Source organism: Triturus cristatus, chromosome 7 (genome assembly GCF_964204655.1).
Source record: "Triturus cristatus chromosome 7, aTriCri1.1, whole genome shotgun sequence".
In the NCBI taxonomy this organism is placed as follows: domain Eukaryota; kingdom Metazoa; phylum Chordata; class Amphibia; order Caudata; family Salamandridae; genus Triturus; species Triturus cristatus.
In genome coordinates, this window is record NC_140590.1 from 1,570,275,969 (window position 1) to 1,570,348,057 (window position 72,089).

The 72,089-nt window shown below is 48.0% G+C and overlaps 1 pseudogene across 1 annotated transcript; it reads left to right on the top strand.

The window, feature by feature from the left end:
* The first annotated feature begins 9,461 nt into the window (after window positions 1–9,461).
* On the top strand, window positions 9,462–27,773 carry LOC146812407 (solute carrier family 2, facilitated glucose transporter member 10-like; annotated as a pseudogene). The gene is made up of 2 exons (XR_014965940.1): window positions 9,462–9,594; window positions 24,075–27,773. The product of XR_014965940.1 is annotated as a solute carrier family 2, facilitated glucose transporter member 10-like (transcript).
* The last annotated feature ends 44,316 nt before the right edge of the window (window positions 27,774–72,089 follow it).

Genomic DNA, 72,089 nt, shown 5'->3' on the forward strand with positions numbered 1-72,089 from the left:
CAACAGATGTTTGTCAGGGTCGAATTGTATGGTCGTGAGGAAAGTCAGCACATGTTTTGTGTCTTGTAAATATAATGGCATCCGTGCCACCAAAGGCCTGAGGAACCAGTCCACGAATTGGGGCAAGGGTTCTAAGATAGAACCAATGCCCGATACGATTGGTCTAGCTGGAGGAGGTCTTTGGACCTCGTATATCTTGTGAAGGATATAAAATGCAGCAATCCTGGGCTGTTTGGTTGTCAACAAATCTTCTTCACCTTTAGTAATCCATCCGGATTTAGCTGCTCTGGTAACTAATGTCATGATAGTCTTTTGTAACCTCGATGTAGGGTCAGGGGTGATAGGTTTGTAGTATCTAGTGTCTTGTAGCTGCCGTAAGCATTCATCACGATACATTGTAATATCCATCACTACAGTGGTGCCACCCTTATCTGTCGGTTTTATAACAATATTAGGATCAGATCCTAATGCACGTACCGACTGTGGTTCCTCCTTGGAAAGATTGAAAAAAAGAGTGTTTGGCTAGTGCACTGGCCAAGGCACACATTCATTTTAAAAACAGATTAGCTGTGTTTCAGTCTCGACTTAGTAGTGGGCAGATGCAAAATTATTCTTTACAAGGAAGCCGACCAGCCCATATCACCCAGTGACCCCAAAGAGGCTTGCAGTTATTATTATTATTTTATTTACAAAGCCCTTGTACACTTCCTAGTGCATCATGGTGCTGAAAAAAGTCTTGCAGGATTGCCCAAGGAAGAGGTGGGTAGGAGGACAAAAAGTCTAACAGGAAAAGAGGGTCTGAGTGTTCTTCTGAAGGGTAAGTGGTCCATCTCTTGATGGAGAGTGAAAGGTAAAAAGTTTCACATGTTGGGCGCAAGATAGTAAAGTGAGCACCCACACCCACAAGACAACAATTCTACTCTCTGAAACTGAATGCAGTTGCACATGTGTCCTGTTACAGTAGAATCATCTGTGTTTGGCCTAGCTCCGAGCCCACACAGAAAAATAAAATGATAATAACGTCTTACTACATCAACCAGAGCTCGTCAGCTGATTAACTCAAGGGAGCCTTTTCAAACAGGAGGAGGCTAGGTGCACACTGCCTCACATCCCAGCTCTCAGTTTTCCCCGATGCATCATATTAAATGCAGTGAATGATAACACTTACTTCAGTGTGGTACAGAGACCTGAGAAGACTTTGGGCAGCATTTCCAACTCCCACAAAAGAATGTGTTGCTCTCTACTGAAGAAGAACAACTATCCTGCAACACGTGTCTAGAGATACACAGCACTGGCTGCACCAACAAGGGTGAAAAACTAAAGCCTGACACTGAAGTAAGTGTTATCATGCACGGCATTTAATATGATGCATCGGGGCAAACTGAGTGCTGGGATGTGAGGCAGTGTACGACCACCCTCCTCCTGATTATGTTGATATGTTGGTCTAGATCCACATTTACACAGTATCAATAAGAAGATTGGATCTATGGTCAATGAAATTGTCAGCTAAAATTTGAAATCGTATAACACAATGAACTTGGATGACTACATTAGGAGAGGAAGAAAAAATGCACAAACATGGTTGGAAGCAGAGATGAGGGAATCTAGCAGTCTGTAGACCCACAGCCATTGTGATAGTGAGCGTTACATGAATGGTCACATAGAGCATTTCCCTGCTGTGGACTGGAGGAATCCTGCATCCTTTATGTAAAGCAAAGCTTTCAAAATAATTCTTAGGACATCACTCCCCTTTATAAGGTGTTCGAACCTGAGGTTTGTGTAGAAGGCATGGACAGCAAGAACACGATCCGTGTAGAATGCTGAGCCAGGTCTCCTTGATATGTCTTTTTCTAGGACAAATTCATGCAACTTGATATTTGTTTAACAAGAGACCTAGGGGTATATTTAGGAGAAGTCTGCACTGCTGTTGGGCTACTTTTATTGATGCAAAGGGGCCGCAAAACTTTCAACTTTATCTATGAGGCCACGGAAAGCCACTTTGCGTGGCTTTGTATGGCCTCATAGATATGGAGTAGGGCAAGGCAACGCAAATTGCTGTGTTGCCTTACTCTGCGTGAGTGAGGCGTTCCATGGGCGTTGTGGTGGGTGCTCCCATGAAACACCCATGGATCTTGATGCATCACCAGATTTACAAGGCCATGTAAACATGCGGATGCGTCAGAACCTTATGCCTCCCCAGGGGAGGCAAAATGAGTAGAAATATCTTTATTTTCCTAATTTTTTCCTTTTTCTGTGTGTGATGCATTTTGCAACACACATAAAAAAGTGTAAAACGCTTCCCATTGTGTGCAGAAAGGTGGCCCTTCCTGCACAAAAACAATCCTACATGCAATGCAGACACCCTTGCACCATGGTACAGGGTTCCTGAGTTGGTGCTAGGCATCCAAAACAGCGGCTGCACAGTGGGAATGGATAGGAATGTGCTGTGTTGCATAAATGTTGCATTTCTGCCCATGTCCTTTGACGCAGGAAAGCACAGCAAGGTGACTTGCTGTCTTGCCGGCGTCAAAAGCCCATAAATCTGGGCCCTAGTGTTAATCACATTACATTTAGGCTGGAAGGCAAGCTAATTCATAGACGAAAGGATGGGAGGAGGGGGGCACCTCAAAAGTGGAACATGAGGACATTAAGCAGAATGTGCGAAATTAACAAGCCAATTTCATACAAAAAGGAGCGTCCAGAGGTAGGGTGAAGGAGATGGGTGTAGATCTAAGGGAGATATGGAAGTGGCAATTATATATAACTTTATATTGAGAACCTACCTTAAAATAGGCAGGTAACTGTGCCCTGGTCCAGGCCAGTTCATGGATGGGCACAGACAGGCTTTCCTTTGGTACTCCATCGGTGTGCCAGCTGTGATGCTATTGCTTTTATATAGCACAGGACTGGCTCACACATTCTGAAATCCTACAGGTAGCCAGACTGCCCAGTGGTCCAAAATGTGTGACTCATAAGGCCTTTCCCCTTCAATATGTGCCCGCTGAGCAGCTGTAAATAAAGCAGCAAAGGATGAAAGAGAGGACCAAGTGGTGGAATCTGACAGTGAAACACCCAAATAATCAAATTCATGGACTCTCTCTAGAGAAGAGTCTTTCTAATCGAACCCATAAATGACGCAGGTGAATTAAACACCATAAATTTATATTTTGGGCATGTCACAATGTACCATACTGCCTTTTGATATCAAAGAAAAATTGGTCTCAAGGCAGCATGTTTCATTATCTCAGCGAGAGCTTCTCTGGAAATACTAATTAACTCCTAAAAGGTAACGGTGAATTATGTGATAGTCTCAAAATATGTAACTAAGCTATAGCACATCAGAGTGGCTGTGCCATTCCTACAGAAGAATAAACTAGGATGGTGAGGAACATGGAGCTTTTGATCATCCAGGAAAACTTCTTGCTAAATGGACGAACTGCAACTTTGGGCCGAAGACAATTAGATTATTCCCCTAAACCAGACGGTCTTCTCCAAATCTGTTGGAACTGTAACAAACATAACAACCATGGCTCTACTTAATGATAAGGCCAAGACTACAAAAATGCAGTTATACTTGTGCTTTATCGATTCACGGGCTGCTTTTTTTTTTTTTTTAAAACCTTTATTACAATTTCAGAGAGATACAAGTATGGGCCTACAACCAACAGGCCGGCCGCTAAAATGCAGTGTAACCCTAGGCACAGCTGAACATTCACATCGATGAAGCAACAAAAAAGGGTCACTGGAGAGTTAATCATCGCAGTCGGCCGCAGCCGCAGTCCATAAACAAACAAGAAAGGTTTCATATTTTTAAGGAACGAAAAACAGCAAACACACAAGGCAGAGGAAATTAATAGCAGTAGCATGTGCCCCTCGTTTCGAGGGAGTAAACCAACCCGGGTAGACAGAGGGGGAGGGGGGCAAGGCCGAAGAAACAAATTCGCATGTCGCAGGAGCATACAGGAATGCGCGGGCTAGGGAGACAGAGCGGCATCTATCTCACGCGTCTGAGGCGGGGCGCATATACCTCCACGATAGGAGTTCCAGGGACCCCACACCTTGATCCACTTCCCAGGCTTGCCTCTCGCCACATACACCGTTTTCTCTCTGAACATACACCAGTCCATGTGTTCTTTCCACTCGGAGACCGTGGGTGGCCTCTGGGAGCCCCACAATTGTGCAATGTCACGCTTCGCTACCATATAGCCCAGAGTCACCCATTGCGTCTGCGTCACATTGTAATCAGTCGGCTCCCAGACATTCAACAAACATCTTCGTGCCTCCGGCAACAAGGCAACATGCGTGACTTCTTCTAACACCGCATGCACTCTGCACCAAAACCGAGTCACCTCCGGACACTCCCACAGGATATGGAGGAAACTCCCCAGTAGTCCACAGCCTCGCTTACACAAACCATCCACCGAATACCCCATACGCATCAAACCAGGCCCCGTGACGTACACTCTATGGAGTATCTTAAGCTGGACGAACTGCAATCGGGCCGGGATAGCCACCTCTTTCGGGGAGGCCACCGCTGACACCCAATCCTCGTCGTCCAGTTCTAAACCGTCGGCAATCCATGTCTCCCGCAATGAGGCCAGCAAACCCATCCGATCATTAATAAGCTTCTTATAAATCAGCGAAATGGTGCTATCCGGCACATAGCCGTCCAATACCCTGTCTTCCAACGGGGAATGCTCCGGAATAGCCGCCACGTCCGAAAACACGGAACACAAGGCATGATGAACCTGAGCATACCGATAGTATTCCCTATCATTCAACTGATATTCAGTTTTCAGCATGTCGAACGTCTTAAATTTCCCTTTCGACCAGAGATCCCTTACCGTGCTGATACCAATCGTATCCCACTTCTCAAAGCCTTTCGTAGTATACAGATAACCTAAACGCTGGGATGCGTACAATGGCGTAGCCCGAGTCAAGCGATCCCTCCACCCCATCGCCGCATTTGCTGCATGCCACACCTGTACCGTGACCCGCGTCGGGCCCGTCAACCGCGCACAGGCTGCTTTTGATCACGTAAATCGCAACAGACTTTGGCTTCAACTGGCCAGCTGGGGCATACCCCAGGCTTTGCGAAATCTGCTAATCAATCTGCATACTCAGACCTGGGTTCAAGTAAAGTTGGGGGATGGGTCAACTCTATCAAGAAAGATACCAACAACGAAAGGCCTCAAGTAAGGCTCTGTGCTGGCCCCGACCCTATTTGATCTGTTTCTTGCAGACCTTATACCGCTACTAAGTGCCAGCAATTCACATTCTCCGGGGGTCGGGAACCTAGTACTACCACGTCTACTTTATGCAGATGACCTAGTTTTGATAAGCCAAACAAAGGTGGGTTTACAGCATCTTCCTAAAACTACATTTGATTACTCCGAGACAAATAATCTGAATATCAACTTGTAGAAAACCCAAACCATGACAATCAAAAAGAATTCAAAGAAACACCTGTCTGGTTTTGGGGTAAGACCCGCAATAGAGTATAAATACTTAGGAGTGATTATCGACAAAGGTAGGCATTTCGCAGTCCAAAGGGACACAATCAAAAGGAAAGGGAACAGCCCTGGCCGCCTCGATGAGAAATCTTAACTCTAAACTGAACGGCCCCCGCACTTGCCCCACTAGTTGAAGTAATACGGGCACAACTCCTACCTACATTAACTTACGGGAGTGAGGCACAGAGGGGAAGGGACTCCAAGCTCCAGGATGGTGTGGTCGCAAAAGTGTATACAATAATACTTGGTCTACCAACAAGAGTCTCTCCAGCACAGATTAGGCTGAAGCCCGGTGTTCAGAAACAGACCCTTGCAAGACAAGGTGAGACAGTCATCTTTTGGGACAAAGTACCAAAATCAAAACCAGGAACCCTAAATTGGTACTTGTGGTTAGATCTACAACAGAAAAAATCATCACCAGCGGTAAAATACTTACTGGCAAGTCTGACCACTCTGGATCTCATCGAGCTTTGGGAAACCCCTATTAGTCACTGCCTTCTTAAAAAAATAAAAAAGAAAACAGTAAAGTGTCAATCCTGGATTGAGGACAAATCAGCCCTATCCAGAAGGTCGAACGGCTGGATGACCTTGAGCAACTACTCCTCCCCTGCCGTTCAAAAATACCTAGCCCTGGGGTTTGCTAAATCCACTAAAATCCGATTCCTAAAGTACCGACTTGGCCTGCTACCATGCACAAAGCACTTTTCGCACTGGCTGAAAAACCAATTTGATTCCACCTGCCGCTTGTGCTGTACAGCGCAAGAAGAAATGCTGCCCTTTCTCTGTATGTGTAAAGAACTGACACAGGAACTGAAACAGCTTTTAAAGCCACTTTTCAATCAGAGAGGTGTGCGCACACGGAGGCAAGTGGTGCTGGTGTACCGCACCGCTTGCCTCCAGCAGCTGAACTGCCGCCTGGTAAAAGTTTTGAGACAGGTGGAGAAGAGAATGCCACAATATCGACAGGCAGATCTACGGCCACCAACTTTCGATAGAACAATATTATAGCCAAAAGGAAAAAAGTTGGACGCTGCTAAACAAATGTTCATTTCATCAACATATTGCGCAGACCAACTGGCTTGCACTGATTTTAACTGATGTTTAGTAAATAGTTTTTACATTCTTTTCAAAAAATTTAATTTATAATGGAAATGTTATGAAATATTCTGATGCAATTGTTTTAAGTAACTGTGCTAATAAGTACTTGACTCTGACTCTGTCTCTTGCTTAAAGGCCACCAGTGAATGATATCACAATAGCTCTCAAAGCCCAAGTAGACTTCATCAAAGGAACATTCTAGAACGCCTATTGTTGGTCATTGGAATGCAGGATTGAGTAAAGAGAAGTGCTTTTCGCTAGACCAAATGGTCCTTTAAATAGCTTCCAAGGAAATCCAGCTCAGCATCACTCAGCATTAGCAACTCAGAGCCAGGATTTGTGGGTATTGAAAATACAGTTGTATTCTTGTGATACAACTGTTACAAATAGAATGAGTTACAGATCTTCTGCAAGGTCATACTTGTCATTAAAAATCCAGATAAGATATGAATATGGAAACCACAAGTACCATGGATTGGATATTCGGACATCTCTTCATATAGACATTTAAGGTGTGTAGAAGAAAGTTGCAGAAAATGGGAGCAGATGCACAGGCTGAGGAAGATGCAGAGTTTGGCAAAAGTCTGATGTTGTGCCCCCATAACCTAAATCACCTGGAAGAGATCACTGAAGCTATTGTGAAAAACATAAAATTTGGTCTGTGAAACAGTTTCTGCAGATGTTTATCCACAGCGATATATATCTGGAGACGATAGTGGGTATGCACAAATGTTTGTCAAAAGATCTCTTGAGTATTGACCTATGAACATCTAGCCCTGCATTAACTGTGCCCTCTGGGGGTAGGTGATATTTAGCATACATTGGTCACTGTGTTTACCTGTTGTTGCTCCACCCCTTTGATGGATAGACCCAGTCATATCCATGATAGCCAGAAATGAATTAAACTCTAGTCCTGACGCTCATTGCTTCCTTTTGCAGCTGGATAGAAGCACTGCTACCATGAGCCCAGCAGTAATTATACAGTCAACTCAAATGAAGCACTTTATTGTTTAGGCTTACTAATTATTATCTGTGTGAATGCTTTTATTACTATTTTATTACTTTGCTGTTCCTTTTGTGTTTAGAATCTGATAAGACAGCAGGATGTTTTATACCAGTGAGCTAGGTGATGGCTTATGCCATGTTCTGTACTTTATGAGTTCCTGTCTCTGGCCAATACTGTTGTGAATTCCTTTTGCGGTGTCCTTTATCTGACTGCTGGTACAGCATAACAGATCGTGTGCATTTGAAACTGTTCTGTATTAAATTTGTCGAAAGCTTCAATATTACACATATGAATTCATAAGCATACAATTCTTCATAACATGTTGATTTTGGGCTCAATTTCACCAATGGTTCCTAAATAACCTTTGATCAGTAGGAAAACCAGCGTGTATCGTGTATAACTGGAAGCACTTGTAATACATTTTAATATCCTTCCTTCCTTTTGTTTGTTTGTTTGTTTATTTTCCTCACTTTCTTCTTTGCTTTCTTTCCTAGTTTCTTTCTTTCTTTTGTTCTTTTTCTCACTTTCTTCCTTTCTTGCATTCTTTCTTCTATCTTGCTTTCCTTGTTTCGTTCTTCATTCAGTCTGTCTTTACTTTTTGCTTTCATTCCTTCTTCATTCTTTCTTGTTTTGTTTTTCTTTAATTCCTTATTTCCTTCTTTCTTATTTCATGCTTTGGTTCTCTCCATCTTTCCTTCTTTCTTGCTTTCTTTCTTTTAACTTCTTTCTTGCTTTCATTTCTTCTTCCTTGATTTCATTACTTCTTTCCTTCCTTCTCTCTTTTCTTTCTTTCAATTTTATTTCTCCCTTTCTTTCCAGCTTTCATTCATTCCTTCTTTCTTATTTTCATTCCTTCTTTCTTGCTTTCTTTCTTCCTATCTTTTTTCTTTCCTTCCTTTTCTCTGTCTCTCTTTCTATCCTCCATTCTTTCTTTCTTGCCTTCCTTTCCTTCTTTCTTGCCTACCTTATTTTGTGCCTTTACTCTTTCTTGCCTACTTTTTTACTTCTTACTTTCCACCTTTCGTTCGTTCTTTGTTACCTTCCTTCCTTCTTTTCCTCTTTGCTTTTTCCTTCTTCCTTCTTTCATGCTTTCTTACTCAAAGGCAAGAGGGTGTCAGCCAATGGCACAACGCTTGTTTTTTTAGGTCTGTGTTAGCCAAGACCTTTTGATTTTACTAAAATATTGTGTATGACTTAGTTATGTATTGGAATTTTCCGTAACACTTCATCCATTTGTCTGTGTTCGTGTCATTCCCATTTTTCTCTAACCCACTCAAGTATGCATAAACTAGCAACATGTCACCCCACTTCAGCCATTGGCTGACTTCACTATGACTATGCGGCCCTTTCACTAGGAGTACATCTACACACAATATAGTTCCCTTCAGTATCGGGGAGTACTATTCTAATATAAGTTAAAAAAAATCAGATTGACAAACAGCAGCTTTCTAAACAAAAACGTTTTTCAAAAGTTGCAACAAAATAAAACAAGAATTGCCAAATGGCTGGCAGACGACACCAGACCTATTCCATTTGCCAATACTTGTTTAATCAGCCCCCTCCAAGCTCATGTCAGATCAGCTTCTCTAATGAAAGGGTGTGCCACTCTATTCAGCGTTCCTTCTTTTTTCAGTCTGGTTGAAGTATCGCAACATTTGCACAAAAGTCCCCTGCTGCTCTTGCTGTAGCGTTTTTGTAAAAGGGATTTGTTTTAAAAGCAAAAATGTGCCACAACCTGTCAGACAAGAAACTTCTGATGTCACTGTGCATACCATACCTATCTTGCAACTTGTGAACCAAAACTTCAATGTTGGTTTGTTTCATATATCAGACTTGGAGGATCAAGCGTATCTATGCAAAAACCAGTCAGCGATTCCTAACAATTTTTTGTGCAACTTTCGGTCGGTACTTTTATTCTTCATCGAATTATCGAAATCGGCTTAGAACAAGACATCATTACGTCACTGAATAAAATGGGTGAGTGATTTCTTTTGTTCATTTCAAGTTCATAGCTAAGTTTTAATTGCATTAAAATTCACCAGATTACAATTTAATATCTGACTATGGAATTCTAGCTGCACTTGTTCAGACAACTTAACTTTGATGAAATGGGGTCAATCATATTACATTATTATGTGTGCTGGTGACCTTTTTCAACTCATGCAATTCTTGGAAGAGAGGTCTCAGAGCATGGGTGTTGAATTCTTGTCTGCTGGCAAAGGTCTAGAGATAGACAAGGTTGAATATGAGCAAGCCCTGTAAATGGTCCACTTTGGCCAAAGGTTAACATTTTGGGAACACAGTCCTGCAAGATGGCTGTATGTCTAGAAAAGACTTATCTAATGTTTTATTTGTTATCAAAATTCCCTGGGAATGTATTGGTTCCTTCAATCCACCTTGTAACAGTATCTGTCATCAAAAATGAACTCTAATGGGTTAATCAAGATACTTCAGACGATTTTGTTGCTGGAAGGTATTGCCTTGATTTGTGGGAAATTAAGATATTTGCCACAATTCATTTGTTCCATCTGATTAGTGTTCCTTTATCTTTTAGTTTTTCTATTCCAGTATTGTAGAGTAATTGTTGAAGGCTTCTTTGCCTCTAAGTTTCTCTTCTCTTGCTGACTCCAGTTCTCCTTCTGCAGCGAAAGTTGTTTTTTGGAACTTATTAATGCAGCTTATGCGTTAGAGTTGTCATGTTCATTTCTCTTTCTAAATTGAATCTGAAAATTTCGCGAACCTGGGAGGTGCATACACTACACTGTACATGTGTTGTATTCTCAGTATTGGTGATGGATAGATGGGAGTGAGCACCTTTAGATGAGAAGCATCAGTAGTTCTCTTTATGAGCGCAAAGCAAAAGAGACTAACTTTCAGGTGCATTAGATACAGGATGTTTGTATGTAAGTACATGCATGAAGTTGTTATACATTCAATTCACTGCTAAAAAGGTCCAAACACTTAAAAATCTGAACTAATTTTGTCCAATTTCAAATCCTCCACTAATCATAAAAATATGCTTTTCATTGTTTCTGAGCAGTGCTGACCTTTGTAGTGAGAAATCCCTTAATGAAACAAAGCACCTTTTGAATTTCAGCGCCAAAGTTGGACAGACTTACATCTCTTAAAGCCTGGTAGGGGGTGCTGGTGGTGTATGACAGAATGCAGTTTGCAAATGTCAGTTGGCTATGAGGTGACTTAAGGACCATGAATCATGGCATCCTTCTGCAGAGCCTCATATTGGCTTGTAAATGTTTGTCCAGAAATGACTTGGAGAGCTGAGCTGATCAGGAAAAAAATAGCAGGATAGTCTGCAGCAATAGGCTCTCTACAATGTACGGCATACGAAGGAGTCACATGCCCCTTCCATTTTGTTTCCCACATATATTTATTTATTTATTCAATGTTTTCTATAGCACGATGATCCAGTGGGTTAAAAGGGAAAAGTTGAAATGGTTTATCTGGTAAATTCGTGTGAGCCAAAATCAAAAAATTCAGTACGAACTCCATTTCTCCAAAGAGGAAAAGTCAATTATTTCAATAATCAGTCACCTATATTAGAACGAAGTTTCACAATGTCAGTACTCAGGAAAGGGAGGCTAGAGAGAGCAGTACAATTACATACTACACAGAATGGTGTTGAGGCCAACCCCTTGGCCAAGGTGCTGGAAGGGTCCCCTGGTAAAGATCAGGTGACAAAGACTTCAGGATAGGTTTCAGGACAGGATTCAGGACAGGATAGATGACCTCTTCTAGTTTTGACGCCTGCTTTGCACCCCTCTCTGACACTATCTTCCTCCTCGGTTCTTCCGCGATCTTCTTCTAATTATTTGCCTTATTTCCCTCCTTGATTCTCCCGTGATGTTCTCCTAATTAATTGGCTTAAATTCTAAGCTTGCAAATCGATTCTTCTTCAGCATTCGTTCAGCTCTCGGACAACATCCCAGTCTCTCAGCATCTTGGTATCAGTGCGATCACTGTTCTAACTAAACTACCTCAATTATAGCTTTCTAATAAATGTACCACCCATTAATGTTTCAACTTTATGAAACTCCTAATTCTGATTGGACAGGCAAGGGGGGATGATCATCACACCATGCTAAGTTTTAATAATTTTCTTTGGTTCTTTGTTTAATGTTCCCGCCCCTTAATTCATATTCCCAAGCTTTATTTCCCACCCATATTCACATCTTTATCAAACAAAAGTATACATATAATATTAATTTCTATTCAACATTCAGGATGTCCAGCAGGTTCCCAGGCCATGTAACAATGATGGCCTTGGACGAGTTTCAAAAACGACATCATGGCTTCCCGGCTTGTTATTACTGCGCCTGCGTGAAAGTCACGTGTGGCATGGACTTCTGTCTCACTCGGAGGCCCAAATATGAACTAATAAAGAGGTCAAAAAGAAACATAATAATTTCAAAATAAAATGATTTCACTGTATACCACCTATCTCTACTCTAATCCCATTTACTTATAAAAGCTCTCCTGACATTAGCACTTAGTAAATAGCTTGATTTAGTTTCAGCAAAGCAGATGCTTACCATGTGAACTTTCAAGCGGCCATTTTTAGAGCGACTGCCCTGGTGCAGAAATTTCCCTCCAAGCAAAGACTCATACTGCGTAGATGCAGTTGACGCATGCACAGAACAGTTTCCCGCGTTAGCAGCCATTCGAAATTTCACTCGGGGTACTTGTTAGTAAAACACGTAAGCAAGCTTCATCTTTACTAAAATACGTAATGTGGTGCATATCCATTACACAATACTCTATTATTACAGTGTTACGAGTTATATGAGAGGATTGCATCCGAGCAAGTCTCTTTATACGAGTCCTTGCTCCATCAATCCCCTCTCTGATGGCATTTGTGCCATCACAAAATTACCCATCACCAAACCAGATGCCAACTTTAGCACATCTCGATTCCCTTTCCGGTCTTTTTATTTCCTTCTTCGTTTTTATCTTATAAATTTTTCATCTTTTTATATAGTCCGCCATTCATTTCTTCTAACTGGATTTCTTCATACTTTCTTTTCTTTCCCTTTTCATTCACTTCATATCTCTTTCTCTTTCTACAACATTTGCACCATGTCATTATTGCTAAGACTAATATTATTATTCCAAGTAAAGGTAGAATTATTTGGCCTACAAAACCTTTGCCTATATTAGCAAACCAAGTCCCTATTGAGGTAATACTATTTGTTAATTTCTTCCATACACTATCAACTTCCAGTGGTTTCAAATCTTCTTCCAGTTTCGAAATATTTTTTAATGTATCCTCCAATTTCTACACTTTTATCTGGAATATAAGTGCAACAATGTTGCGCTTTCAGCATTTTACAGACTCTGCCTTCTTTTGCCAATAGTATATCAAGAGCAAGTCGATTTTGTTAAACCATTGTTCTAATTGCAACCATTTCGGTATTGATCATTAAGAACCCTCCAGCAGTATCAGTCGATAGACGATCAACTACTGTGGATAATTGACAAATGTTTCATCAATTCAGAATGACTCCCACTGAAGGTACCAATGCACTAAATATATTGCCTACTATTTCTGAAAAACGCTCTTTTTCTAAGGGTTAGTTTGTTTGCGTTTTCACTGCTTCCAGTGATTCTTTTCACATGATAGACTATAGGGAATCGTTTCCAAAATAGCAACTCCTGTACCAACGTGCAGGTAGCCTAAAATAAGCTTTATTCCCACACACATAATAAACTCCAGGAAATACAGGATCTGTTCCCCCTTTTAGTCCCCATCCTCCAATTATCAAAAAGTTATGTTCAAATTCACTGGAACCAATAAATACATTGTTATAGTCAATCTTAAATCTATGGAGGCAGATCTTCCCTTTCTTTTCAAAATCTAGGGACATCGCAGCATGAGTCTTGCCAGCATTGAGGAATCTGAGGTTTCTTTTCAGAAGCCTTTCTTTCGAAGTCCTGTCTCCTCTCCTCCATTGAATTAAAAAAAAAAAAATTCTTCTTCGTGTAATGAACATGTTAGATTGTTTTTGTGTGCTTCTGCTATATCTATTGTTTTCATAGTTAAGAAATATTCACCCATAAACTGTGCATCTTTAGTACTAAGAACTGGATTCATACTCTTGTGAATAGAAACCTCTGAAAATATCACATCTACATTTGAATAATAATACTGTAATTTTCCTGTTCTATAAAATATGCTAGTTAATATACTATATGAAATATCATATGTTAATGGTAAATGGCGATAGCTGACACCTTCTGCTACTGATGCTGGTAATTTCATACATACATAACAATCACTAATCTCCATGGTGTCTACGTACTGAGCTAATAGCTTTGTGAATACATTTAAAGCAGTGTCATTATTTGTCATAGTGTGATGTTCATCTATCTCATCTTATGCTTCTGATTCTACTCTATTTCCTTTTACGTTAGCCACCCTTTCATTAGTATCTGTGTTATTTTTCTTTTGTGTCACCATTAAATAAGGGATCGCTATGGTTAATACTAACCAGAAAATAATTACTAAAAATATACTACAAATACATATTCTACAACACTTCTTTATACAATTTTGTTTTGGTCTTCCAGTAACCCTATCATCAGCCATTTTAATTTAAGAAGATTCCTCTTGTTTTCTTTGCTCTATTTTTATCAATGAATTTTTATTTAATTGATCTTCAAGGGGGTCTCACTTCTCCTTCGTCAATCTGTTCAACAATTATTTCTTCGTCACTTTCTTCATTCAAATCTAGATTCTCAAATTCTTCAAGAATCACATAGGTCCATTCAGGACCTTTGAACTTATTGTTCAAAATTTGAAGTTTATTTTTGTTATGTTGTGGCACAATTTAATTATCTTTGTCTCCAGAGTCCCTCTCTATCTGTCCTTGTGCAGGGCTTATTGTTGTGACCTTATCTGCCTGAACGTGTTCTTCTTCTTCTATCTGGTCCTGTTCAGGTCTTATTTCGACTTGTTCTTCTTCTTCCTGAACGTGTTCTTCTTTTCCTAACTGGTCCTGCTCAGGTCTTACTGCACTTTGCTTTTCTGCAACCTGCACGTGTTCTTCTAGACCTATCTGTCCCTCCTCAGATCCATGAATATGTTGGTTCACCTCTGTATGAGTATATTTTTCTCTCCTTGTCTGGTCCTGCTCAGGGTCTCCAACAGTTTTATTCACCCTTTCCTGAGCTTGTTCTTCTACACCTGTATGATCCTCTCTAGTTTCTTGCCTTTCTAATTTGGTTCTACTTCTCGTTTTAATAATCACCTCAGGTATGTCGACCACTGGTATCCAGTCTTCTTGACTTGTGCTCGGTTGTTCTTGATCAGCTGCTTCAGAATCTGTTATTCTAGATTCTTCAGCTGTATAACCTTCAGCGGCCTCAACTGATTGTGTCAGTTGTGGTTCCCTTTTCCCAGGAGCTGGTAATCTGTTGGTATGACTGGCATGAATACAGTTAGGCAAACCTGCACATATCACTGCTGTTGTTGTGACCAGTATGACCTGTCGCGGCTCATCCCACCCGGGTGCTAGGCACAACTCTCTGGTGTGATTCTTCCCTACCACCCAGTCTCTGGGATTTAGCTCATGTGCTTGATCTGGCTGCTTGGCAACTGTGTCTTCTCCAACCTGGTGAGAGACAGAACGCACTTTGTCAGCCAACCCTTTACAATAATCTAGTACCAGATCATCAGTTATACTCAACAGTTTGTGTCCTGGTGTAAATGATAATCTCATTGCTCTTCCCATGAGAATTTCATGGGGACTCAATCCTGTGTTTCTATCAGGAATGTTTCTGAGTCCCATCAGAACAAGAGGTAATGCATCTGGCCAACACAGTGATGTGGATGCACATACTTTTGCCAGTCTTGATTTGATTGTGCCATTCATTTGTTCTACGACTCCAGAAGCCTCTGGGCGATATGCACAGTGCAATTTTTGTTCAATTTTAAATGCTTCACAGATTAACCAAATTATTTCATTATTAAAGTGAGATCCTTTATCAGATTCCACAGTTACAGGAAAACCAAAGAGCGGAATTAGCTCCCTCAACAGAAGTCTGGCAACTGTTATGCTGTCATTTCTTGTAGTAGGGTATGCCTCCACCCACCGTGAAAACAAACAAACTATGACAAGGACGTATTTCAATCCCCTGCATGGTGGTAATTGAATAAAATCTATCTGCAACCTCACAAATGGTCCTTCTGCTTTTCCAATTAATCCCCAAATGACCACTGTTTTCCTGCCTGGGTTTATTTGTTGACAAGTTAAACATCTCTGGCAAAGATTTTCTGCGACAGCCCTAAATCTCGGATTATACCAGTCCTGTCTAAAGAGCCTGATCATGGCGTCCTGCCTATGTGTGTGTCTCCATGATACATTCAGGCCATTTGAGAGAGCAAACAATTTGGCATCACTGGTCTGCCATCTTGGTAAATCCACACATCATCCTCTGTTCTCCTTTGACATCCTGTTTTTATCCACTCCTCCTTTTCACTCACTTTCACCTCATCCTGTAATTGTCTACCTTCATCCCATGTTTCTAGTGCTGAGAGTAGCACAAGTTGGCATCTGATTCCACTTGTTTCAATTTTCCTGTTCAGTGCCATTTTATTTCTGGCACAATACTGGGCAACCTGGTCAGCATATCGATTACCAGCTACCACATAGTCATTTCCTGACTGATGTGCAGCACACTTGACCACTGCCACTCCTTTTGGCAATTGTATTGCTTCCAACAGTTCTTTCACAAATGTTCCATTTTTAATAGGGGATCCTGAAGAAGTCATGAAATCTCTCTGCATTCAGAGCTGGCCAAAGTCATGCGCAACCCCGTAACCATACTGGCTATCAGTGTAAATGGTTACTTTCCAATTCTCCCCAATTTTGCATGCTTTAATCAAAGCTATCAATTCGGCTACTTGTGCAGACTTGACTCCTGGTAAATAGGATGCTTCGACTATTCCAGCCAATGTGCATACAGCATAAGCGGCACTTAATCCTCCTTCCTCATGTCTCATACATGAGCCATCTACAAATAGCTCATCACCAGTTTCTTTCAGACGTTCTTCCTGTACATCTGGACGGGGCTTGGTACATAACTCAGTGACATCCAGACAGTCATGCTCACCTTCATCTCTTACTTCTTCCCCACGTACATCTGGTAATAAAGTAGCAGGGTTTTATATAGTACACCTGACCACTGTCAAGTTTTCTACTCCCAAAATGATTCTTTCGTACTTAGTCATCGGACTAGGGGTAAGGTACTGTGTTTGTGTTCTAGTCAAAAGAATGTCCACTGAATGTGGAACTAATACCTTTACAGGATGTCACATCACAATGGACTCACTTTGTTCAAGACTCATACAAGTAGCAGCTACTGCTTTTTAACAGCCAGGTAATGCTGACGCTACAGGGTCCAAGGTACCAGAAAAGTACGCTACTGGACGTCTCATCAAACCATGTTGTTGGGTTAACATTGAAAGGGCACAATTTTCTCTTTCACAACAGAATAGTGCAAATTCTTTTGTATAGTCTGGCATACCTAGAGCTGGAGCTTCACACAAACAATTTCGTAATTTCACAAAAGCTTCCATGCTTTCATCATCCCAAACTACTGGGTCCTTTGCCCGTTTCCGTGTCATCTGTAATAGTGGTTTAGCTAATAAAGAAAAACCTACAATCCACTGCCTACAATACCCCACTACACCAAGAAACATTCTGAATTCTCTCTGGGTTTGTGGTAACTGCATTTTTTTATTATCTTTATTCTTTCAGGGGTCACATTTCTCACTCCTCTTTCTATTTGATGTCCCAAATATTTGACTCCAGTTCGACAAAATTGTAATTTCTCTGGAGACACTTTGTGTCCTCCATCAGCCAAATGATTTAACAAGGCAATTGAATCAGTAACACAAACATCTTGCGACTTTGATAAAATGAGCAAGTCATTTATATATTGGACCAGAACTGAATTTCTGGGTATCACTAGTGTTTCTAGACACTTTTTCAAAATGTTATTGAAAATTGAAGGACTTTCTGAATACCCTTGAGGAACTCGATTCCATACTAAAATACGGTCCTCAAACTTAAATGAAAAGAGTTACTGACTGTCTGGGTGTAAAGGAATAGAGAAAATTGCTTGGCATAACTCAATTACAGTAAACCATCCTGCATTCCATGGTATTTGATACAGAATCACTGCTGGATTTGGCACTACTGGGCAACAAGGCACCACAATCTTATTAATCTTTCTCAAATCTTGCACTATCCGGTATTTTCCGCTAGGCTTTTTAATGCCAATTATAGGTGAATTACAAGGACTGTTAATTATTTCCTTTAAAATGCCTTGTTTAATCATTCGATCAAGTTCTGCTGCAACACCTGCTTTAACTTCAGGGCTTATTTTGTATTGCCTAGTATTTGGGTAGACTGCACCTTCTTTTACAGTCACCTTTAAATTTGTCATTAACCCTACTTCTTTTCCTGTGAAATCCCACACCTCTGGATTCACAGTTGTTTTTAATTCATCTGGTAAATCATCTTTTGTCATCATTGAATACATCTCGTCTACTTCTGTGCCTTGTTTTGCCAGCATTATTTTATAGACACCGTCTTCATCAGGGGTCTGAATCGCAACACCATCTGGTGTGCAATAAATTGTACAGTTCATTTTGCAGACTCTTCCTAGCAAGTTTACTGGACTAGAGTCGCACACCACAAATTTGCGTATTTCTCCGAAATTGCCGATGCGCATCTCCATGGGTTCTGTTATTGGGGTTCTAATCTGTTTGTTTGAAACGCCTACTACTTGGATGGCTTCTCCCGAGAGGAGTAGGTTTGGGATGTCTGCTGTTCTCACAGTAGAACGGGTAGCACCAGTGTCCAACAAAAAGGTAATATCTTTTCCTTCTACCTTCTCAATATATGGACCTGACTGATCTACTGGTAAGGATGCACCAAGTACGCACTTCTCTTCCTCCCCCCTCAGGCACCATCCTTGATCTTCCTCACGCAAAAAAAAACTGTGAAGTTACAGAATTTTTCTTACCACTTCCTCCTGGAAATCCGGTGTCCGCACTGTACTTTGCTCTGTTTACAAAATTTGGCATGGGGCAGGTGGTAACTGACTCTGTTGACTAATAACCTACTGCGATTGACTCATTATCACCTCATTCTGCGTCTGTGGATTCAAAGTTTGATTTGGGCCATTATACTGAATATTTTTACACTCGTTTTTCCAATGTCCCAATTTTCCACACCCATGACAAGGAAATTTCTTCTTTGCTTCCTCTCAACTCATTCGCCCCCTTGGTTTTCCCCCATTATTATCATTCTGACCCTGTCCTTTCACTTGATCATCATTCTGACTATTTAATTTAAGCTCTTGATGTTCTGCCAATTTCACTTCTGCCCACATCACCTTTTCTTCCAACTTTTACGTCTATTTTCAATATCATCTCCGCAATACTTGAAATATTTTAGAATCTCATTGATAGGTTTTCCCTGCCAGCACAACATGTGTTGTTGAATCATTTGGGAAATTTCTAGTCTTAAACCAGACACAAACCGATACACAAAATGACCCATATTTTTATCTGTAATGTTCTCAAATCCACTATACTGCTTGAATACCTGTAATAGGCATTCATAATAATCATGTACAGACTCATTTATGTCTTGGATTGTTCTAGCTATCTTTACCCAATCTGTTTCTTTTGGTGGAATTTTCCCTTTCAAGAAAGTGATCACCTGGTGATATTTCTTCATTACCTCTTCTGAAGGGGCTCCTGTTTTTCCATCTCTTGGGTAATCATCGCTAGGCCAATGAACTGTGATTTTACATTCTGTCCATTAATCAGCAGGCACCACTATATCAAATAGACTATCCAAATCTTTCAACAAAACTTTAGAAACCTTCACAAACCTTTCAACCTGCCTGTACCATTCAACTGGTTTTTCTCCTAACTTTGGAAAATCATTAGTAAATGACAAAATATATTGTTGAGTCCATGGAACATGTACATATCCCCTCCTGGAACTTCTCTCATTGGGCACAATCTCTCTGTTTTTCCTGATTCTTTCAGCAAGAATTCAGATGTTATTCGATTTGACTGTGCTTCCTCCTTTTTCCTCATCCACCTAGCTTTCCATTTGTCTAAGTCTCCCCACTTTTGTAAGATGGCCATTAACTCCTTAATTTGCAGTTTTCTTCCAGGCAAATTCATATTTTCCAAATCCTTATCAGTAAATTCTGCTCTATATGGTTTCTGTAATACTTTAGTTCTCCCTATTACATTTCCCATTTTGGAGGCAAGATCGGTCAATTTCTCATGAAATATTTTTGTATTTCTAGTGATGTTTCTATAAATGAACAGTAAATTTCCTTCACTGTAAGCATTTAGTCTATCTAGACCCACGTTTCCAGCTATCATTTCTTCCAATTCCACTTTTAATTTGTAAATATCTCAAATCTTTGGTTGTTGGTTCGGTTTGTCTATTCCCTGTGCCCATCTCTCTAATTCTTCCGGGGATACTATTGTGGCACTTTTGGTTCCTGTAGATGTTTCTAATCGTATTTCTTTTGAACAGCTAGGTGTAACTCTTCTCGGGGTTTCATTTATCTGTCCTCTTATCGGCAAATCCATTAATGAAATTACCGAATTCTTACGAAATAATACTGGTTTCAGTAGAAAATCCTCCATTCCTCTTGAGGGTCTAGTGCCTCCGGACAGCGTAATTTCATGAGCTAGGTAATGTGGAGTTTTGTGGTGTATTGCCTTGTGTGTCATGCATGCAATTGTTAGTTCTATTCTTGCTTCGCATGGTAGCCAGTTGAGCGCTTTCAGATGTGGAGTGATGTGGTCTTATTTTTTTGTTCCCGTTATAAGTCTGGTTGCTGCATTGAGACAGGCTTTTAGGGGAGTTGTTGAGATCTTACGTAGTCCTTATAGAGTTGCGCATCCATATTCAATTCTTGATATGACCAGTGCCTGTACTGCCATTTTCAGATCCCCTGGGTTCGATGAGTGGCTTCAGTTTTCGGAGGTAACGCAGATGAAAACAAGTGTTTTTGCCATTGTGTTGATGAGTGCTCGCATGTTTAGATCTTGGTGTGATACCAAGGGATTTGGTTGAATCAACTATCGTCGGTGTACCGTTTAGTGCTGTGATCAACTTGGTCCATTCTTTAATCTTGGTTGAACTTCTAGGAGGGAGGATCAAAAGGAATTCGTTTTCTGTGATTTGAGCTTAAGATGATTGTCAGCTAGCCATTCAACAGTTTTCTTGTGTGCTTAGTTCATAGTTTTGATCTCTTCCGGAGATGCTATCTTCATATACAGCTGGGTGTCGTCCGCGTACATGTGAAAGGAAATTTTAGCCTTGTGCAATACCTCAGTTAATGGTTCTGCTTAAAGGTTGAATAGTGAAGGGGATAGATTGATCCTTGTGGAACCCCAATTTGAATCGGAGATGGTGGGGATAGCTTGTTGTCTGCCAGGAATCTTTGTGATCTGTTCTCTAGGAAGGAGTAGAACCATTTCAGTACAGTTCCCGATAAGCCCATCCTATTTTCCAGGGGTTCTAATAATATGGGATGGTTTACTGAGTCAAATGCAGATGATAGGTCCAGAAGGATCAGGAGGCAGGTTTCATTTTGGTCGAGGGCTAGCAGAGCATCATCTACTATGTGTAGGATTGCTTTTTCTGTACTGTGGCTTGGTCTGAACCCTGATTGGCAGTCATTTAGTAGTTCAAATTCAGTAATGTATTTACTTAGTTGATTGTGCGCACATTTTTCTAGTACTTTGGCTAGTAGGGGAATGGTTGTTACAGGACGAAAGTTGTTTGGGTCAGATGGGTTCTCCGTAGGTTTCTTTAGGAGAGGGATGACCTGACCTGTTCTTAGGCAGTCTCCAATTGATCCTTGGGCAAGCAATTCAATAATTATCTCAGTCCAGTAGAGAATGACCATGTGGTTGCAGGAGGGCCAGCATTTTGATGGCAGAGGGTCATTGTAATGATTATTTGGTTTCAGAGACAGTAATATTTTGGTAATGTCATGCTGATCATATAGTTTGAAGGTTGACCACTGAACATTATTTTGGGGCATTATTTGTGTCGGTAGGGCATTGTTCCTCCCTTGATCACTCCTTAGGATGCATCATCTGAGGTTATTGAGTGCTGTAATCTGCATGTTTTGATTTATGCAGCTAGTACCCTGCTTTATTGGCATTCATACTGAGGGAAGATGCTCTATCATCCGCTAGCAGGCAGCCAGTAGGCACCATATAGGATCTAAATGGATGGAAAACTAATTTTCTGATCCTGAATGGAAGACTCAAAGCTCCTCAAATGTTTCCCTACATTGCATCTAGATCTCTGGACACTGCTTTGACACATTTTAGCTTACTGAAGAATTAGTTGGCATTGTAATTTCAGTAAATAAACAAGTCTACAATCAAGAATTATAAGAAACAGCACATTACCTTAACCTCAAAAATAGCTGGAGACTCACAAGAACATTGGTGGAATGAAAAATTGAAGATTGTGATGCCGCATTTCTTGGATTTATGAAACCGATATTGAAGATAGCAATATTGAAATGTGGGCAAAGATACCGCTTCAATACTTCATGAGCTAGGACACAGTGGCTATCAATACAATGAAGGGTTGAGGCTTCAAACGTAACTCACATCCAAAGGTCTTCTTGGAGAAATAACAACAAAACAACCCTCATGGAAATTAGCAAGGAACTGCTCAGAGTGAGGAAGATGGCCTTGGCCATTCCTGAGCAATGGTTCTGCTTCGTCTCTCTGCAGCCTTTGACACTGTGATCCGCAATGCACTACTTTACGGACCTGATGAAGAAGTGACATTGGTTGGACTGGCACTGAAGTGCATGTGAAACTTGCCTCACTTATCTTCCCTTTAATCAACAGCACAATTCACCTACACTGACCATATTCTAAATAAATAAAGTTAAGGAGGCCTTACTTAGGTATTGAACAGGGCTCAAATGTATTTGACATCCTTTTTTTTATTCTGGCATCTTTTATCGTTTGTGCATTGAAAAAATTCCTCATCTGATTTGGCTTTTCTCTCTTAGTAATTATTTATTTTATGTCATCTCTGCTCTTTTTCACAGACTTCTCTTTACTAAGCAAAATCTTTATGACAGCACTTCTAATGATACATGCAAATTTAGTTTTTAACCAATGCATTTCAAAGTTACATGCACTCCTTCATCAGGGCAATTACCTCCATCAATCATTTGACACCATATGAATGAAGTACACAATTATTCTAAATCTGTACTCCTAAGAGTTGCATGATACCAACATAAACCAGGTACTCCTTAAAGTTCAAGAGGGCTTGGGGGTGCTCCTCAAATTTTGCCTTGTCTAACGCATGTTCAGACATGAATGCAGGAATCCCTTTGCTGCTGCTAGTGATCAAAGACCCCACAGGCCTGTGAATTCTTTGCCCCTCTCTTGGATGTCCAGCTAGCCTAGTCATCGGACCCACACCGATACAAAATCTCCTGAAAATCAAATGGTCTAGGACTATCATATCGTCTCTTTGATCCCTTCACTGGATCGTCATCAATCAGCCATCCGATTTAAAAACTCTGCTGAAAGACTAGCTGATGAATCTCTACAAGGCAACCTGCTGTCTATGTGATTACTATAGTTGTGTCCAAAAGTAGATCTAAGAGGATAGGATCCAGCCAGATGTTACGACTGATCGCTGATTATGTATACCTTAATTACATTACATTGAATATATATGTACGATATAGGGATTCCCAGTAATTGTAGAAAAGGTGCTACTCTTCTGGATGTATGTTGAACACCTCTTCTCTGGGGAGCTTCTACCCTTTCCACTGAGCATACTAATAGTTTCACCCTCTTGAAATCTGCTGTCCTCAAATCATGTAAGGTAGAAGAAGATCCCTGCCCCAGCCAGGCGTAGAACTTTCGAACCACCCTCTCTGCACCTCCTGTCAGTTTTACGGCAAAAGCAACTTTATAAAGTTCTGAAGGGCACCAACACCTACCTGTTCCTCCCAGCTTACTAACCATTAACCCATAACTTTCCACTCTAGTGTAAAGGAGCCTTTCAGTGAATGATGTCACAATAGTCCACACAGAACAACCCGGCATTATTAAAGGGACATTACAAAACCCTTTTGTTGATGATTGTTCATGTGTCAAGGGTAAGAGGACAAGCTTTCTTTTCTTTTCATTAAATGGCCTCTTTAATATATTTGCTCTACGACTCATTCTGCCTTTCCTCCTCATAAAAGCAATCAAAAGCAGTGACGTGAGGGTTATGGAAAAATGTAAGTAAATGAAAATCAATTAATAATTTGGAAATCTGATGACAGCTGATGACTTTTAAAGCTATTACAAAATTAATTTTGTAACCTGCTCTCCTTTTTAAATTGTCTTTTAGATCCTGAAGTGCGATTGATGTTGTCCATTGCCATGTATCTGCTCGTTACCTGGATCTGTTTATACGGGTGTGTGGTGGTTGGAGGAAGCTGGCCTCTGTTTCAGATAAACAACACCTACCTCCTGTTTGTGATAGGAAAGATCCTCGCAACTGCTTTGTTAATTGAAAATGGCCTGGTATGGTTTGGTGAAAGATTTGTCTTTAGTCGTCTGTTGGAAATTGTGATTTGTTTGCTCCTTGTCCGCATCATGTTATATGGGATATGGATAATTCGAGGCGCTCCGTCGCTGAATGAGAGAGAGGAGTTGTGGCTAGACGACATCCTCTTACCTGCTGCAGCAATTGAATTGGCCGTGGCAGGCCCTTCTGGAATGTTCAGCCCTCATCCTCAGTTGCTCATGATCATGCGTTTTCTCCTTGGGCTCTCCTTGATGCGCTGTGGTGAGATCATTCGATACGTCCTGCGCCAGCCTCAGATAAACGTCCACCTCCGGGTGCTCCTACAAAAGATCCTAAACTGTGCTTTTTTAATGGCCATTCTCAGTACACGGATTTGTGTAAGAATCATCACTAATCTTCCTGCTAGTAGAACCACAATGCCTACCATCAAAATGGTGCTTTTTGGGGGAAGCCTGCTTGTTATTTTGTTTGCACCATTCTTATGGCATGTGCCTCAGGCGTCATTGTAGAGTTTGCCATATCTATCTCATGCACGTCATGCTGTATCTCTGTCTTTGAGAAGGTGAGTCCTCATCAACGAGGCGTGCTGGGGTCACATAATGAGACTGGCATTATGATGATTGATATTTTACACGCATGCATTGAAATTATTTCTTATGTGATGTAAAGGAAGGCTGGAAGTATGTTTGTATTGGCTATCGTGGCAACCCCTACTCAGTTTTTCAGTATTCTGTTTCTCCAATCTCATCCACCAAAATGAAACATGCTGCACAAAGATAGCCATGAGGGCCTTATTCCATTAGAGAACACTGAAGAAACCGAAAAACCTAACCCTGAACTCAATTGTGAACGCCAATGTTCATGCATTGACCTCTGCCATTCTAGGAACAACATGAGGATGAGAACTTTGGTTGACTTTGGTCTAGTCATCGTTCAGCAGCTAACTGGTCAGCCCAATGCCCTTTACTGCTATGAATCAGGGATATTTAGCTCCATGGGCTTCCAACCATTTTGCCCCCATTGGGCTTGGTGTGGATAAAGCTCTTTCCACATTGGTAGCCAAGGGCTGTGCTGAGAAAGCTGGAGGAAGAGTCCTGCTGCTTGCAGTTTGTGCTGTGATGTCGATATCAGTCACTGGAATTGGGATAGCAAGACTCAGAATGTTACTGGAGTCCCCCAACAGTTGCATCAGCATCACAAAATCAAACCTTTCACTGTATATGGTGAGTGCTTCTGCCACACTAGTCTCCAGTGACTTCAATTGCGGACCACTACTCACTGTCTGGAGGTCAGGAGAGACTCCATCAATCTGACTGTTGCAGCAACTTGATTTCATGCCCCTAACATAGATTTCATCAGCACTACAAGCTTAAGGTTGCTTACAAACCTTTCTTACGCTCAGAATGTGGGAAACCTCATACAGTCAAAGGAAATAATGCTACAAAGGAAGCCTATGTCGTTCAGTAGCACAGGATTTCATGAATATACCGCTCTGAACTAGACCACTTTATTAAGCATTATGGCAGTTGCGAGTCCGTTTTCAGTTGGATTTGGGCCAAGTAAGTTTAATGATTGCACACCGTGGGCCACATGCATGTAGCTTTTTTTCTGTCGCAAATGGCCTGATTTTGTGAATTGGGCCATTTGTGACCAAAGAAAGCTTTCTCCTATGTACAAACCCTAGTTTATGATTCTATAACCTATTACTGAATCGCAAAATGGGTTTGTGATTTCGTATTAGAAAGTGGTGTGTTAAGGACGTCCGTTCCTAATATCGGCTTCTCCTGGCAAATCCCACAAGCCGTGTTACTCTCCGCATTTTTTGGTTCTCCCAATGAAACCACAACCATCCCACAAATAAAAAAGGGGGTTAAGTGGTGCTTATTCTGATATTTTCCTCACTATCTTAAGTCGGTCAACATGTTTCAGTGCCTTTTATAATGTACATCTGTAGGCTTTCTTCAGGAGCAGAAGACCCCTAAAGTATCACTATCTTTACTATTCACGAGGTGGAAAAAACAAAGCTTAAATGACCTGTCTGTTAGTGTTAGCAACATAGATCTTCTACGGTAATCCATGGGATAAAAGCAGGAAAATAGCATTGTATATTATAGACTGGAATAGCATATGACATAAAGGCTCAGATTCACAAAGGTGTCAGGCAGGCAGCACAGTACCCAAAGAGGCTGCGCTGCGTTGCTAGACAGGGAAAGAGCAGGAGAGCACCATATTTACAGTTTTTCGATGGAACTACGACGATGCCCCTTTGGCGGATACCATAACTGTCTGATCTTACCGCGGAGCCGGAGCAACCTTGGCCGAAGCCCGGTGGAGCTGTCCTATGCAGCTATAGAGGAGTTTGGCCCTGGTTCACCTACCCAGCCGGACATTTGACTTTGTTTTCCTCGTCTCCCCGTTGTGTTTCCTTCCCTCTACCTTTCATTCACCATAAGACATGTGTCTTGGATATGCTACGCTCTAATAACTCATATTATTGTGTAATCTCATGTTTTTCTCCTATGTCTATGCTTGGAACTTGTAATTGAAGTAATTATGTAACCTGCAACTTGCTGATCCTCAAGTAAAGCACTCTGATACCTCCGGGTCTAGCCAGCGCTATATAAAACTTTGCAAATAAAATAAACAGTGATATGGCACTCTCCTCTCCCTAGCGACGGCACTGATTTGTGCTGCCATGCACCAGGCACACTCCTTGGTGCCATAGTGCTAGGGTGGGTGCCTGTGTCTACTATAGGTTTTGTCTTCCTGTAAAAAATCTTATTGCTAGACATTTGTAAACCCTTTTCCTACGTTGTATGTGTGCTATACAGTGCAGCAAACATGCAAAGCAAGGAGAAATGAAAACATTTCTTCTTTTCACACCTGCTTTTCAGCGGCTTTAATTTCTGGCTCTAAACCATGTCTACTAAATTCAGTAGATAGGGTTTGCACCAAAAAGCATTGGTTGTTGCATGGGAATGCCTATGTTACACCCATGTAACACCCTCTTGACACACGGTACTGCAAATCAGCACTTGGCGTTGGTTTGTTAATCCCCAAACAGATTTAGCGTTGGGTGTGTGTTAACAAAGTAACACTAACCCAACGCTAAACCTTTGTGAATCCGGGCCAAAGAGTTATCTGCAGCTCATCTGTCTCCTGGTAACAGAATAGAATATTTCGATAATCCTGTGCGATATGTTCCTTACTTTAATTTCAGATCACAGGCGCCTGTGGGTCTGCTCAATACATTGATGTGGTCCCTTTTCCCTATCCACAGATCTCGGGAAATCAAGATGTGAGGTCGGTCAGGCTTTACCCTAGTTCATGCCTCGGGCTGAATGCTTTGTAAGAGTGAGGGGCCATCCGGTGTCACCAAAAAACACACAATCAAGAGATTCGTACATACTGGAGAGGTGCATGCATTTGATCATTACTTTTTCCCTTGAAAGTAAAAGTACATGCCACGTTAAGAGGTGGTGATTGTGTTATTACATCTAGTGGAATATTTTAATGTTGTACATTGTCACGTGCAGAATGTAGAATCCTATTTGCTTCTCAAAAGCCCCAAGGACACTATTTCTGTCGTTTCAAACATGAAGGTAAAAAACATAGCTACAGTCTAGGCATTACCATTTTTTATCCTTGACAAAGTTGAATGAACCCATAATTTTCTGGGATCTGAAACTATCAATCTGTGAGGGTTTGAAAATACTGCACACTTCCCAGAAATCCTCGAAGGCGTTTCTGGCAGTAGTTTGCTTCCGGGGGAATTTTGAAGCAATAATCGGTAGAAACAATGTTCCTTCCGGGTATTTCTCAAACCTCTGCAAAGTGCATGCCTCAAAATAGCTGCTGGTGATTCTAGCAGCAGCTCTGTGCTCCTGGATGTCTGAGCTCTCTGGTGCACGGCTCGGCAGGTGAGAGGATGGTTGGACCAGGGCAGATCCTGCACTCACCTGCCTCACCTGACATGATGTGACTGACTCCAGCAGACTAAGATTCAGTAGGCTCCGCCTTGACAAGAGACAGACTCTTCCACAGCCATACTTGACTTTCACAGACACAAGCTTGACATGATGTGACCCCCTCATCCCCCATAATCCCAGCCTCTCATAAGCACCAATGTAACGTGTGACCAACTCTGCCATCTCTATCGCCCTTCCAAAGGAAGCAGCTTCACTCGACACACTCTACTCTGATCTTAATGTACCTTTGGAGGTCCCGGCCTGATCTGTGACCCACTTTTCTTTAAACCTCTGTACAATTCATTGGTGTCAGACTGACAGAACACTGGCTCTGCCCCAACCCTACATATCTTTCTGGGAAGTAGCTGGACATGTGACAGATTGCCCAGCCCTATATGCCTTTCACAGACACTCTCTTGATGTTCGTCTAACTCTGCTCCAGACCCAGAGGTCTCTCAGACAAACGGTTGACTTTACACTATCCCTGCCTACTTTTTACTGACTCCAGCTGGGCATGATACTCTCTCCATAGCCCTGCTGGAATTAAGCAACTACCATGAGGTCGACTGACTCTGTCCCTAACCTACATTCCGCCCACAGGTACGACCTTTATATGTGATTGACTGTGCAGTGATACCATGTTTCACATTGTCACAAGAATGAGCTGCGACTGACTTACCGCAGCCTTAAAGGCTTTTCAATGGGACATGCTGGGCAAGCAACTTATTCTCTTTTAGCCTTGTACTCTATTCACAGGCACCAACAGGCCATCACATACTTGTCCCTATTGTTACAAGCTTTAACATGCCTAGGCCCAGATTCTGAAAATTGTCACGGAACACAGCGCAGCCCCCAAATTGGCTGCACTGCATTGCATGATAGGGAGAGAGCAGTAGAGCTCCATATTCACAGAGATGTGGCACTCTCCTCCCCTCTCACTAGCACCGGTGCTGATTTCAGCTGCCCTGCATCAGGCACACTCCTTAGCTCCATAGAAGTCTAGCATAGGTTTTTTACAGGAAGGCTAATCTCCCTCTACAAAATACTATGCCTAGACACATGTCAAAGCTTTCCCTACTTTGTATGTGTGCTGCACAGTGCAAAACGTATGCAAAGTTGGAAAATAAAGGAGAAATGAAAACATTACTTCTTTTAATGCTTGCTTTATAGTGGCATTCATTTTTGGTGCTAAAACCTGTCAACTAAGGTTAGTAAATAGGGTTTAGTGTCAAAAAGCATAGGTGGTTGCATAGGAATGCTTATGTACCACCCATGTAACTCCCCCTTGATGCAAAGTAATCAAAGCAGCGTTTGGCTCTGCTTTGCGTCACTTACAAAGCAACAATAATACTAATTAGCACAGGTTTGTTAAACCCCAAATAGGTTTAGTGTCAGGTTAACATTACAGATGTTATGCTAATCTAACGCTAAACCTTTGTGAATCTAGGGCCCTAGTCTCTTGACATCTTCCCACGTGTCTGAACCCCCTAAAGTAACGTGGCTTGTAATGGTTCTGAGCAGTTGTGTCACCCTTGGGCCCAGAAGGCAAATTCTAGAAATTCTCTCTTACCCCACACCTTCAGCAACAGACTCTTCAAAACAGCTTTCTGGGATGGTGGCCGGCACCTCACCTCACCTGCCAGGAAACCAAACACCCTGAGGTGCAAGGCTAGGTGAGGCATGGCAACCTGGTGGCCGTCAACATTTTGAAGAGGTGCAGCACCGGGGCTGGGATTGCACACAGCCTGATATAGGCGCCTTCAAAACTTTTTTGAGGAGATTGACTCCTTTGTGCGTGTGCAGATCATAGTGATGTAGACTGAGGCGAGGCTGTGCCAAATAGCAATGACCTACTAGGTTACTGCAAATTCTCACTACATGGAAAAACTAAAGACTCAGTAAAAACATGACTCAAGGTGGCAGCATCAGGTTTGTCAGGGTGCTGATGTGGCATGTCCCCTAAATTAGAATAGTGTCACAACTCGCATATTCACTAACTAATCCACCTATACCTATAACCCTTTCTCATCCCCTCTGCTTTTAATCATGTGGTAGAAAGATCCCACTAAAAACATTTTAAGCTCCCCACATAAAATTTTAATAGAGTTCTGACAGATTAACAAATGGAGTACACAAATGTCGACATAAGTGACATTACCTTACGCAAAATAGGAAACATAGGACTGGGAGACTGTAAAACCATTGTTCGCTTATACTGTTAAATGCTTCCCAGTGCACGATGTGGAACCCACTGATAATATACCATGTTTGGTAAGTGAGCATTCATCATCCTATATGAGTACATGAATGTAAGGCAGGTCTAGAGCAGGTTTGGCTATTTCTTGCAGCAGTTTTGTACTACTTGAATGTTTGTCTGTTTACGAAAAAAATACAACAGTCCTTTAATGCCTCTCACTCAGTCTAGTGCGTTAGCTACCTGTGTTTTACCTGTCCTGTGTGTGAGAGAATTGTGTGATATTTTCTGCTGCTGCCACCTGTCCATATCTTATTATTTGTGTTAGGCAAGGTTGCACTCCGGCTGTCCATGTTGTACCTTTATTGTGTTGTGAAGCTCATTATAAAACTTTCCACTCCCCATAAGAAAAAAGCGATCCACTTGGCCAATGCTTGTATTAATGCATGATATGAGTGAAAGAGTGAATCCTCACAAAATATGTGGGCAGAGTTTACTTTTGATTTTATGCATTAAACAAGCAGTTTATAAATGAAGTAGGGGACGTCATAAATTTCAAAGGTTAGCTGAAAATGTGGCCCCATGTCATGTATAACACCTCCAGCCAATTTTTGGTGGTTTAGCTAACAGCACTTCGCTTGCTGGTTGTTTGATCCCATAATGAAACTGTTAAAAGGAAAACTACAAGATCCACAATGCAACATGCTGTTGGCAGAAAAACATTGATGATGGTATCCTATGTCGTAGTGCAGTAGAGCTGAGTTGTGAAATGCAAAATAAAATGTGGTTCCTGCCTTTCTGCCTTTTTTTCCTTGTTTAATGTCTATGTCACCCCTCTAGCAGAAGTAATTAAATCACATGCTTTCTCCCTCACATCTTATGCTGACAACACTCAAATTGTTGTCTCTTTGGCCAGTGATGGAAATGAGACAGTATCCAGATTCCATGACTGCATGGTGGCTGTGCAAACAAAAACAGTGGTTCTGTCGGGTATACGCACTATTTCTTTAGAGAAGAATTATTTATTTTACGTATTGCTATACAACCTTCAATTATGATATCTGAATTATTATGGGACACATAGCAAGAACACTGACAAGAATTAGTGAGTATTCTGATGTTTTATATAAATTAAATCATTTATATATGATCACAAGTTTGTAGGCAAGGCTGTCAAAACAAGGTGAAGTTTATAGTGATGTGTGCTAAAGTGACTTTTGTGCTCAGTGGTAGAACATGGTGCATATATTATGTACAAGGTGATTAAATCCACAGTATATACAAGGGAAAAGAATTGTACGGGCCAGAGTATTACGACAAAACAATGACTCTGATGCTTGTACAGATTATTCAATCATTTGCACCCAGAGCCTCGATAGATCTGGACCCTAAGAGATCGTCGACGTTTCAATCCAATCAATGCTTAATTAAGAAGTCAAGGCAGGTCTTCATCAGGACAGGTGTACGGGAGAAGGAGATGACAGCCTATGACTGAGGAAAGTATACATCAAAATGTGTTCTATATGGAAACCAGAATTGGTACGTCAGTTAGTGCTGAGAATAGGGTGACAACACTCACCCTAAGTAAATCACCTTTTCAATCGTGATTTGTAGGTCATCAATTAAAACGCAACCCATCCAAGTGATGTGATCTAAGGGGTGAACACATCAGTATTAGAGAATGTACCCACTCGTCCACCTCTGATTGCTGGACCACACCAATAAATAATGTATCCCCAGAGGACAACTCCTGATGCCGGCGTGGGAGATTTAAAGAAAAGCGGGATAATGGATTTAAGTCACTTCCGCTGCGTGTAATCAGGACATATTTAAGGCAACCACTAAAACCACTCATGGGCTTACATGCTGTATTAACAAGAATGTGCTGGGAAGATTAAATCAAGAATGGGAAACCAGGAATTTAGTTCTGGTAAAGCGCTGTCGTCTTGTAGGAAGCCCCGGCAGGAATGGCAGGCTTAGATAATAGCTCCAGCACACATGCGTGCAAACGCTTGTTCCCAGCGTGGGAGATCTAAGGGAAAACGAAATAATGGATTTAAGTTACTCCTGATGCGTGTTATCACGACATGTTTGTGGCAACGACCCAACCCACTCATGGGGTTACCTGCTGTGTTAACACGTCTTTCTGAATGAGCTGGGAAGATTCAATCAAGGATGCGAAACCAGGCGTTATTCCCGGTAAAATGCTGCCGTCTCGTAGGAAGCCCGGCATAAATGGAAGGCTTATATAAATGCTCCAGCGCGCATCGGTGCAAGCACGTGTGACGTGATCTTGCTGGCAGCAGATAGGTGCCGGTATGAAGAAGGTTTACGGCGTAACCAAGGCAACAGGAACACATCATTTTTTTTCAGCAAGTGTCTACATCCCGGTTAACCGGCATAGCCAAATAAGGTGGTAGTGTTAGGTAAACGGATACCTCGTATGTAGGCCCTGAATGAAGACTGGCACAGTGTTTAAACGTGCGATTACATGCACGAAATGCATGATATATCAGTAGCCATATATTTACATATTGAAGCAGCCTCAGTTCGAGTGCAAAGAAAAAACATGTACGTGTGTGGCATGTATACTTAATGCATGGTGTATCAGTATCCATATATACATATCGAAGCGGCCTCAGTTGTGGAGATTCCAAGTGGTTTAAAAATGATCATAGTCAGGCTGCAACAATAGAGAATGAATAATTACTCAATTACAGAATGATAACAGTAGTAAGGCAACCCCGGTTACATGCACAATCGGTGCAGGGTAGTGGTCTTTCTGTTATACCACTTTGGGCAAGAATTACATAACACCACAGAAATTAACCATTTGGAAGATACATAAGCAGTCAACATTTAGTTAGTCACCGGCTCGTAGGGGAATGACGGTTTTCAGTTGTGTATCAACAGGTGTAATTTATTATAACTGCCCCATCTGTCTGTATTTTTCCTGAAGCTCGCTGAGTCCCTCTGTTACTGTGTTAAGTGAATGAATCTACCTACATTCTTTGAAATTCAGAGACTCTGATAAGGAACCACCCCTAGGGTGGAGCAGATTTTCTCCAGTACCCACCAACGTAGGCTCTCTGGTGGATGATTTTATGTAGTAAAGTGCTCAACCAACAGGGCTCCTTGCACCCTACACCTCACCCTGCTCATGTGCTGTAATGGCTGTGTGCACCCGGATGAGTCGGAACAATTTGACATTGAAAAAACTGAGGTTTTGCTATTTGGTTCTCATTTGTCCTATTTGGACCCCTAGTTGGTGGCCATAAGATTTAGGGGTGCTTCTGTCACCGGTTACCAAGGCCCGAATTTAGGGGTAGTAATTGATAACAAACTCACATTTACTGATCAAATCAATGTCGTGACATCCTCTTCATTTCATACAGTAAGGACCATTAAAGAGATACTACCTGTCATCCCCTCAGATCTGCAAAATACGGTAGTCAGGTAGTAAGTACTTACTAAAATAGACTGCTGCAATGAACTGCATCTCAACCTGCATCAACTGACTGAACAGGATGCAGACTCTTCAAAACACCACAGCACGACTATTCCAAAATATCAGTCAGTGTCTAGATCTTTCAGGAAGTTACATTGTCTGCGAGTAAAACACAGAATTACTTTCAAAGCTCTATGTATCACTTATAAAGCATTACACAACCAAGGTCTAGTTTTTCCTAAAAACTGTTTCCGCTGGTGCGTCCCAGGTAGAACACTACGGTCCACGACAGCCAAATGTGCGGTAGTCTCCAGGTTTTAAAGATCTTCCTGGGGTGCAAGAAGTTTTGTAATTGGAGCAGCAAAGGCTTGGAAATCTCTCCCCCTGCAAATTAAAGTCATGCCTAATCTGTTTATGTTTGGGAAGGCTTTGAAAACCTTGTTGTTTAATGTAGAATGAGCTTCAATCCTCCTTGTTTCTCGGTTTCTTCTAGATGGCATCAAGGCTAGCGCCAAGATGCTTCTGGGCAATCGAGCACTCATACATTTTATTAACATAATATTGGCAACAACAGGTTAAACAGCCCAGTGGGTGAAAGGGCAGAGATAGTGTTTCAGATGGAAATGGCAGCATCTCCTGCTAATAGGCTCACCTTACCACTCTATGCAAAACCTGCTTACTGAAAGGACCTATTTACCAGAACAATGTGAGCATCTGCAATGGGTCTAGAGACAGAGAAACGAAAAATAACAACCTTTCCCCTCCTCTTACCCAGGCCATTCCCGAGGGGGTTTGTATGCTTTAGGTGACATGCTCACAACACTGCTGTGATGCACCCTGCCTCATATAAGTGCAGCACAGACTGCAGGTGCTGCCTTGCGAGGGCCACCAGTGGTGTGGCATTTACTGGCTCACAGGCTCCTGAGTACTCCCCAACCTATTCGACTGTCTCCCCACTACAGCAAACAAACACAGTGCAACTGCAACTCTGTTCATAAAAATACTACAGTCATAACTTGCTTTCAGATTGTGCTTGCTGCACTAATTTTGTTGTTTCTTAGCGCAGTAAACTGCGCTTCACGAGGAGAGGAGCTATATGGGGATGTGGTGAGAATGAAATTCCTAAATCTTTAATCCAATTATTCTCCAACTTTCACCTCATGTTAACGTGTGAGAACTATTACAAGTGTGTGTGCGTGCAGAAGGTGCAATAACACACAATCTAGCCCATTACTTTTAGAATCTGTGACTAGTATGACACTTATAAAACGTTTAGCAGCAAGAGCATAACATACTGATCCATTTTACCTATGTTTGGAATCTGTGACAAATATGCTATCCTCAAATCTCTGCCGTAGTCGTAATTACATGCTAAGCTTTCTCACTGGAGTTAAAAATCTGTGACATAAAGCACATATTCCAGCAGTAACCGCATTTTCTAGTTTTCGGTCTGAGATCAGAACATGCAACCAGCAAACTACACACAGATCTCTGCAGTTGGCATATTAACCAATTGAACTATCTCACAGAAATGATACTAGTGACTTGCAGCAGATTTCAATGCTGGTATAGGCATATCAAGCCCGATGCTGTTGCACTTGCATTTTAACGGTTCTCTGACAAAATATCGAAGGTCAAAAAATCGACCTACAAAAATATCGCAACAAAAATATCGATGTCAAGAATATCGACATCCTATCTACAACATGGTAAGTACAAAAATATCGAAAATAAAATATAGATGTCAAAAATATCGTTATTAAAAATATCGTTTTTTTTGTTAAAAAATATGTTAAATAAACCAAATAATACTTATAAATATAATAAACATAATTAAATATATTTTATAATGTTTAAAATTAATAATTAATATATACAATTTAATAAAACATTACTTAAAGATATACATATAATATATAATATATATACTTACTTAATAATGTTTTAATAATTATTTTAATAAATGATAAATTATTTAAAAATATTATAAATTGCAAAAACATCATACACATAAAACAATAACATGAATAAAAATTAAGGTGCCGATTCCGATCCGGTAAAACCCGGGTACAAATGGTCGTACTGAGCGTTTTTTCCATCCGACTCGTACTAGGGAAAAACACCTTACAAACTCGCAAGTACGATTCGCACAGAAATACCATTTCCGTACGAGTCGTAAAAAACACCGACCGGCAAAAAAATACATACAAATCTGAATCTGGACGGCGCATACGCGACGTCCGGACGGAGTCAGGCAGCGTTCTTCGGACCAGCAAGTACGATTTGTGCCGACGTCACTCCGCACGCAGCATTTTTTACGGGAGCCAAAAACTGCCGGGAAATTGAGGACGACGCGAAGAAGGAGCCCCGGTACGCGACGGACAGCGATGGACCCCAACCTACGCGTCATCCCGGCCCTCATAGCCTACCACCTTGTGTACAGAAACCGACGCAGACACCGCAGAAGGTCAGAACAACCCCCAGGGGCAAAGGGGGGGTGTGTGTGTGCAAGGGGCAGGAAACATAGCCCACACCCCACAAATTACTAATACATCCTGCACATTGATTATCTCCATGGTCTGGTCACTTCGGGGGGCGTGTATACCAATCCCACGTCCCGCCACAACGGAAGTGGACGTGGACGCGTACCCGTCACCACCACAATGGTGGTACGGGACGTACCCACGTCCCCCAGAGCGTGGGTACGGCCCGTACCACCATTGTAGTGGTGATGTAGGGGGACGCGTGTACGGACCGTACCCACGCCCCCAGAGCATGGGTACGGGCCGTACCACGTGTACCCCTACGTCACCACCACAATGGTGGTACGGCCCGTACCCACGCTCTCCAGAGCTTGGGTACGGGCCGTACCACGCGTACCCCTACGTCACCGCCACAATGGTGGTATGGCCCGTACTCACGCTCTCCAGAGCATGAGTATGGGCCATACCACGCGTACCCCTACGTCACCGCCACAATGGTGGTATGGCCCGTACCCACGCCCCCAGAGCATGGGTACGGCCCATACCACCATTGCAGTGGTGATGTAGGGGTACGCGTGTACGGACCGTACCCACGCCCCCAGAGTGTGGGTACGGGCCGTACCACGCATACCCCTATGTCACCGCCACAATGGTGGTACGGCCCGTACCCACGCTCTCCAGAGCGTGGGTACGGGCTGTACCACGCGTACCCCTACGTCACAGCCACAATGGTGGTACGGCCCGTACTCACGCTGTCCAGAGCATGGGTATGGGCCGTACCACGCGTACCCCTACGTCACCGCTTCAATGGTGGTACAGCCCGTACCCACGCCCCCAGAGCATGGGTACGGCCCGTACCACCATTGCAGTGGTGATGTAGGGGTACGCGTGTACGGACCGTACCCACGCCCCCAGAGCGTGGGTACGGCCCGTACCACCATTGTAGTGGTGAAGTAGGGGTATGTGTGTACGGACCGTACCCACGCCCCTAGAGTGTGGGTATGGGCCGTACCACGCGTACCCCTACGTCACCGCCACAATGGTGGTACGGCCCATACCCACGCTCTCCAGAGCGTGGGTATGAGCCGTACCACGCGTACCCCTACGTCACCGCCACAATGGTGGTACGGCCCGTACTCACGCTCTCCAGAGCATGGGTATGGGCCGTACCACGCATACCCCTACGTCACCGCCACAATGGTGGTACGGCCCGTACCCACGCCCCCAGAGCATGGGTACGGCCCGTACCACCATTGCAGTGGTGATGTAGGGGTACGCGTGTACGGACCGTACTCACGCCCCCAGAGCGTGGGTACGGCCCGTACCACCATTGTAGTGGTGATGTAGGGGTACGCGTGTGTTGGACCCGGCCTCGTAGCATGGCTCTACTTGTCCCCGCACCACCTAACCTGGTACCTGCAGCCCCGAGCCCACGGCCTAGCCGATCCTTCCCACCAGAACACACGCACCCGACCCGGACATCCTCGTCCATGGCCTCTCTCCTTTCGGCCACCCCGGGCCCGCGTGCCCACTTCATGCACCAAGATGGCCGCCCGGCCCCAGCGCGACCCGGGCCTAGAGGCGCCACTCCGGCTGGAGGACATCACGCTTCCAAGGGATGAGAGAGGGAGGAGCAGTTTCTATCGCACCTCTGAACTCCCCTGGGACGATGGGTTTCGATCGGCCCTCCGGCCTCCCTGAGGGCTGGCTCCACGCCTGCTGGGTGTCTGGGACTCCTCCCGACCCGGCCCTGAAAGGATCAAAAGACAATGGCAGGAAACCCCGACAAGCGACCCCCAGGTGACGAGACCCCTGCCTGCACAGACGCCGGACATCAAAGAGGGGTCGACCTATAACAAGGGGTGCTCTGGGACTGTCCGGCAGATTCGACGCTGGAACAACGAGAGCCCTGCTGACGTGGTCGCGGCTCCTGGAACTTGTACCTGAGCCCTGCTGAGTGACTCGCGGCTCCCTGAAGATCGTAAGACCTCCGAACTTGTACCTGAGCCCTGCTGAGTGACTCGCGGCTCCCTGAAGATCGTAAGACCTCCAAACTTGTACCTGAGCCCTGCTGAGTGACTCGCGGCTCCCTGAAGATCGTAAGACCTCCGAACTTGTACCTGAGCCCTGCTGAGTGACTCGCAGCTCCCTGAAGATCGTAAGACCTCCGAACTTGTACCTGAGCCCTGCTGAGTGACTCGCGGCTCCCTGAAGATCGTAAGACCTCCGAACTTGTACCTGAGCCCTGCTGAGTGACTCGCGGCTCCCTGAAGATCGTAAGACCTCCGAACTTGTACCTGAGCCCTGCTGAGTGACTCGCGGCTCCCACGGACGCTCACGGTCCCGCCGGACCCCAACTACAACAAGCGTATCCCCCAGCTCGAGGATTGAGAGCTGTGCGCCGTATACGTCCCTGCCTTGAACCTTTGCCAGAGACTGTCCCGCTACCCCCTATCCCTGCCGAGACTCATTGAGCCACGCTCTCCTTGTACATATTTGCAGTGCTAATCTGATTGATACAGATTGATTCCTAAGAACGCACGGTGTGGTGTCTCTGTGTCGTGTGGTGCCAGGGGTTCGATCCTAGATACGAGATTCCCCCCCCTGTGGAATCTCCCGCCAGTGCCCGGCTACGATACTTCGAGGGTGGATCTCAGGGTAGTCAGGACCCCTTCCCGGGCTCCCCTGAGGTCGCCGTCTAACATTGGTGGCAAGCGACGGGATTCGGGCCCATAACCTAGAGACCGTACCGTGAACGAAGGACGCACTACCGACAAAGATGGCAGAAGGAAGCGCCATGAGCCCCGCAGAAACCAACGCCAACAGGGTGTTCCAGGTGGAACAACTAGAAGAATACACGCACAAAGAACTAAAGCAATTCTGCAAAGAGCTTAAAATCGCTACCACCGGTCTCAACACCAAAGAAGATTTGCAGAAAACACTAAAAGCTTGGGTGGATGCCGAGGCCTCCCGCCCAGAAGGCACGGGGGAGCTCCCTGACGAAGCCGAACCCCCCCAAGGCGAAAGCAGCAGCAATCAGGTGCGAGGCATCGTACCAGACGGGGGCCTATCCCCGGAAGAACTCGCGGACAGAGAGAGAAGTCGCCATCACGAACTCTAGTTAGCCAAACTCAAAATCGAAGGCGAATTGAAGTTAGCGGAAAAAAAGCTAGCCGTAGAGCAAATGCGCGTACAAGGCGAACTAGAAGAGAAGAAGCTCCAACGGGAGCACGAAGGAAGGAAGCTTCAACTAGAGCACGAACGCAGCTTGAAGGAAATCGAGCTTAAGGCCAGAAACGAGGAAGGAAGGCCCCCGGGAAACCGAGAGGCGGCCTCCCCAGCGGAGCAGAAGGTCCACATCCCCAAGGACGTGGTCAAAGAATATTATAAAAACGATGACATTCAACAATGGTTCAGGGCCTACGAGGTCGCCATGACCTCCCATTGGGTCCCGCAGAAGGACTGGGGGGCAGGGTTGTGGGGACGGTTTCTGAGCGAAGGGAGAGACACTCTGCTCGACCTGCCCATCTCCCTGCATACCTCCTACAGCCACATGAAAGAGGCTCTACTCACAAGGTACGGCCTCACCCCCGAGATGTACCGTCAGCGATTCCGGGACTGCAGGAAGATCCCGGGCACCACCTGGGTGGAGTATGTAAACTTTTTCAGTCGGGCCTTCGATGGGTGGATCAAGGGCAGCAAAGTCACCACCCTTGAGGAACTCACCGACCTCATGTTGTGGGAACACCTGGCTGCGAACTGCTTTGTGGAACTACGCCAGCATCTGCTCGACAGCAAACTCTCTGATCCCAGGAAGCTGGATGTGGAAGCAGACCGCTGGACCAACACCCGGGTCCCCCGGGGCATGGTAGGAGAATACCCCCGAGCCAGTCAGGGACCACCCCGCCAGAGAGGAGGAGGGAACCAGGGAGGGCAGAGAGAGTCCCAGCCTAGCCCCCCAAAGACCCAACCTCCACCTTTCCCAGTGCCCCCCCTACCAGTAACCGGACCCCCCGGGAGACGGGGACACAGGGTAACCGTTACTTGTTTCCGTTGCCAGAAGCCCGGGCACTACGCCAATGACCCGGAGTGCCCCATGGCCACCCAAGTCACCCCTGCGAGGCAGATAGCCAACGTAGCCCTGGGGGAGGAGGTTGAGGAAACCGAGGAGTGGGAACCCGCAGCTATGGCCCTAGTATCCCTGGGAGATAGAGAGATGGTCCCTGGTAGCCTCCTGCCCTCCAACACGAAGAAGTACGGGCAGCTTGTCAAGATCAATGGCCACCAAATAGAGGCCCTGCGGGACACCGGGGCCAGCATCACCGGTGTCCTCAGGCACTTAGTCCCCGAGGAGCAGATCCTCCCCAACGTCTTTTGCCCGGTAATTTCCGCAGATAATAGAGAGAGTATGTGTCAGGTAGCCCTGGTGCCGTTTGAGTGGGGTGGAGTGATAGGTAAACTGAGGGTTGCCGTAAGAACCTCCCAGCCGGTCGACTGCCTCCTAGGGAACGACCTGGAGAGTTCTCCCTGGAAGCACGTTGTTGGACAGGCCACACAGAGGGCTTGCTTCCCCCCCCGCACGACAGGGCCCGAGCTCCGGCCCACCAGGCATACCCCCGTGACAAGCCCCTGTACTCCGTCTCCCGACGGACCCTCTGCCCTCGGACCCCTACTCATCACGGGGTCCAGCCCCACCGGCTTCCCCGGCCGGGTCAAGCCGCCATCTTGGGCCCTGCACCACGCGGCCGCGTGGCCTCACCTCGACCCTAACCCCGGGCCTGGCCGGCCCCGACATCCCGGCACCACCATCCACCCAGGAGGTGAGCGGACCACTTGGCAGGTCAATGGGAGAACGAAGCGTCAAGAGCTCTTCCCCCGCCAGGTGCCGATCGCCTCCAGCAGCCCCCAGGCGCTGGCTCCACCCCCTGCTGGGTGTCTGGACGCCTTCACCCCGGACCCTCCGACCTCCAAGTGCGAGGGTCCGGACATCAAAGGGCACCAGCCCTATAACTAAGACAGCTCCGGAGCAGGAAGGCAGTTGTATCCTGGAGTCGAGAGACACCGAGTGAACTCAACCTTGACGGTCTACTGGCGCTGCCATAGCCCGCTCTTGTGAACCATCGTCCTGCCTGCTGGCGCTGCCGCGGCCTTCTGCAACATTCATCTTCCTGGGACCTGCTGGCGCTGCCGCGGCCTTCTGCAACATTCATCTTCCTGGGACCTGCTGGCGCTGCCGCGGCCTTCTGCAACATTCATCTTCCTGGGACCTGCAGGCGCTGCCGCGGCCCGTTGTAACGACCATCCTCACCGGGACCTGCTGGCGCTGCCGCGGACCGTATATCTTCCGGGGACCTGCTGGCGCTGCCGCGGCCCGTTGTATCGACCATCCACACCGGGACCTGCTGGCGCTGCCGCGGCCCGTACCACCAAGCTCGAGGATTGTGAGCTCATCATCATCTCATCCGAACTACCTGATTGGTAAATAGACTGTCCCGCTATCCCCTTCCCTACCTTGCGAGACTATAATCGAGGGGACCCCTGAGTCCAGACCTCCTTGTACCATTCCACCGTACCTTAAATAAGTGCTTATAAAGAACCCTGAACCTTATCCTTGTGTGGCATCTGTCTGTGGGGGGGGAAGTTACTTACCTGTACGATCGCTGGAGACGGCTCTCCCCGGAGACCTCTCCTCCTGACCCCGGCCGACCCTCCCGGTCCGTCTACCTTTTCTAACATTGGTGGCCAGCGGCGCGATCCGAATCAACGCGTAATCGTACAGAGAGTAGCTCACCCCACGACAAAGCACGATGTCGAGCAAAGATAGCAGCTCCACCGAGAAGTTCCAAATGGAGAAATTAGAAGAATACAACCACCGCGAACTGAGACAATTTTGCATAGAACTTGGCATTGCTACCACCGGCCTGAGTACCAAGGATGATCTAAAGCGCGCCCTTGAGTCATGGACAGAAACTGGGGTCGCAGGACCCTCCGACCAAAACAGCATCACACCAGAGGGGAACGCCACGGCTCCCGAGGAGCGGGGAACGGGCCTCCCGCAGGAGGAGATACGAGAAAGAGACAGAGTCAGATTACACGAATTAGAGATGGCACGACTCAAGATGGATGGGGAACTCAAGTTAGCTGAACAGAAACTCAACCTCGAGCATATGCGGCTTCGAGAGGAACGAGAGGAAAAGCAGAGACAGAGAGAGCTGGAAGAGAAAAAAATAACGCTCGAGCACGAGCGCCAACTGGCGGAAATAGAACTGCGCAAACAGAATAAGGAACTGGGGGTGCCTGAGCGACCACACACCCCGGGGCCAATTGAGAAAAAAGTTCACATCCCCAAGGATGTGGTCCGCGAGTATGTCCGAGAAGACGACATACAACAGTGGTTTAAAGCCTATGAGATCGCAATGACCTCCCACCGGATCGACCGGAGTGATTGGGGAGCCGGACTTTGGGGGAGATTTATCAACGAGGGTCGCGATGCCCTGCTACAGCTCCCCGATCACCAAATGTCGTCCTACGACCACATGAAGGCTGCCCTCCTCACCCGCTACGGCCTCACGCCCGAGATGTACCGCCAGAGGTTCAGAGATTGCACCCGGATCCCAGGTACAACTTGGGTAGAGTACGTGAACTATTTCAGCCGGGCCTTCGAGGGTTGGATCAAGGGAAGTCAGGTCACCACCTACGAACAACTCTTCAACCTTATGGTATGGGAGCACCTGTCAAACAACTGTTTCGTCGAGCTCAGGCAGCACCTACTCGACAGTAAGCTGACTGACCCCCGGCAGCTCGCCGCAGAAGCTGACCGATGGGAAAGCACCCGAGTGGGCCGGAGGGGGCCACACGAACAGAACAGAAACAACCCAGGCCAGCACCGTCCTCGGGGAGGAGGAGGGGGCCAGGGGCGAGGGAGAGACGCCTTGCCCGCAACACCCGTGGCCAGCACCCCGGCTCCGGCCGGCCGGGGCAACCCCCCGTTGCGGCCTGGGTACCGAGCCAACGTCACGCGCCACCGGTGCCAGCGACTAGGCCACTACGCCAATGATCCGAACTGCCCGCTAAACCAAACACCCAAGCCCCGCCAGGTAGCTGCCGCTGCCCTAGGGGAAGAGCAATCATCGGAGGGACCCGAAGAGTATGAGCCGGCCCAGCAAGGGTGGGAACCGGCCGCCATGGTCCTGGCATGCTTAGGGGGAAGAGACATGGTTCCGCGGGCCCCCCTACACGCCAACACCAGAAAATACGGTCAGTGGGTGACCATTAATGGACAGAGAGCCGGGGCCTTGCGTGACACCGGCGCCAGCGTGACGGCCGTCCGCTGTCACCTGGTGAAGCCCGAGCAGATCCTACCGAACATTCTCTGCCCCGTCCGCTCGGCGGACAACTCTGAGAGCCTGTGTAAGATGGCCTGCGTCCCGTTTGAATGGGGAGGGGTCTCCGGCCTACTGAAGGTGACGGTCCGGGACGATGCCCCCGTGGACTGCCTCCTGGGGAATGACCTCGAGAGTTCCCCGTGGGCCACCGTCGAGAGAAGAGAGCACTTGGGGATGTTGGGCCTCCCGGACTGGGCCTGCATAACCACCCGATCCATGGCCGCCCGTGCCTCCCCCCGATCAGAAGAAACCGAATGGCCAGCACCTCCGCCCCCGGTGGCCCCTGTAGGGGACAACGGCGAGTCCGACCTACCGGACCCGACTACCGAAGAAGACGCGCCACACCAGGACCTTCCGGATCTGGCTCAGTGGCGGCAAGAAGGGGGACCCACCCAAGAACAGTTCCGCCAGGAACAAAAGACCTGTCCCTCCCTCGAGGGACTCCGCCAACAAGCCAGCACCCAAAACGCCGGGGACACCACCGGAACCCACTGGGTCTACTGGGATAACGACCTGCTCTACAGCGAGCAAAGAATCGCCGAGCTGGGGGCCGGACGAGTTCTGGTGGTACCGCTCCGCTTCCGAGACTTTCTGCTCAACCTGGCCCACGATGTCCCCCTGGCTGGACACCTGGGCCAGGACAAAACGTACAGTCGCCTGGTGACCCACTTTTTTTGGCCGAAAATGAGGAATGACGTCCTGAACCACTGCCGATCTTGCCCCACATGCCAAGCCAGCGGGAAGAGTGGCCGGAAGCTGAAGGCCCCTCTACAACCCTTCCCGGTGGTCACCACCCCGTTCGAGAGGGTGGGGATAGACATTGTGGGACCTCTGGACCCCCGCACGGCACAAGGACACCGGTTCATCTTGGTACTAGTGGACCATGCCACCCGCTACCCCGAGGCGGTACCCCTACGGACAGTGACCGCTCCGGTGGTTGGCCGGGCCCTGATGGGGATCTTCTCCCGGGTAGGCTTCCCCCGAGAAGTCGTCAGCGACCGGGGTACGAATTTCATATCCAAATACATGAAGTCCCTCTGGCAACAATGCGGGGTCACCTACAGATTCACGACCCCCTATCACCCCCAAGGGAACGGACTAGTGGAACGTTTTAACCGCACTCTCAAAGGGATGATTGGGGGATTGGAAGAGCCTCTCCGTCGCCAGTGGGATGTACTGCTCCCGTGCCTCCTCTTCGCCTACCGGGAAGTTCCCCAGAAGTCCCTCGGTTTTAGCCCCTTCGAACTCCTATACGGGCACCCTGTGCGGGGGCCCCTCAGCCTAGTCAAGGAAGGTTGGGAGATGGCCCCCCTAACGACCCCTCCAGACGTCTTCAAATACGTCCTGGCCTTACGAAACCAGACCCGGCGCTTCAGGGAGATGGCCAAGGCGAACCTCGAGGCCAGCCAGGAGGACATGAAGAGGTGGTATGATCACAATGCCTCCTCCGTTGAATTCGAGCCTGGGCAGCAAGTATGGGTGATGTCCCCCACCGAACCATGTGCCCTGCAAGATAAGTGGACGGGGCCCTTCAAAGTGGTCGAGCGCAAAAGCCCCGTCACTTACCTCATCGACATGGGGTCCTCCCGGAACCCCCTTCGGGTCCTCCACACCAACCGGCTCAAACCACACTTTGTGCGCTCCGAACTGAGCCTCTTGATGGCTACAGACAGTGGCACAGAAGAAGACTCCGAGCCCCTCCCGGATCTCCTGAAGACTCAGGAGAAGGACGGCTCCGTGGACGGGGTCCGGCTCTCTGACGCCCTCACTTCGGAGCAACGCCAGGACTGCCGGGACCTCCTGCTGCAGTTCGCTGGCCTGTTCTCCCTCACCCCCGGGGTCACCCCTTGGTGTTTGCACGACGTAGACACCGGGGACAGTCCCCCTGTCCGGCACCGGGCCTACCGCGTACCAGATCGGGTACGGGCCTGCATACAGGAGGAAGTGGCCAAGATGCTCACGATCGGGGTCATCGAGCCCTCAGACAGTCCCTGGGCCAGTCCGGTTGTATTAGTTCCCAAGGCCGCTGCCCCCGGCACCGCCCCTGAACTGAGATTCTGCGTCGACTACCGGGGCTTGAACGCTGTCACCCGGACCGACGCTCATCCCATCCCCCGAGCAGACGAGCTGATCGACCGGCTGGGGGCCGCCCGCTACCTTAGTATCTTCGACCTAACGGCGGGCTACTGGCAGATCGGCCTCACCCCCAGGGCTCAAGAACGGTCCGCCGTCTCCACCCCCGATGGCCACTATCAATTTAAGGTCATGCCCTTTGGCATGAAGAATGCCCCCGCCACATTCCAACGTCTTGTGAACCAGGTCTTGGCAGGGCTCGAAGAATTCAGCGCTGCCTACCTGGACGATATCGCTGTATACAGCCGCCACTGGTCCGACCACCTCCGTCACCTCCAAGAGGTCCTCCAAGCCCTCCAGCGGGCCGGCCTCACCATTAAAGCCGGCAAGTGCCAAATTGGCCAAGGGTCTGTGACCTACCTTGGGCACCAAGTGGGAAGCGGGCTGGTGGCCCCACTACAACTTAAGATTGCTGCCATCCAGTCCTGGCAGCCCCCCGTCACCCAGACCGAGGTCCGAGCCTTCTTGGGGCTCACCGGCTACTACCGGCGGTTCGTGAAGGACTACGGCAGCATCGTGGGGCCCCTCACGGGACTCACATCCAAGAATCAACCGAAGCGGGTCCACTGGACTCCTGATTGTCAAGCGGCCTTCGAGGAGCTGAAGGCCGCCCTGTGCACCGCCCCGGTGCTCCAGGCCCCCGATTACAGTCGGGAATTTGTAGTGCAGACCGACGCCTCCGACCACGGCATCGGGGCCGTCCTCTCTCAGCTGAACTCCGAAGGTCATGACCAGCCGGTGGCCTTCATCAGTCGACGTCTCCTGGCCCGAGAACAGCGTTGGAGCACAATCGAGAGGGAGGCCTTTGCAGTAGTGTGGGCCCTCAAAAAGCTCCGACCCTATCTCTTCGGTACCCACTTCCGGGTACAAACCGACCATCGACCCCTGCAATGGCTGATGCAGATGCTGGGGAGAACCCAAAACTCTTGCGCTGGTCCATTTCCCTGCAGGGAATGGACTTCACTGTGGAGCACCGGCCAGGCCAAGACCACGCCAACGCGGATGGCCTGTCCCGCTTTTTCCGCCTCGACGAAGAGAGTCCCCAAGGAGATGGGTGACTCTCCCCGCCTTCAGCTGGGGGGGACGCATGTTGGACAGGCCACACAGAGGGCTTGCTTCCCCCCCCGCACGACAGGGCCCGAGCTCCGGCCCACCAGGCATACCCCCGTGACAAGCCCCTGTACTCCGTCTCCCGACGGACCCTCTGCCCTCGGACCCCTACTCATCACGGGGTCCAGCCCCACCGGCTTCCCCGGCCGGGTCAAGCCGCCATCTTGGGCCCTGCACCACGCGGCCGCGTGGCCTCACCTCGACCCTAACCCCGGGCCTGGCCGGCCCCGACATCCCGGCACCACCATCCACCCAGGAGGTGAGCGGACCACTTGGCAGGTCAATGGGAGAACGAAGCGTCAAGAGCTCTTCCCCCGCCAGGTGCCGATCGCCTCCAGCAGCCCCCAGGCGCTGGCTCCACCCCCTGCTGGGTGTCTGGACGCCTTCACCCCGGACCCTCCGACCTCCAAGTGCGAGGGTCCGGACATCAAAGGGCACCAGCCCTATAACTAAGACAGCTCCGGAGCAGGAAGGCAGTTGTATCCTGGAGTCGAGAGACACCGAGTGAACTCAGCCTTGACGGTCTACTGGCGCTGCCATAGCCCGCTCTTGTGAACCATCGTCCTGCCTGCTGGCGCTGCCGCGGCCTTCTGCAACATTCATCTTCCTGGGACCTGCTGGCGCTGCCGCGGCCTTCTGCAACATTCATCTTCCTGGGACCTGCTGGCGCTGCCGCGGCCTTCTGCAACATTCATCTTCCTGGGACCTGCAGGCGCTGCCGCGGCCCGTTGTAACGACCATCCTCACCGGGACCTGCTGGCGCTGCCGCGGACCGTATATCTTCCGGGGACCTGCTGGCGCTGCCGCGGCCCGTTGTATCGACCATCCACACCGGGACCTGCTGGCGCTGCCGCGGCCCGTACCACCAAGCTCGAGGATTGTGAGCTCATCATCATCTCATCCGAACTACCTGATTGGTAAATAGACTGTCCCGCTACCCCCTTCCCTACCTTGCGAGACTATAATCGAGGGGACCCCTGAGTCCAGACCTCCTTGTACCATTCCACCGTACCTTAAATAAGTGCTTATAAAGAACCCTGAACCTTATCCTTGTGTGGCATCTGTCTGTGGGGGGGGAAGTTACTTACCTGTACGATCGCTGGAGACGGCTCTCCCCGGAGACCTCTCCTCCTGACCCCGGCCGACCCTCCCGGTCCGTCTACCTTTTCTAACACACGTCGAGCGCAAGGCCCACCTAGGAATGATGGGACTCCCCGAGTGGGTGTGCGCCACCACCCGATCTATGTCAGCCCGACTCACCCCCCTGGGAGAAGTCGACGACGCCCCAACCGAAGAGGTCAGAACAGTCCCCGCAGAGGGTCCTCCCGTCCCCCCATCAGAAGGGTCAGTCGCCTGCGGCGAACCCTCACCGTCCGACACCGCCCCGGTCCCCGAGTTAGGCGACCTACCCGAATTGGCCCAATGGCGCCACGAGGGCGGGCCCACCCGGGAGGAGTTTTGCCGGGAGCAAGCCACCTGTCCTTCCCTGGTCGGACTGCGGCGCCAGGCCGAGGGCCAAGCCGCAGGCGACCAAACCGGAACGCACCGAGTTTATTGGGAGAATAACATTTTGTACAGTGAGCAGAAGTCGGTGGAGCTGGGATCCGGCCGGGTGCTGGTGGTACCCCTACGCTTCCGAGACTTCCTCCTGGGCTAGCCCACGACGTCCCCCTCGCCGGCCACCTGGGTCAGGACAAGACCTACAGCCGTCTCGTGACCCACTTTTACTGGCCTAGAATGAGAGCAGCTGTAGAGGCCCACTGCAAATCCTGTCCCACGTGCCAAGCTAGTGGGAAGAGTGGGGGGAAGCGCAAGCCTCCCCTCCAACCCTTCCCGGTCGTCAGTACCCCATTCGAACGAGTCGGGATCGACATCGTGGGGCCCCTGGATCCCCCCACCTCCCAAGGTCACCGTTTCATCCTGGTCCTAGTGGATCACGCCACCCGATACCCTGAGGCTATTCCCCTGCGCACCGTCACGGCCCCCGTGGTGGGCCGGGCCCTGATGGGGATCTTTTCCCGGGTGGGTTTTCCCCGCGAGGTCGTGAGCGACCGCGGCACTAATTTTATCTCAAAATACATGACGTCCCTGTGGCAACAATGTGGAGTGTCCTATAAGTTCACCACCACTTACCATCCCCAAGGGAACGGCCTAGTGGAGAGGTTTAACAGGACTCTGAAAGGGATGATCACCGGCCTAGAAGAGCCCCTCCAGCGTAAGTGGGACGTCCTGCTCCCCTGCCTCTTGTTCGCTTACCGGGAAATCCCCCAGAAGTCCCTAGGGTTCAGCCCGTTTGAGTTACTCTATGGACACCCCGTCCGAGGTCCCCTCAGTTTGGTTAAGGAAGGGTGGGAGGCGACACCCCAGACCACCCCCCGAGATGTGTTCCAATACGTTCTGACCCTCCGGAACCAAACCAGGAAGTTCCGAGAACTGGCCGAGGCCAACCTGGAGGCAAGCCAAGAAGAGATGAAGCGCTGGTACGACCAGAATGCCACTCTGGTCGAGTTCCAGCCGGGCCAGCAGGTATGGGTCATGGCCCCCGTGAAGCCGGGCGCCCTCCAGGACAGGTGGACCGGGCTCTACAAGGTGATTGAGCGGAAGAGTCAAGTCACATACTTGGTGGACGTCCAGTCGCCTCGGGATCCCCTTCGGGTCCTTCACGTGAACCGCCTCAAACCTCACTTCGTGCGGACAGAAATGAGCCTCCTGCTGGCCACCGATGAGGGGGCCGAAGATGAGTCCGATCCCCTCCCGGACCTCCTGTGTGTCAAGGAGCAGGATGGCTCCGTGGAAGGAGTGAACCTCTCCCCAGCCCTCACTGCCCAGCAACAAGAGGACTGCCGCCAGCTCCTAGGACAATTTTCCGACCTCTTCTCCCTGATCCCCCGAGTCACCGACTTATGTGTCCATGACGTGGACACCGGGGACAGCCCGCCGGTGAGACACCGAGCATACCGAGTCCCTGACCGGGTCCGGTCCTGCTTTCAAGCTGAAGTCTCAAAGATGTTGACCCTGGGGGTGATCGAGCCATCTGACAGTCCCTGGGCCAGCCCCGTGGTCCTAGTCCCGAAGGCAGCGGCCCCCGGTGTCGCCCCCGAGCTCCGATTCTGCGTGGACTACCGGGGGCTCAATGACGTCACCGAGCCGATGCCCACCCCATTCCACGAGCCGACGAGCTCATTGACCGACTCGGGGCAGCCCGGTTCCTCAGCACATTCGACCTCACCTGCGGATACTGGCAGATTGCGCTCACCGAGGGAGCCAAGGAGTGGTCAGCCTTCTCCACCCCAGATGGGCACTACCGCTTCCGCGTAATGCCCTTCGGAATGAAAAACGCCCCGGCCACCTTCCAGAGACTGGTGAATAGAGTCCTGGCCGGGCTGGAGCAGTTCAGCGCGGCCTATCTAGACGACATCGCCGTTTTCAGTTCCGAATGGAGTGAGCACCTCCAGCACCTCCGGAGGGTGCTAACCGCCCTGCGCCAGGCAGGCCTCACAGTAAAAGCCAGCAAGTGCCAGATTGGGCAAGGATCAGTGGTCTACCTGGGGCACCAGGTCGGGAGCGGCCAGGTCGCCCCTCTACAGCCGAAGATTGACGCTATCTTAGCCTGGGAACCACCCACCACCCAAACGGAGGTCCGAGCCTTTCTGGGCCTCACTGGCTACTACCGAAGATTCATCCGGGGGTATGGCAGCCTGGTCGGCCCCCTCACAGAACTCACGTCCAAAAAACAGCCAAAGAGGGTGCAGTGGACGACTGCCTGCCAGGAGGCGTTCGAGGCTCTGAAGAAGGCCATGTGTACTGCCGCCGTCCTCCAGGCTCCCGACTACTCTAAGGAGTTTGTAGTCCAAACCGATGCCTCCGAGCATGGCATTGGGGCCGTCCTGTCCCAGATGAATGACCAAGGCCTAGACCAGCCCATCGCCTTCCTCAGCTGGCGGCTGTTGCCCAGAGAACAGAGATGGAGCACCATTGAGCGCGAAGCCTTTGCCGTGGTCTGGGCCCTCAAGAAGCTACGCCCCTACCTATTCGGCACCCATTTCAAAGTCCAAACCGACCATCGGCCCTTGCGATGGCTCATGCAGATGCGAGGAGAAAACCCCAAGCTACTGCGGTGGTCAATCTCCCTCCAGGGGATGGATTTCACCGTGGAACATCGCCCTGGTACGGACCACGCCAACGCTGACGGCCTCTCCCGGTTCTTCCGCCTCAGCGAAGAGAACCCCCCAAGATGATGGGCAGTTCTCTCCGGCTTTCAGCTGGGGGGGACGCGTGTTGGACCCGGCCTCGTAGCACGGCTCTACTTGTCCCCGCACCACCTAACCTGGTACCTGCAGCCCCGAGCCCACGGCCTAGCCGATCCTTCCCACCAGAACACACGCACCCGACCCGGACATCCTCGTCCATGGCCTCTCTCCTTTCGGCCACCCCTGGCCCGCGTGCCCACTTCATGCACCAAGATGGCCGCCCGGCCCCAGTGCGACCCGGGCCTAGAGGCGCCACTCCAGCTGGAGGACATCACGCTTCCAGGGGATAAGAGAGGGAGGAGCAGTTTCTATCGCACCTCTGAACTCCCCTGGGACGATGGGTTTCGATCGGCCCTCCGGCCTCCCTGAGGGCTGGCTCCACGCCTGCTGGGTGCCTGGGACTCCTCCCGACCCGGCCCTGAAAGGATCAAAAGACAATGGCAGGAAACCCCGACAAGCGACCCCCAGGTGACGAGACCCCTGCCTGCACAGACGCCGGACATCAAAGAGGGGTCGACCTATAACAAGGGGTGCTCTGGGACTGTCCGGCAGATTCAATGCTGGAACAACGAGAGCCCTGCTGACGTGGTCGCGGCTCCTGGAACTTGTACCTGAGCCCTGCTGAGTGACTCGCGGCTCCCTAAAGATCGTAAGACCTCCGAACTTGTACCTGAGCCCTGCTGAGTGACTCGCGGCTCCCTGAAGATCGTAAGACCTCCGAACTTGTACCTGAGCCCTGCTGAGTGACTCGCGGCTCCCTGAAGATCGTAAGACCTCCGAACTTGTACCTGAGCCCTGCTTAGTGACTCGCGGCTCCCTGAAGATCGTAAGACCTCCAAACTTGTACCTGAGCCCTGCTGGGTGACTCGCGGCTCCCTGAAGATCGTAAGACCTCCGAACTTGTACCTGAGCCCTGCTGAGTGACTCGCGGCTCCCTGAAGATCGTAAGACCTCCGAACTTGTACCTGAGCCCTGCTGAGTGACTCGCGGCTCCCACGGACGCTCACGGTCCCGCCGGACCCCAACTACAACAAGCGTATCCCCCATCTCGAGGATTGAGAGCTGTGCGCCGGATACGTCCCTGCCTTGAACCTTTGCCAGAGACTGTCCCGCTACCCCCTATCCCTGCCGAGACTCATTGAGCCACGCTCTCCTTGTACATATTTGCAGTGCTAATCTGATTGATAAAGATTGATTCCTAAGAACGCACGGTGTGGTGTCTCTGTGTCGTGTGGTGCCAGGGGTACGATCCTAGATACGAGATTCAACCCCCTGTGGAATCTCCCGCCAGTGCCCGGCTACGATACTTCGAGGATGGATCTCAGGGTAGTCAGGACCCCTTCCCGGGCTCCCCTGAGGTCGCCGTCTAATAGCGTGTATGGACCGTACCCACGCCCCCAGAGTGTGGGTACGGGCCGTACCACGCATACCCCTACGTCACCGCCACAATGGTGGTAGGGTCCGTACCCACGCTCTCCAGAGCGTGGGTACGGGCCGTACCACCCGTACCCCTACGTCACCGCCACAATGGTGGTACGGCCCGTACCCACGCTCTCCCGAACGTGGGTATGGGCCGTACCACGCGTACCCCTACGTCACCGCCACAATGGTGGTACGGCCCATACCCACACCCCCAGAGCATGGGTACGGCCCGTACCACCATTGCAGTGGTGATGTAGGGGTACGCGTGTACGGACCGTACCCACGCCCCCAGAGCGTGGGTACGGCCCGTACCACCATTGTAGTGGTGATGTAGGGGTACGCGTGTACGGACCGTACCCACGCCCCCAGAGTGTGGGTACGGGCCGTACCATGCATACCCCTACATCACCGCCACAATGGTGGTACGGCCCATACCCACGCTCTCCAGAGCGTGGGTACGGGCCGTACCACGCGTACCCCTACGTCACCGCCACAATGGTGGTATGGCCCGTACTTACGCTCTCCAGAGCATGGGTATGGGCCATACCATGCGTACCCCTACGTCACCGCCACAATGGTGGTACGTCCCGTACCCATGCTCTGGGGGCGTGGGTACGGGCCGTACCACCATTGCAGTGGTGATGTAGGGGTACGCGTGTACGGACCATACCCACGCCCCCAGAGTGTGGGTACGGCCCGTACCACGCGTACCCCTATGTCACCGCCACAACGGTGGTACGGCCCATACCCACGCTCTCCAGAGCGTGGGTATGAGCCGTACCACACGTACCCCTACGTCACCACCACAATGGTGGTACAGCCCGTACTCACGCTCTCCAGAGCATGGGTATGGGCCGTACCACGCGTACCCCTACGTCACCGCCACAATGGTGGTACGGCCCGTACCCACGCCCCCAGAGCATGGGTACGGCCCGTACCACCATTGCAGTGGTGATGTAGGGGTACGCGTGTACGGACCGTACCCACGCCCCCAGAGCGTGGGTACGGCCCGTACCACCATTGTAGTGGTGATGTAGGGGTACGCGTGTATGGACCGTACCCACGCCCCCAGAGTGTGGGTACGGGCCGTACCACGCATACCCCTACGTCACCGCCACAATGGTGGTACGGCCCGTACCCACACTCTCCAGAGCGTGGGTATGGGCGTACCACCCATACCCCTACGTCACCGCCACAATGGTGGTACGGGCCGTACCCACGCTCTCCAGAACGTGGGTATGGGCCGTACCACGCGTACCCCTACGTCACCGCCACAATGGTGGTACGGCCCGTACCCACACCCCCAGAGCATGGGTACGGCCCGTACCACCATTGCAGTGGTGATGTAGGGGTACACGTGTACGGACCGTACCCACGCCCCCAGAGCGTGGGTACGGCCCGTACCACCATTGTAGTGGTGATGTAGGGGTATGCGTGTACGGACCGTACCCACGCCCCCAGAGTGTGGGTACGGGCCGTACCACGCATACCCCTACGTCACCGCCACAATGGTGGTACGGCCCGTACCCACGCTCTCCAGAGCGTGGGTATGGGCCGTACCACGCGTACCCCTACGTCACCACCACAATGGTGGTACGGTCCATACCCACGCCCCCAGAGCATGGTTACGGCCCGTACCACCATTGCAGTGGTGATGTAGGGGTACGCATGTACGGACCGTACCCACGCCCCCAGAGCGTGGGTACGGGTCGTACACGCGTGCCCCAATACATGATGGATACAAGGCATATACACGCCACGGATGTAGGTGTACAGCTTGGTGCAGCACATCAGCTGTAAATTGGGGGTGGTGTATGGCCAGGACAGCAGTGTACCACAGCAAGGGCGCAGGTGGGTGGATGGGTGCAGAGGACCCCCAGCAGTGCCCAGACATATGAGGGGTGGGTGCCTATCACTCCCAGCAGTGCCCAGACATATGAGGGGTGGGTGCAGAGGACCCCCAGCAGTGCCCAGACATATGAGGGGTGGGTGCCTATCACTCCCAGCAGTGCCCAGACATATGAGGGGTGGGTGCAGAGGACCCCCAGCAGTGCCCAGACATATGAGGGGTAGGTGCCTATCACTCCCAGCAGTGCCCAGACATATGAGGGGCGGGTGCCTATCACTCCCAGCAGTGCCCAGACATATGAGGGGTGGGTGCAGAGGACCACCAGCAGTGCCCAGACATATGAGGGGTGGGTGCCTATCACTCCCAGCAGTGCCCAGACATATGAGGGGTGTGTGCCTATCACTCCCAGCAGTGCCCAGACATATGAGGGGTGGGTGCAGAGGACCCCAGCAGTGCCCAGACATATGAGGGGTGGGTGCCTATAACTCCCAGCAGTGCCCAGACATATGAGGGGTGTGTGCCCATCACTCCCAGCAGTGCCCAGACATATGAGGGGTGGGTACAGAGGACCCCCAGCAGTGCCCAGACATATGAGGGGTGGGTTCCTATCACTCCCAGCAGTGCCCAGACATATGAGGGGTGGGTGCAGAGGACCCCCAGCAGTGCCCAGACATATGGAGGGGTGGGTGCCTATTACTCCCAGCAGTGCCCAGACATATGAGGGGTGTGTGCCTATTACTCCCAGCAGTGCCCAGACATATGAGGGGTGTGTGCCTATCACTCCCAGCAGTGGCCAGACATATGAGGGGTGTGTGCCTATCACTCCCAGCAGTGCGCAGCCATATGAGGGGTGTGTGCCTATCACTCCCAGCAGTGCCCAGACATATGAGGGGTGTGTGCCTATCACTCCCAGCAGTGCCCAGACATATGAGGGGTGGGTGCCCATCATTCCCAGCAGTGCCCAGACATATGAGGGGTGGGTGCCTATCACTCCCAGCAGTGCCCAGACATATGAGGGGTGGGTGCAGAGGACCCCCGGCAGTTGACAGGCATATGAGGGGTGGGTGCAGAGGACTCCCAGCAGTGCCCAGACATATGAGGGGTGGGTGCAGAGGACCCCCAGCAGTGGACAGACATATGAGGGGTGGGTGCATATCACTCTCAGCAGTGCCCAGACATATGAGGGGTGGGTGCAGAGGACTCCCAGCAGTGCCCAGACATATGAGGGGTGGGTGCAGAGGACCCCCAGCAGTGGACAGACATATGAGGGGTGGGTGCAGAGGACCCCCAGCAGTGCCCAGACATATGAGGGGTGAGTGCCTATCACTCCCAGCAGTGCCCAGACATATGAGGGGTGGGTGCAGAGGACCCCCAGCAGTGCCCAGACATATGAGGGGTGGGTGCATATCACTCCCAGCAGTGCCCAGACATATGAGGGGTGGGTGCCTATCACTCCCAGCAGTGCCCAGACATATGAGGGGTGGGTGCAGAGGACCCCCAGCAGTGGACAGACATATGAGGGGTGGGTGCAGAGGACTCCCAGCAGTGGACAGACATATGAGGGGTGGGTGCAGAGGACCTCCAGCAGTGGACAGACATATGAGGGGTGGGTGCAGAGGACCCCCAGCAGTGGACAGACATATGAGGGGTGGGTGCAGAGGACTCCCAGCAGTGGACAGACATATGAGGGGTGGGTGCAGAGGACCCCCAGCAGTGCCCAGACATATGAGGTGTGGGTGCATATCACTCCCAGCAGTGCCCAGACATATGAGGGGTGTGTGCCTATCACTCCCAGCAGTGCCCAGACATATGAGGGGTGTGTGCCTATCACTCCCAGCAGTGCCCAGACATATGAGGGGTGGGTTCAGAGGACCCCCAGCAGTGCCCTGACATATGAGGGGTGGGTGCATATCACTCCCAGCAGTGCCCAGACATATGAGGGGTGTGTGCCTATCACTCCCAGCAGTGCTCAGACATATGAGGGGTGTGTGCCTATCACTCCCAGCAGTGCCCAGACATATGAGGGGTGGGTGCAGAGGACCCCCAGCAGTGCCCAGACATATGAGGGGTGGGTGCATATCACTCCCAGCAGTGCCCAGACATATGAGGGGTTTGTGCCTATCACTCCCAGCAGTGCCCAGACATATAAGGGGTGTGTACCTATCACTCCCAGCAGTGCCCAGACATATGAGGGGTGGGTGCCTATCACTCCCAGCAGTGCCCAGACATATGAGGGGTGGGTGCAGAGGACTCCCAGCAGTGGACAGAGACATGGGGGGGTGTTCATCATTATCAGATGACCACTGCTCCATGGGTGAATGTAGGTATCCCTAACTTAGGACAATGAGGATAGTGCCATAACAACACATCACTGACAGCATTGTCCCACTCCCAGGAGGAAGGAGGTCCTACCCCCCATGCATGACACACCACATGTGGGTGTGAGGACAAATAACACATGCATACCCACCCCTGGCAGATGCAGCACAATACACACACTGAGATCATGCCACAAGACTGTATAGTCATGTCACTGCCTAACAAACTAAGAGAGCCAAAGAGAACACACACTGTCACGCACATCCCAGGACTGATAGGAAGGTTCAGGTGCTGGGCTAGCCACCAAGATGCTGTCTGTCATGGAAGGAATAGTGTGGAGTTCCCACAGATACAATGCCCACAATTGTGAGTCAGGTGTTCAAATACCCAGCAGAACAAGTACCATATGTGTACTAGGGTGGGATTACACACATGCATGGTGCGGAAAAGGGACCATTTATCCATGAAGGCATGGCAAAATACTCTATACACAAGTACAGTGAGTACCAAGGATGGCACAGACAATGCAGGCGGACACATTGCTGAGCAGGGATGCCCAGAGTTGAAGGGATCCATCACCAACAAAGGACATGTAGACACAGGGCAACACAAAAATTGTGCAACTCTCTGCAGGGGAGATGTCAGGTGCCACAGAGGAAGGAACACCCCTTGGGACAATGTCTCCAAACACAAAGAGCATACACGACAAAGAATCTTTGCAGAGATCGCGTGATGGCACGTAGATACCAGGTTCCACCCCATGAGCAGCAGACCACAACATTTCCCTGAAACATAACACATGCCCACAGCCCCAACTCCTGTAGCATCAGCATCAACATCAATACCTGAAATGCAAGACTTTTACAAAGAAAAAGAAAATGCTTTATTCAGCATGAAAATAATAATGTGTAAACAAGACTATTCACAAAGGCCAATGGCCAGTCTATATCAGCAGTCCTTGGGGGGGGACACATGGCCATGCGTCTCCCCTAGCTTGCCTGCACATCACAAGAGTGTTTCGTCGACTGGGGGGGGGGCATCATGTGGGGAAGGACCAGGCACCGCAGGGACAGGAGGGGTAAGGGTAGGTGTGGTGGGTGCAGGGACGGACGACTCCACCACAGGGGGTGGGGCAGCGCCAAAGGTGGAGGCGAGCTCAGCGCTGCACACTTCTGCCAGTTCTTCAAGCGTCTCCCCTGCACCCGGAGAAACAACAGGACCCAAGGAGGGGGGGGGGGTCGGAGGGATGGGTTGCAGCGCTACTGGGGGAGGTGGTGGACGGGCTGGGGGACTTAACTCCCCTACCGGTGGAGTGCCGTGACCGTTTGCGTCCAGGTGAACTAGTGGGGCTGAGGCCCAGCCCAGCAAAGTAGGCCTCCTTCTCCGAATCTGGGGCAGGGGAGCCAAGGGGAGTGAGTCATGTGGATGAGGACTGTGGCTGCGTGCCTGCCTGTGTGCCCCAGACCCAGTGGGTGTGCCTGCTACCCCCTGAGTGTGCGTGTCAGGAGGTGTGCGCTTGCCCTTACGTGGTGGTGTGCTGCTTGTGTCTGGTGGGGTGCGTGTGTGTGGATGTCTGGGTGTGCTTGGGAAAGGCATGGGTGTTGGACTTGTGGATGGGCCAGGGGTAGGGGGGGAGGCAGCGCTGCAGGTGACTTGCTACTGCCGTCAGTGACGAGTCCAGGGACCTCAGCAACATCCGTTGGTCAGACATCACTGATGACATGCCCTCCATGTACGACACCATCTGGGTCAGCAGTCTGGTGTGGCCATGGAGGATCGATGTCTGCCCAACTTGCAACTGCCGCTGAATATCCACAGACTCAGCAGTGAGGGCAGCAGGGGGGACAGGGGCAGGGGGTGCGGTGCCTGGCACGAAGGAGACACGGTGTGGCCTAGCACGGACAAAAGGGACCCGAACAAGTGGGAGGGCGGTGATGGGAATGGAGGGGGCGGCGAGAGATGTACTGCTGCTTTCAGCTCTGGGAGCAGCCTCCGCCCCCTCTGGGAGCTCAGCCTCGGACCCGTCTGCCTCGTAGTCTGTGTTGGTACTGGGCAGGTCCTCCGCCTCACTCCCCTCGCCCTCTGTGCCACTAGATTCCACCGACTCCACAGCAGTGGTGGTACCACTGCTCGATCCCTCCTCCACGTCCGTGCTGGTGTCTCCCTCGGTGTCCTCCGATGATGCTGTGGGCAAGGTGAAGAGACAGGAAAAAATCAGTCACCTGTATACATCTGACACATGAGTCCAAACAAAATAGGCAACAGTGCATATCAGGAAAGGCATCAGGAGTAACATCTAGGATACTCCCCACATATGTAAGCCCTGCACTCCCCAGTTGGTTGACGCACCATGCCACTTGCAAACAATGAAAGTTAGGACACAACAGCAAATAACTCGAAATCACAAGATCATGAGAAGCTAGTGTCTGGGATCAGTTGAGCACGGCAAGACTATGAAGGCATGCCACCTCTTGTTCACTGGGAAACAAACAGTATTGTTGCACCCAAGGCCAAATACCACATGCCAATGCAGAAGGTGTCCCCACACTCAGAGACCTGTGAGTACTTTTGACACCCCAAATAAATACATTGTGACTCCTGGAGAATCACAACCCTTTACAAAATGGACATGTCTAGCATGTGTGAATGTGGCACTCTGTGAACACAACACACATGTGTCTGTATAGCAGAAGTCACCCAAGGAGGTGCACACCAAACTACATGTACACAGTCATTGTCTGAGCTGCCAGACTCATTCAAATCAGCCACTGTTAGGAAGAAATGGCATAGCAGTAAGTACATATACATGGCACCAGGGTGGCTGGATGACTTGACACTCGTAATTTGGTACCAGCAACAACCAAGGACTAACCCAAATGCTAGCACACTGTGGGAACATGTATATGTATGAACTCCAAACAAGTGTTGTCCAAACTGTGCATTACTGTAAAATGTGCCAGTGTGTCCCTGGAAAGTGTAAAGGTGGTGTCTTGTGCACTTCCTTGGGAGACATCTGTCATGCATGCACATCATTGTCCTTCACAACCAAATAACAAGGTCAAGCATATGAAACAGTGAGACATGTTGACAGGTGTAGTGAGTGCCAATGGACATTTTCCCCGAGTAACAACTTGAATAATGTCATTTGTCACATGGCTATCCGTCACCTGATCACACAGTTGGCTACACATATGACCTACTGACTGTCATCTGGAGTGGCACACATGTCCACACCCAGGACAATGCATAAGCTAATGGGCCTGCAATTGTTTAGCAAAAAAGCCTAGCTGTACTGTGGGTTCCCCCTCATGGCAAGCCAGAATGTACCCACAGATGTCAGCACACAAAGTCACAACTGTGTAGCATCTGAACCACACACAGGTGCCAAAAATGTACAAGCAGGATACATGATTGCCAATAACTGACACAGGCAATGAAGCACCAACAGGAAGCACTGGCCAACATCACGGGGGCACTGCACGATGACTTTCTGTACTTTGAATCATCACACACTTCAGAACTGGCAATGAAACATCAGGGTTGAACATGTACGCCCCTCCCGCGCACACCTACCCATACCTGAGTCAATGTGACTGACACCAATCAAGAAGTGAGAGCTCATATTCAGGGTTACAATAACTGTGCTTGAAAACTAGCTTCATTAACACGACATCAACTTGTAGGGCTGGCAAAACATATTGGTCACAAACAAACATCAACAGATTGTTGTGAATAGCCACACAGGCACTGCCCAGTGTGAGTATGAACCCACAGTGAATGTGCACAGTGTTGGATGACACACATGAGTATGAGGGCAGGCTGTGACAGGGGACTGTAGTGTGCACACTGCTCCATGGTCCTGGAATGAGCTGACTGTTACAGGAGCAACCGTCCCGGCACTATGCATATATCCCACTCATGCACATCATGTCTGAGGCCACAAGATTGGTAATGCATGCAGCAAGTCTGTTCATTTGAAACCTCACACTCCTATGTTGGGACTCAGCATCAGTGGCAACAAATATGCACCCCCTAATGACTGTACAGGACAGGGCACAGGCAGACCACCCCCACACATGATGCTGAAAGCAGTGTGCACCTTGATAAACTGGCAGCCTAGATGACCATGTGCAATAGTGATCACACACAGACCAGGTAACACATGTCAAGGAGGGGAAGGGAGGAAGAACAGCACAGGTTGTCTGTGGGGGAACAGGATATGCACTGCACATATATACCCTGGCAGTGTCTCCAGGCGACTGAGCAGCAACAAAAGCTTGCGACACACAACAAACACACATGTACCTACCTCCTTCCTGCTGCTGTAAGTCACGTATCCGCCTATCCAGGTCAGGGAAGACCACCGCCAGGACACGCCGCATCTGGTGGGTCAGGCGCCGGTGCCCGCCATGCTTGCGAGGAGCCTCCTCCTTCAGCATTACCCGGGTGATCCTCCGGGTCCAGCACCGGATGTCCTGCCATCTCTTCCTCACTTGTGGCAGGCGCCGACTGCGACCCTCCGGCGATTGCACGGCCTTGACGGCGTCCTTCCAGATCTTCCCTTTGTGGTAGGGGGATACCTGTGTGGATGACAGAGTGGGACAACATCACTACACCTGCACCATGTCACAGAGACACACAGTTGAACATCTTAGATTTGTAGAACAGGGCATAGTATGCTGGCAAGTAATAGCACCTTAGTCATAGGGACTTTTTCCACTGGGGACGCAGCAATGCACTACATGGCATAGTAAGTATACAGGTGGCATGAGGGGTGCGAACCAATCCCTGATCATGGCACACACTGTGCATCCCAAGCAACACAAGGCTGATGGACAGCAAAGCAAAGCAGTCACATGCGCCAGGCCACTGACGAAACCTCAGCAGAGTAGACAGACACACACAGGCCCACCGCAATCACCTGCCATTGGCAACAGCGGATGCAAACCTCACTCTGCACATGTGCCACTTGCCAGGAGGGGGTCACAGGTGTGGGGCTAGCTCAGCGAGTTAGACACACAGCACGGCTTACTTCACACATCAGATTGATTGAGCAGTTGCCTCCTCCATGCAGCTGTGGGGCAACACTCCACAAAGACAATCATCCACATGACAAGAAACATTCACACACATCAATGTCCAGGGGGCGTACACATCATTTGGACACTCTCACCACAGCTCCACTCAACTCTCACACACATCTGTGGGTGCAGTCACCGGTCACACCAGGGTGACCACTGAATCACCGCAGGACAATAGAACAAGAATGCCCAAGAGGATTTGACTGGCGGAATGTGCCATGCACTATGCAGTGAATGTCACAGTAAGCACAATGCAAGTGAGGAGTGCACACATGAACTACATCAAGCCCTGCATGAGAGACATAAGCCATCCCCCCCCTGGGACCCACTCCACCCAACATTGCATGTCTGTCACACCTGGCCACAATGCCAGAAGTGACAGACACAATTACGGTGCACAGGCAAAGGTACTGGAGTCAGCACTCACCTGCTCCCCTGGTCGACCATACAGCATGGGGTACTGTGGGAGGATCACATCCAGCAGGGCCTCGTTCTCCTCCTGGGTGAAAGGCTGGACCCTCTCCACAGTCCTTGACATGGTGCCAGAGGGAGACAATACAGCAGCAGTGGTATCGACTGACATGTTGTGCAGGCAAGTGCCCTCTCATGGGTTCTGCCTGCCTTATATCTGCCTTGCTGGCCTATTTCACATACAGGAGTACAGAGTGATTGGTCAGACTCATTTGCATCCTACGTTTCCTCCAATCCCTTTAAACATTCACCAGTGACAGCCTTTGCATCTTTCGATTTTGCAGCATCATGTCAAGTCAACAACCACTTTGCAACAATGTTAAATGTGGCCAACTGATTTTTCCAGATCACATGGTGTAAAATTTTGAACTTGAAACTCGGTATCCATGACAACCAGCATGCATTTAGGCCCTAATACTTGTCCCTCATTTGTCCCCATTGTAATTCTTTAATCCACACACAGGTACGGTGCTTTTCACACGTACTCCTAGGGCACCATCACTACAGTGATACGGGCCGTACTCACGCGTGTACGGCCCGTATCACTAGGCCCTATGGTACCCCCAACGATAGTGATACGGCACGTACTCACGCGTGTACGGGCCGTACACACGTGAGTATGTGCCTATCACTATGGTTGGGGGTACCGTAGGGCCTAGTGATACGGCACGTACTCACGCGTGTATGGCCCGTACATGCGTGAGTACGTGCCTATCACTATGGTTGGGGGTACCGTAGGGCCTAGTGTTACGGCACGTACTCACGCGTGTACGGCCCATACATGCGTGAGTACATGCCTATCACTATGGTTGGGGGTACCGTAGGGCCTAGTGATACGTCACGTACTCACGCGTGTACGGCCCGTACACGCGTGAGTACGTGCTGTATCACTAGGCCCTACGGTACCCCCAACCATAGTGATAGGCACGGACTCACGCGTGTACGGCCCGTACACGCGTGAGTACGGGCCCTACACACGCCCTCAGAGCGTGTGTCCTGCGTTTCACTGCTTACACTGGTGATCGGAGGCACACACGAAAGGATTGGAGGTGTCACACTTGCACAAGGCTGTACATCAAGTCATTGTCAGTGCAGTCCTTCATGTGCAGGGCCTAGGTGTGTCAGGCAGTGATGTGGCACATGTCTCCTCATGTTGTGGCACAATAGATGTGTGATGAGCTGTTCACACATGTCATGTGTGATGGGGCACTACATGGCACACTTCCCCTTCACACTTTGCACATGTGTGCATGTGCGACACACGTGTCAAGCACTGCATTACTGGTATGGCACAGTCAGCAACACCCGCAACTGTCCCCTGATGGCAGGTCAACGGATAATTACACCTCACATGTGATTCCCAGTGTGCCACGATGTGACTATGTCATGTGTGTGTCATGTGTTCCCATGAGCTTTCCGTTGGTGTTCCGTCAACTCCATCTGCTGTTGCAGCATCCAACATGTGTATGTGTGCATTTGTGCATGACACACATATACGCACACCATGCCACATGTGGACTCACACGTTACATGTGTCATGATGGTTCGAAGAAGACTTCCTGACATGAGGCAATGTCTGCGTTGTCTCAATGTCTGTGACATCAGTTTTTGACATGGACCCCTTAATGGAAATGTGTGTCATCTGTCCATTTGCAGATAACATGTGACCTGTGCGTCTAGACTCCCGCTAGCTGTCTGTATGAGATGAGATCCTTCTAATGCTGATATGTGGAGGTCTGTCACTCCTGTAATGTGTCTGGCTTTTCACTTACACTGGCCGACAGCTATTTCATGGCATGTCACGTCAACATTGCCATGCAACTATTGTGGCTGGCTCTTTGTAGGAGTATCACCTGGCTGGCCCACGTGTTCTAGATGTATTGCACAGCACAGACTCTGTATTAAGCAGATGTGTATTAGCTGTTGAACATGTGCTCACCTCAGTGACATTGGTGTGGTAATGTACTCACTCTTCGTTATTCCTTTCAAATCTCTGCAGGGCACCGCCTCTCCCCAGACGAATGCCAGACCTGGATGCCATGCGTGAACATGACTGCATACGCAGATACAGATTCTCGCAAGAGTTGATAGAGGACTTGACCCACCGGCTTGCACCACACCTCCAACCACAACACAGGTATCCTACAGCTCTGACCCCCAAGGTGAAGGTGATGGCAGCCCTACATTTTTTTGCCACCGGCACGTTTCAATTGACCATAGCTGATGTCGGTGGCATGTCCCAGACTATGCTCAGCCGTGTCCTGCATGATGTTATAGAAGCCATGTTGTTGCACCTGGATGAATTCATCCATTTTCCCACTCGTGAGCAGTTGACAGGTGTCAAGGGTGAGTTCTATGCCCTTGGAGGGTGCCTCATGTAATTGGGCAAAGCAGTGAGAGCAGAGCACTCCTAATTTACTACTCAACCCTTAGGTTTAATCTTGATGATATAGGTGCTGCAGCGCTATGCCCGCTGTCTATCAGGCATAAAAAAACTAGAAACAATGAATCAATCACCTGATGATTGACGCTGCGCACTGTGCTAATTGTGAGCTACGTCACTAGTGAATAATCTCAGTTCACAAAAGTTTATAAGAAATTATCAATCAAAAAACATCCAACACAGATTCTCGTTTAAACATATATTTTCAACATATATGCTGGCTTCGGTTTCAGATAAATAATAATGACATTATTCATGTCTCAACATTTTTTCAAAAAATGGTAAACAACTGTCATAAACAATACACAATATAATATTTGAACATGCCACATAACATTTCATGAGATCACGTGAAAATGCTTGTGATGAGCCCAATGCATTTCGGGACTTGGTTGTCCCTTCGTCAGGGGCGTTCTGTAGAAAAAATACATAATGTTACACATACAGTACATAGTTACCCTGTTTTCACAAGGAAGAAAGATACATAGTGACAGATTACTTGATTCACATGGTCCTCATGATACAACCGTGATATTTTGTGTTAGTCAATCAACGTTTCTTTTTTTGAAAAATAACCGCGAGTCTAACCAGAAGAAATTCCATCACCCAACAGTGCACGTAAAAAAAGTTTTTATGGTAACCATAGCTCCCAAAAAAAACATTTAGAAATCAGAATGGATAGAATAAAAATAAAACTGTCGAAAACACAGAAGAAATGCTCAGAAAGAACTACGTGTATTCAGCATGTCAGTTAAATGAAATAATGATGCTAGCTCACCTCAAATGCTATGTAGGTGTGGCATTAATGAGAAATGGAACGAAATAAGCCGGTACGCTGATGCTAAAAACCAAAAAGAAATGACTCCATGAGCACAAATGCTCAAAACCACTGACACACTAGTAGGCGTTATCTATATAACATAAACTTACCCCCCGTAAACAGGTGGAAATTTAAATGTTAAAGCGGGTGATACAGCATCTGAGTCTCTCTAACAGCATATGAACCCGGCGTGAACACTTCGTCCTCAGTGAGACATTCTACAGGCAAAAATGATAACAGAAGTGAGCGTAAAGAATAATAACTGTAAGCTGTCGTATTTTAGCTACAATGTGAAGACCTGCAACTCAATGTAAAACGATGAATGAAACTTACTCCAAACACGCGACGGAGTGCAATCGGCTACTAGCAAGTGGCGTCCTCTCCTCGGCTCGAAAAGTTTTCGACTAGTAAAAATCGCGCCAAATTTAAACCAATTACAGCAGCTGGGCCGATGTGAGGCCCATAATCATAGATAGAGGACTAACAGGTAGCGCCATAGTATTTTACGCTGAGATAATGTAATTCTCTTGCCAACCCCGCGATGTGCTGTAGTACTCTAAGTCTCCACATAGAGACTACCAATAAAATAAATTAAGACAACAGAATGACTGGCATGTGGTGTGTGCGACCGTCGGACTGATACGAAGTGTCAGCAACGAAGTGTGGAGAATATGAACAGTGATACACCTTGAGTCAAACGCCAGAGTGAGATTAAAAAAATGATGACAATGCGAGTGAAAACACTCATGACAACCGAACGTACACACATGGGGTAATGCCATGTAAACTAAATGTAATGAAAATAAATCAAAAAGCAACAACGCTTCATGTACAAATGTTAAAGTCACGGTGAATACTCCACTCCGTAGACAATTGTAAACATTACGCGTTAACCAATAAAGTTCTGAGGCATTGAAAAAAACAATATGAAAATTAAAAAAAGTCAACATCGACATGTGGATAGTAAAGAAAGTAATAGTAGATATAAATTAAAAAAATAGAAAAAGGGTGTAAAATCTATACAGACACTCAATATGGTTAATGATAAAAACAAACAAGCACTGGTTAAAACAATCCTCGGGTTTCGAAAATCCTATGGAATGACTAACATGGAAATTGCAAATAACTTTTACATTACAGAGACAAAACATGAAAATGCTAAAGTTCATACGCTTGGCTAACAGGGTTACAGCGATCAATAACAAGTGTGATTATAGGAAGCATGAAAGATCTAAACGATCATTAAGGCCACTGGGGGCCAATGTCTGAAGTCTCTGAATCCAAAAGAGCTCTCTGCGTAGAAGAACATTTGAGATGTCCATTCCAGGTTTCACCTCCATAGACTCGATGATTTGAAAACGTAGTTGGGAAATCAAGTGTTTGGCTTCTAGCCAATGCATGGCTAGACTTGAGGTGCTGTGCTTATTCCTGATTCTGGACTTGTGCTCAGTAATCCGTGTTTTTATTTTCCTTTCAGTCTTACCTACATAGGCTTTGCCACAAGGGCATTTTATGCAGTAGATAACATGAGTTGTATTGCAGTCACTGTTGTGACGAAGAGGGATGTTTAAACCAGACATGGGATGAGTTAAAGTATTCCCAGTGATGACATTATTACAATGAATACATGCATGGCATTTACGGGTACCATGATAACTAGTAGATTTATCCATGGTTTTAGAGAATTTCAATAGGTTCCGCAAATTTTTGCCTCTTTGGTAAGCAAATATCGGTTTTTCCAGATACAGTTGTTGGAAATCCTGTTCTTGTTGTAATAATTCCCACCGTGTTAAGATAATGCTCTTAATTTTCGATGAGGATGTTGAAAAGTTACTGACAAATACCAATCTAGTTGAAGGAGTCTTGGGTTTCTGTTGGAGTAAATCAGTCCTCGGGATAGATAAGGCTCGTGTGAGACAAGTTTGTAGAACCTCTTCGGGGTACCCTCTTGCTGAAAACTTCTCAACAGTTGTTTGGAGTTGTAAAGTACTGTTATCAGGGTCAGAACAAATGCGACGTATTCTTGTGAACTGTGACATTGGCAAATTATTGATTAAATGACGTGGATGAAAACTCGTGAAGGATAGCAAGCTGTTGCGGTCTGTGGGTTTGTGGAAAACAGTGGTGTGGAATTGGTTCATGGATGATTTGGTGACTTGTACATCCAGATAATGAATAGAATCCTGCTGGATATTATAAGTCAACTGAATATGGGTATGTTGGCTGTTAAGTGTCTCTATCATGGAGATGAAAGACTGCTTCGAGTCGCCCCAAATCAGAAAGATGTCATCTATGAAGCGACAATAGAGACGAATTTTTGGCCACCAATCCGGGTTGGAGATGATGTATTCCAGTTCATATTGAGCCATATAGATGTTGGCATAGGCAGGTGCACCTGAAAAACCCATTGAAGTGCCATTCAGTTGAGCATAAAATTTGTCTTGATATTGAAAGTAGCTGTTATGTAAACAGAACTTCAAGAGTTGCAGAATCAGGACCTTCTCGATGTTCACATCTTCCATTTGAAGTAATGCCCACTCTACTGCTTCAAGACCAGCTGCATGAGGGATGGAGGTGTAGAGCGCTGTAACATCTACGGTGCATAAATATACAGAATCCAATGATCCAATTGTTGTTTGTTGAAGTAGTTGTAAAAAATGAGTAGTATCCTTGATGTAGGTTTGCCAAGTTTGTACAAACTTTTGAAGAAAATAATCCAAAAATCTCCCAATAGGGTCAAAAATAGATTTACATCCAGAAACTATTGGACGAAACGGGGGGTCTTGAGGATCCTTATGTATTTTAGGGATCATGTACAAGTTGGGCCGTTGTGGGTTAGTCGACAGTAGAAAGAGACGTGTTTTATTGTCAATCCATGTCTGTTCAAGAGCATCATTGAGAATAGACTTGAGTAACTCCAGAAGCTGTGATGTGGGATCACCTGCCAGAGGTAAGTAAGTATTGGTATCAGAAATATGTGCTAGGACTTTGGAGTGATAATATTCTGTATCCATCAGCACTATCGCCCCACCTTTGTCCGCCGGCTGAATTGTAATCGACGGATTCTGTGATAATTTAGATAAGATTAGTCGTTCATGTTTAGACAAATTGTTGTGATGTTTTGGTTTATAGTTGAGTTTTTCCAAATCTTTGTTGACCAGCGTCTCAAAACTATCCAAAGTTTTGTGTGTTGTTGGTGGCATGAAGGTGCTCTTAGGTTTAAAGGGATGATGTGTAAAACTCTCATCTGTTGTAGTATCAACGTCAACTTCATTGAAAAAATGTTTCAATCGTATGATTCGCATGAATCTATAGAATTCACCTTGTATCTGCAAATGGTTGGTATGTGTCGTTGGAACGAACGAAAGGCCACGTCCCAAAAGTGATTTCTCTTGATAAGAAAGACTGTAAGATGATATATTGATGACTAGGTCACCGTTTTGCCGCTGCGCAGAGCTTTGCCGCTGCTTTCCTTTCCCTCTCCGGGTTTTTCTTGTGGAGTAGATTTGGATGTCTCTTTGGTGGAAGGTGGACGTCCTTGGTCCGCTGCCTGTGACAAAAAAGTAGATGTAGACGATGTAGAAGCTGAACAAGTGGTACTCATTGATGGTTGATCCCCCGATGTGGTGGAACCTGACTGAATTTATATCTACTATTACTTTCTTTACTATCCACATGTCGATGTTGACTTTTTTTAATTTTCATATTGTTTTTTTCAATGCCTCAGAACTTTATTGGTTAACGCGTAATGTTTACAATTGTCTACGGAGTGGAGTATTCACCGTGACTTTAACATTTGTACATGAAGCGTTGTTGCTTTTTGATTTATTTTCATTACATTTAGTTTACATGGCATTACCCCATGTGTGTACGTTCGGTTGTCATGAGTGTTTTCACTCGCATTGTCATCATTTTTTTAATCTCACTCTGGCGTTTGACTCAAGGTGTATCACTGTTCATATTCTCCACACTTCGTTGCTGACACTTCGTATCAGTCCGACGGTCGCACACACCACATGCCAGTCATTCTGTTGTCTTAATTTATTTTATTGGTAGTCTCTATGTGGAGACTTAGAGTACTACAGCACATCGCGGGGTTGGCAAGAGAATTACATTATCTCAGCGTAAAATACTATGGCGCTACCTGTTAGTCCTCTATCTATGATTATGGGCCTCACATCGGCCCAGCTGCTGTAATTGGTTTAAATTTGGCGCGATTTTTACTAGTCGAAAACTTTTCGAGCCGAGGAGAGGACGCCACTTGCTAGTAGCCGATTGCACTCCGTCGCGTGTTTGGAGTAAGTTTCATTCATCGTTTTACATTGAGTTGCAGGTCTTCACATTGTAGCTAAAATACGACAGCTTACAGTTATTATTCTTTACGCTCACTTCTGTTATCATTTTTGCCTGTAGAATGTCTCACTGAGGACGAAGTGTTCACGCCGGGTTCATATGCTGTTAGAGAGACTCAGATGCTGTATCACCCGCTTTAACATTTAAATTTCCACCTGTTTACGGGGGGTAAGTTTATGTTATATAGATAACGCCTACTAGTGTGTCAGTGGTTTTGAGCATTTGTGCTCATGGAGTCATTTCTTTTTGGTTTTTAGCATCAGCGTACCGGCTTATTTCGTTCCATTTCTCATTAATGCCACACCTACATAGCATTTGAGGTGAGCTAGCATCATTATTTCATTTAACTGACATGCTGAATACACGTAGTTCTTTCTGAGCATTTCTTCTGTGTTTTCGACAGTTTTATTTTTATTCTATCCATTCTGATTTCTAAATGTTTTTTTTGGGAGCTATGGTTACCATAAAAACTTTTTTTACGTGCACTGTTGGGTGATGGAATTTCTTCTGGTTAGACTCGCGGTTATTTTTCAAAAAAAGAAACGTTGATTGACTAACACAAAATATCACGGTTGTATCATGAGGACCATGTGAATCAAGTAATCTGTCACTATGTATCTTTCTTCCTTGTGAAAACAGGGTAACTATGTACTGTATGTGTAACATTATGTATTTTTTCTACAGAACGCCCCTGACGAAGGGACAACCAAGTCCCGAAATGCATTGGGCTCATCACAAGCATTTTCACGTGATCTCATGAAATGTTATGTGGCATGTTCAAATATTATATTGTGTATTGTTTATGACAGTTGTTTACCATTTTTTGAAAAAATGTTGAGACATGAATAATGTCATTATTATTTATCTGAAACCGAAGCCAGCATATATGTTGAAAATATATGTTTAAACGAGAATCTGTGTTGGATGTTTTTTGATTGATAATTTCTTATAAACTTTTGTGAACTGAGATTATTCACTAGTGACGTAGCTCACAATTAGCACAGTGCGCAGCGTCAATCATCAGGTGATTGATTCATTGTTTCATGTAATTGGGGCCATTGATGGGACACATGTGGCTTTGGTACCACCACAGGCACAGGAGGAAGCCTTCCGTAACCGTAAACATTACCACTCCATTAATGCCCTTGTGGTGTGTCTTGCTAACATGCTGATTTCCCATGTCTGTGCACGTTTTCCAGGGTCCGCACACGATGCATACATCATGAGGCGTAGCAGGGTGCCAGAAATGATGCTGCAGCTGCACGCGGAATGAGCATGTCTTGTTGGTGGGTATACTCTGTTAGTCCTGTGTTCAGCGCTATCTTTGTATCTTACGGCATCTCCTGACCCACTTCTTCACATGATGTATCCATGTAGGGGACTCTGGCTATCCCAACATGCCATGGCTGATGACGCCTCTCCGCAACCCCAGAACAGCCGCAGAACACCGGTACAACGACACCCATGGGCAGACGAGGCGCGTGATTGAGAGGACGTTTGGACTCCTGAAGAGCAGATTCCGGTGCCTCCACAAGACCGGCGGCGCCCTCCCATATGCCCCGGTGAAGGTCTGCAAAATCTTCATTGTGTGCTGCATGCTGCACAACATGGCAGTGGAGAAGGCCATGCCACTCATCCTTGATCCGGATGAGCTGGATAATCCACCCGTGGAGGATGAAGGGCTCGGGCCCGGGGCAAGTGAGGATGAGGATGAGGATGAGGACATCCGGAGTCAGCTTATCCGCAACTTCTTCTCATGATGGTGAGGCCCTGTGTCTGAGTGTGCACGCTTTGAGCCTTGTGTGGCATGTGTTGCAATGTGTGTGTCGAGCTGACTGTGTTCTAAGTGACTTGGAGGTGTGTTCTGATGTGTCATTCGAGTGATGATGTCATTCCACACATATTAGCTGGGACACTAAATTTGTTAAGGGCATGGTGACAACATCATTCCTGTAGAGTACATGTACATGTCTGCGGATTACTAGCTCTTCGCTGACTTGTTGTGTGTCTGTCCTCCCCAGGTTCTTGTGGCTGTAGTCTACTCATGTCATCATTGCCCTCCTGCTATTCCTCATGAGTATTGCAACGTGTGCTGGATCAGAGTTA